This window comes from Delphinapterus leucas, chromosome 1 (genome assembly GCF_059928025.1).
Source record: "Delphinapterus leucas isolate spDelLeu-1000000601 "Yukka" chromosome 1, BTC_Dleu_Yukka2, whole genome shotgun sequence".
NCBI classification, from domain to species: Eukaryota; Metazoa; Chordata; class Mammalia; order Artiodactyla; family Monodontidae; genus Delphinapterus; species Delphinapterus leucas.
Genome location: NC_143129.1, coordinates 84,209,021 through 84,281,109, shown reverse-complemented (window position 1 = coordinate 84,281,109; position 72,089 = coordinate 84,209,021). Strand labels below are relative to the sequence as shown.

The following is a 72,089-nucleotide window of genomic DNA, read 5'->3' as shown; positions in this document are numbered from 1 at the left end:
TTGTCTGGATCTTTGGTTGTTTTAGATGTGAGGATAAATCTAGTCCCTGTTATTCTATTTTGACCAGAAATAGAAGTCTCCTGGTAATTTTTGATTGGATGTCAAATATTGTGACTCTTTACATTGTTGAGTGCTGGATATTTTTGTACTCCTATAGGTATTCTTGAGTTTTGTCTTGGCATGCAATTATTTGGGAACCATTTGACCTTTCAAGAATTTTTAGTATAGTTCTTTTGTGTCCCATCCCGCATTAGTCCGATACTTGACAATGTCTTGGGACCATGTGCTTCAATCAAACCCCTTTTCTCTAGTTAGTCTTTACTACCTCAGAACCAGGAGACTTTGGGACATTTCACTCTGCTTTTTATAAGCTCTCATGCTAGCTCTTAAGCCTTCCATGCAGTCCAGACTTCAGTAAGTGTCCTTTAGGGAAAACTAGCTGTGCATCTGATGCCCTTCAAGTTTTCAACTCATCCCTCTATCACCACATACCCACTAAGAGCTTTGTTGGTTTCACTTTACCCCCATCAGATACCCTCTGCCTGGGCAAAGCTCAGTCCTCAGCCCATGCCCAGAATCAGCAAATAGCTACAGGGAATAAGATGGCTAGTGATCTCAGTTCACCTTGGGCAGTTCTGCCTTCCCTCCTGAACATTAGATCATTTAGTCCTGGCTGCAGCCACAGTTCTTTGTTACATCTAAAAATAAGATGCCACTCTCAGAATCCATTCTGTGCTCAGACTGGCTCTTGATCAGGTAGATCCCTGGATTGTCAAATTCCTTTACTCTCCTCAGATATCCTAACTCTAGGTCATTCTCCCAGACAACCTACAGGAACCAGCTCTGCTAATTGGGGGAGAAAAAGAAACACCATCTTCAGGTTGCCACAAATGTTTCCATTTGTGGATACAACAAAAGACCCCGAACATTCAAAATATCTCCAGTCTGTCCCCTGACCCTCAGAAATATTTTCTGAGATCCTGTTGAATGTAACACCCATTCCACTACCCAATCCCAAAATGTAACTTGTAACTGTGACCCAGACTATTGTAATCGATGACAAAGATCCCTGAAAACAAGAACTAAGTCAGGTCTGTCGTCATACTTTTGAGGATCAGTTGGCCTGGAGTTAAGACTTTTACCCCTAAGATCCAGGTATACAGGTCTGCAGTAATCTCTGTGGCTCTTTCAGGTGTTTAGACTTCTCACCTGATGTTCTGATCCTAAACTATCACTAGCGGGAGGGCTTTGGAAGTTGTAGTGAAGGGAAATTAGTTTTGGAGTAGTTGAGAATTTGGTGAAAAACTACTTCGGGTTTTAAAATATCATATAGCATATGGCCTTCTGACAAAGAACCTTGCCCTCCTCCCTAGAAAGTCAATGAAGAGAATACTCTCAAGACAGGAGTCTCCTTCAGCATATGACTGAGTGCCTGAAGAATTCTTACTGGTAAAAGAGCACAGAGAAGTTCATCTGTAAGTACCCTGGAGCCAGGGAACGGGTTAGGGAAAGGGAGGTGGTACTCCAGATCTGCATATGTGCTGCTGGATGAATAGGGACCAAATAGGGCAGCGGAGAGACTCACAACGTCTCCCAACCACCTGTGTCATGGGTAATTGTCGATGCAGGGGAGGAGTTTGTAAGGGATACAACAAAAGACCCCAGATCAACCGGGCCAGAAGGAAGCACTTTGGGAAGCATATGTCAGTGCAAGTGTGGGTCTTGACAGAATTCTGGTGCCATTTTATTGTTTCAGTGACCAGGGTACATGATGTTCAGGAGACCATTCTGTTAGTGCCTGAGTCCACGTTACACCTACCACTGTCTACCTCTGGTCTGCAGGCAGTCTTTTGACCTGCTGTTGAGCTTTGAGGCTAACTGTTTTGGTCCATTTCTACTATCACATGTCTTCATTACCTGTCCTTCTACTTTACATCTCCACTTCTCTCTTCAACTCCCTCTATTCTTCTCACCCTCTAGTCACTCCCACAGTACCATTCCCTTCTCTCCCTTGAGGAAATTTAACTCAGTTGAATCTTTACAGCAGCAAATACAGGGTAGCCCTGTTGTGTTATCTGACGAAAAGTCCAGAGACCAGCTATGTAAAAACCCCATGAAATAAAGGGATGGAAAATAAAAAGGATACTATAATCATGGCCCTGAACAAAGACATCTGAGGGAAGTGATTGCTGTCAGAATGAAGTATATAACCTGCTTTCAAGTACATATCTGACAGAGAAAGGAGTAGGGAAGTTCCAGGATAATGGATATATATATCTCTGGATATATGTTAGAATCACCTGGGGAGCTTAAAAAAATATAGATACCTGGATCCCATAGCAGAGATTTTCATTTAATTGGGGTGGAGGTAGTAGAGTGGGCATCAGTATTTTTATAGAATCTGTATAGGTAGTATTAATGTCAGCCAGGGTTGAAAATCATTAGACTAGGATCTCAGCTAATCCAGCACAGGATTATGGCTAAGTGTGCAGTTTACAGAAAGTGCTAAAAATCAAATCAGAGTTTGCATTCCTCTAGTTAATGTTGGCATAGCCTGGAACAAAAAGAAGAGGAAAGGTGGCAGATGGAGGGATGACACCATGTGTCCCTTATACCTATTACTTTTCTCTTTATTCAAAAGTATCTGTGTGGCAATTTACATTCTTTAGATCCTGAGGCTAACTGAGTGGATAGGTCTTGATAATATAATCAGTAATCAATGACGAACTCAAATATTATTGCTGTATAATACTTTTATTCAACAGTTTTACGGGAAAAAAAACCCCTCACATTTCTGTATGTGTTATATCACATAATTTTCAGACATGTCAGAGTCCAGTGAAAAATTACATTTGGAGAAAAGCTTTAAAATTCATTCTTGTATGCCACTCCTTTGTGAAATACCGAAAAGCAGCTCTGTATCGCAGCACTAAAGGTTACAAAAAGCACCATTTAAAGGAGGACTCACATGTTTAATTCCCTTTATAGTCTTATTCCCCCTTTGTAACAGAGCTGTACTCACTCATAATGCTTCAGTGTAGTAACAACCAACATTCTCCAATTTACCGAAATTTAAACAAGTTTCACATATGGGGCCCAGTGTGGAGATTAGGACTAATCAACATTAGTGGGCTTTGGCTGTTCTAAAACCACAACCTGGGTAGGTGTTCTGTAGATGGGAATAGAAAAGAAATAGGATGATGAACACATAATGTAATACTTATAGTAGGTACCTCCTCGACCATTTTAACCTGACTATAAAATCCACATAGCATTTAGTTTTTCATACCAATCTTACTGCAAAAGCACTGTGCTACACAAAATTCGACTCCAGCTAATGTTGGAACTAAAACAAAATTTAATTTTTAACAAAACGTATTCATTCAAAGCACAACTGAGGGGCTTCCCTGGTGGCGCAGTGGTTGAGAGTCTGCCTGCTGATGCAGGGGACACGGGTTTGTGCCCCGGTCCGGGAAGATCCCACGTGCCATGGAGCGGCTGGGCCCGTGAGCCATGGCCGCTGAGCCTGCGCATCTGGAGCCTGTGCTCCGCATTGGGAGAGGCCACAGCAGTAAGAGGCCCATGTACCGCAAAAAAAAAAAAAGAAAGAAAAAGCACAACTGAGTAAAGCAAATCAAGACAAAGCCCAAATTTGAATCCTAGAGGGATTCCACTGCGAAGAATTGGATTTCGTAAGTAACAGACTCTTGGAATTCTTTCCTTTTCTGTTTTCTTATAATTTTTAAAGATTTGGCCTTTTTACTCCAAAAGTTTCAGTTCATTTCAGAAATCACAGCCCTTCAACCTCCAGTTGTGACTGGTGCTTAAGGAGAGACAAATGCCTAGATCCAGAGTTTTAAAAGACCCTAACTCCTATCCCTCCCAGGTCCTCCATCCCATGGGTAACTAGAGTCAGCAGTTCCTAGAAGACAGCAACAACTTGGCTTTAAGGAGGAGTCACAATAATGCAGGAACCAACTGTGTATCTGCTCTTAAGCCTAGGCCCCAAATCACTAGAACGTGAGGATTTAGAAATCTCTGAGAATAGAATGTATTTCAAACATACGCAAACATAGACTACTGCATATCATTTTTAGTTGAGGTCAAAAATTTAAAAGCTCTACTTCCCCAATTAAAAGCAGGGGATTCTATATCATTAATGTGTCTCCTTCATTTATACCCAGATAAATGTAAGACCGGTCTAGAGGTAACACTTCTTTCTGAATTTACCTTCATTTTAGCAGCATATGTGGAGTACCAACACTTTTCAAAGATTTTATCTCAGATCCATTAGGTCTACGAGACTAGAAATAATTGGGGTGAAGTGAGTGGGCCTGGGTTTGTAGGATCCTGTCAGAAACCTCTCTTGGATTCTTCTTTTACAGAGCTTCTTTACCATATATAAGCACTGTTTTAAAAAAAAGCCAACACTGTTGAGGCCAGGTATGACCTTCAGGGGTTTTGCCTACAGTGATTAAATCTCATTCAACTTTAAGCTTAAAACAAGCTAATAACCATACCACAGAAGTTCTCCTTACCAGCAAGATGACTAATATTTGTTTTAGGTAATGTTTGACTTTAGACCCTGGTAAAGTCTGCCTGACACATGAAGTTAAAGCACAACATAGGAGAAAGTGTAGAAAATAGAAACAAGAAAAAGATTTTTTATACTGTAAATTCTGTACAATGAGATCCAAAGACACCAGTATATGTTTGATTTAATTTAAAAAAGGATACTTTTAGTTCCGAGTTACTTAAGCCTTAACTTTCCTAGTACCACTCCTCAGCTCAGTTACTCTTTCTTTTTCCCATAACTCCTAAACCATGATATAGTTCAAGAGTCAGCCCTCCCTAAGAATTACATTCTTACTCTTTGACTGTGAAACTCTTATAGGCAAAACACATTTTAAAAACCCTAAAAAAATCTTTTTCCTTTATTCGTTTTCAAAATCTGTCAAATTCTTCTGCAGAAAATAAACTATCCCTTTAACCAATATAAAAGAATGAGTGAACTGTACTCTTGGGTACCTTCCTCCCTCCCTCGCAACCTTCTAGAACAGTTTCTAGGGGACAGACTGAGAGTATGATAGGAATTCTCAAGGCCGTGGTATGTTAGTCAGCAGTACAGAGAAGGGACAGGGCTGAATGAGTCATCATCCAATTCCTCTTACTGATCCCTTTCCATACCAGCTGGTAGGCTCCAGTTTCACATCTGGCTGAAAGATTACCTCAGAATTTTGAAAACTGACACTTTCTACACATTTCCAGATTAGAAGGATCTGAAGGTCACCAGCACCAAAACCTACTGTCACTGGAGACAGACCCATTTCACAGAAGCCTCTGGCCTGAGAGAAACTGAAGGAATCTCTTTTCCTGCCACACTCTAATTATCCGTGCAGAATAGAGATTTTAATACAGGAACACAGAGACAATTACACGTCAATACTGCTGACAAGACATACGAGTACAACAAAATCCTCTAGGTGACAACCAAGATTTTAAATCCTCCTAAGTGGCCCACTTGTTTAATGGGTAATGGAAAAAACAAAATTCTAGTATAACTGAAGACAATGTAGATCCTGAGAGTTGGCAGTAACAGAATTTGGCCTGGATTTTTAAAATGGCACACCATTCTAAAAGTGATTGGAACCATAAAACGTTCTCCACAAAAGCCTTTTGAGGCGGATGGTGGCCCTGAGTGGCTAAAGCAGTATTTACTCTCAGCAATTAACCACCAAAGCACTTAGCAATTTACATTCCCAGCAAGACAACAATCCCATACCCTACTGCCTCACACACAGGATCTAAGAGTTCTACATACTGGAAGACAACTGTATCATCAGCTTTACGTGGGAAAGACAGGAGGTAGCTAATTTACCTGTGGGTGCCCTTTCAGTGGGGCTGGGCTCATCTTAGCAGTCAAGGAGCCTCTCCAGCAACAAGTTTAGCCTCCTTCAGTATTGAACGTTTGGCTTGCATTTATCTGTAATGGAAGAGCCACAGAAACTTGGGGAAAAATATCTTATCTCTGAATCTCAAAAGTGGAGTGAATAGATACTTTTTACTCCACAAATGGAAATCACTGACCCCACTTCATCAACAAACACTTTCTGGAAGATAAAGAACAAGATAACTCTGTTAGCATTTAGTGCATGAAAGGGATACTTTTCATGGCTGGGAACACCAAGGGTAATTTCTTGCCTCTTGAATCCTTAAGTTGAGGGACACTTTTAGGTGCATAAAATGAGCCTGAATGGGTCTGTATCTAGAGCAATGTTTACTGTAATGATGTACACAGAGTCAGCCTTATTAATCTAAGACTGTAGGGGACCAGACTAGAGAAGAAAATATTGGGAGCAATTTATCATAAGCCTGAAGTTCTCCAAATGCAGTCTCTTAAGACCAATGAAAAGGCATTTTTTTTTTTGCGGTACGCGGGCCTCTCACTGCTGTGGCCTCTCCCGTTGCGGAGCACAGGCTCCGGACACGCAGGCTCAGCGGCCATGGCTCACGGGCCCAGCCGCTCCGCGGCATGTGGGATCTTCCCAGACCAGGGCACGAACCCGTGTCCCCTGAATCGGCAGGCAGACTCTCAACCGCTGCGCCACCAGGGAAGCCCGAAAAGCCATTTTCTGATAAAAGAAAAATGTAGGCACATAAAAATCTTCCAAGGATGAAAGACATGAAAGTTTTCCCTGGCTTCACTCCCACCTTCAAAGCTATCTGCTCTGTGAAAGAAAACATGGAAGCAGGGCCAAACCAGGTGGGAAAAAGTATGGGAATGTGCCAATACAGCCTAAACTGTGGCACCAAACCAAAACAAAAAAGTAGACTTGCATTCTGCCTTTCATATAAGGCTGAGACATATTTTCTTCAGTAGAAGTTAAAATAAGTGGTGACAAAGTGTCATGGGCCTGTGCTGAGCTTAAAAAGGAGACTTTCTGGCCACCCTAGTCTGTAAGGTGGGTCAGGTCTCACACAGCCTTTTGTTTGTTTGTTTGTTTGTGGTTATGCGGGCCTCTCACTATTGTGGCCTCTCCCGTTGTGGAGCACAGGCTCCGGACGCGCAGGCTAAGCAGCCATGGCTCATGGGCCCAGCCGCTCCGTGGCATGTGGGATCTTCCCAGACCAGGGCACGAACCCATGTCCCCTGCATCGGCTGGCGGACTCTCAGCCACTGCGCCACCAGGGAAGCCCTCACACAGCCTTTGAAAGGGGTCACTTACCCACTGAGTTTTGTGTTAGGCAAGAGTCAGATATAGGATCTGAAGGAGGTTAACAAAGCAAGAATGTGAAATGAGAGGAAAAAGGGTTCTTGTGGGGTACCTGGTATCATAAAAAAAACACAGATTGTGCACATACTCTGGGAATACAGAGAACCCATGCAAGAAAAGCTGCTCCTGCAAGGAGGCAGCTGTAAGTAGGGCAGCACTCTGGCACAAGTCCATCCCTTGGAGAGCCAAGGTAGCAGTGATAGAATCTCCACCCAACAAGGATCCTGAGAGTTTGCTCTTCATTCACTTTAGGAAAAAAGCTTCCTGTAATGGTTCTTCCTGCAGCTCTCCCCAACAGATCTTGGTGAGTTCCCACAGGCAGAGAGAATACATCTAGCTAGGAGGCTTCCATTAACTTTCCTCTCGTGTGTGTGTGTGTGTGTGTGTGTGTATATGATTTTTTCTTAAAATAAATTCCATGAACTCCTAAAGCTCTCATTTGCAATCAAATGCAAAAGCAGAGCATCCTACTCAGAGGCTCTGAAACACACATATTAGCCTCAAAGCAAATCAGCCTTCCAGGCCCAGGTAAGACTGGTCTAGTCCAGAAAGGCAAGGGAGATGCTTCTCCTGAATCCTGGGAGGCAGGAAGGAATCCCTTCAGATGGGCTTGTACAGCAGAGTAGTGACATACTTCTTCTTGTAGCGATGCGTTGCGCTAAGGACCATCACACTGTCCTGCAAGGGAAATAAACATATGTAATTAATTCACTAGTTCAGGACGTAGGCAGCTGTTCCCAGCTATTAATCCTTCACAACCGCTCACTTTTAACAGAGTTAGTTTGATATTATAAAAAAAAGGTTGGTTTTGGATTCAAATCAATTTAAGTTTTGATCCTGACTCCTACTGTTACTCTATTTGTGACCTTGAGTAATCTACTTAATGTCTCTAAGTTTTTTCTATCATTACAAAGGACAACACCTACCATTAATACGGCTCTGATGATTACATGAAAATAGCTGACAGAGAAAGTACGTGCTGAAAAAATATTAGTATCCTACCTCACTTCCTTCCCCACCTCACATTCAAATATTGGGCTTAAAACTATGATGGAAAAAAAGGGCTTCCCTGGTGGCGCAGTGGTTGAGAGTCCGCCTGCCGATGCAGGGGACACGGGTTCGTGCCCTGGTCCGGGAAGATCCCACATGCCGTGGAGCCGCTGGGCCCGTGAGCCATGGCCGCTGAGCCTGCGCATCCGGAGCCTGGGCTCCACAATGGGAGAGGCCACAACAGTGAGGGGCCCGTGCACCGCAAAAAAAACAAAAAAAAAAAACAAAAAAAACAACTATGATGGAAAAAAAGAAATATCCTGATATCTATCTCTAGAAGGAAGTCCTAAAAGCAATGAGAAAAAAGGGCAGTGATCCTTTTGAAAAACCATTTCCAAGCCCCATTTAATACCAGGGATGAACTTTAAAAAAAGTCATCTCTGATCAAGAGGGGACTCAGGAATCATCTTCTATCCTTGAACAAAGTGGACCCTAAAATCCTCCTTGGAAAGACACTCAATCCAATGGATCAATTCCAAACAGCTTAAACAATCTGAGAGAACCAGGGATAGGTCATGGCCAAGCTGAACCACAACAATCAAGACCTTGACCTGGGTCAGAACCAGTGTGAAGAGTAAGAGGTACCATTTCCCAAGCAGTGTTACAGACCCTGGGTGTACCATAGAAAGAGATGGCAGACCTGTGGACATCACCTGATAGCCAAAGAGCAGATACAGGAGGCAAAATTCAGTTAGATCACAAAGAACCCAAGCAAATCCAATTAAGAAACCAGTGCCTCTTCCTATTTTCCTCTATATTGTATCATCTACAATGAATACTTCTCAGATTGACATTCTGTGACCATAGTATGCAGATCACAGCCTAAAAATGATAGAAGCAAGGCAGGTAAAAAATTCAACTCCAGAAAGAGTTTGGTGGAAATGAGAAGTGGGTGAGAGAAAGATCTACTTGGAAGAACCAGCACAATGGTCTCTAGGAAAGGACATGGAATAAGGATGGGAGGACTGGACCTCAGTCCTCTCTCTTGTACTTATTGGCAATATGACCTTCTATGAGCCTTAGTTTCCTTATCTATAAAACAGGGTTAAAAAATAATACTTAGCCCACAAGGTTATTATAAAAATTAAATTCAATAATACACATTTAGTAAATACCAGGTAATCTGTTAAAGACAGCTGTATCAGTGACTTCCCTAATCTGGCTGCACATCTAAGAAATATAAGCAGCTTAAAAATATTACTGAGGCCCATCCTAGATGCACTTATTCAGAATCCCTGGGGATGGAGCCTCTGAATCTATATTTTCCCAAACTTCCCCCAAGTGATTCTGATGATGTTCAGCTTAGTTTGGTAACTACAGAACTATATAAAATATTATTCCAATAGCCAGACCACAAAGACATGACAAGACTGAACAGATATTTTCAATCCAGAATCTAAAGCAGCAGAGAAACCAAGAAGCATTCTAAGAGCTGGAACTGGGATGTGGGGGGACAGGGCAAGTCTGGTCACATTTCTCCTCTAAGTAGTAGATAGGAAAGATGCAAGCACTTGAGTATATATGACTCAGGCAGGTGAAAGCAGCTCATGTCCACCTCTAAAAAAGTGGAAGCCTTAATATCACATTCAAGCATTCTTTGAACTGGAAGGTAAACTTGCTTTTTCTGTAAATGAAATCCTAGTACTATGAACTCAAACTTAATTAAGTAGGTGGTGCAAAGGTTATAGCTACCCAGAAAGAAACCAGGAAGCAAAAAAGTCCATTCAATCACAGCGCAATTCAGCTAGCCAGAACTCAGATATCGAGACTAAAATTTAAAACAAACAAACCCACTAGTTAAAGAAAGAAACTTCTTCTCCTATAAATTGACCATTACTGCCAGCTTCAGCTTCAGTGAAGTAGCAGAGCAAGTAGCCACTAGGGAACACGTGTTCAACTCTTCCCCTCCCATTTTGGGGAACTATGTGAAGAACCAGGCCCACCACTTACCTTAATGGACAATGCATAGAGATGGTTCAGCATAACATGATTGGGCTCGGGGAGCAAGGCTGGATCACACTAAGAGGGGTAAAGAAAAACAAACCCAAAAAACACCACTAAATGCGGTTAAACGCACAATCCTAAACCAGTTTATTCTTCCTCAGAGATCTTTGGGACTGTTGAGAGACTCAAAACTAGAATGTATTATTTCCTTTAAATAATGCACTCATCCTAGTATATATAAATAATACATTCTCATTACAGAAAATTAGGAAAATTCTGAGTCCAGGGCAGAAACCCTTAGCCTCACTACCTATTCATCCTCTTTAACAGACCTTGCCCACAACACATATAGAAGATTTGTGTAAGAGGCAAAAATAATCTTAGTGGGAATCAAGTGAATTGACTAGAAATGTAAATTATATGCAAAATATACTTCTTTTGGATATCCCCAAATGATAAATACTCCTTATCTTATGTTGGAATAGAAGTCTTAGAAACTGGTTCTAGCAATCCATAGCTCTGAGCCTGATATATTAGGACCAGAAGACAACTATGAATTTAGGTAACAGTATTTGGAAAAGTCGCAACTCAGCCCTGGAAAAAGGAACTTGTAAAACTACTGATACGTATATGATTTATACTCAACACACCTTTGTAATAATCCCAACCTCTAGGATTACTACACTGTAGCTCAAATGGTCTAGTAACCCCCAGATGCCCCAGCAATACTCTTAGGATACTCACAGATATATTAGTGTCCTTGTTAAGAATAACTTGGAGAAGGTGAGGAGGCAGGATGGGTGGGGATTTGAATCTCTCCTCTGATCGAAACACATACATTTCTTGACCATAAGGCCCTGGGGGTGAGCTGGAAAGGTCTGGAAGATATTTATTCAAATATAAGGGTAAGTTGGAGAGCTATTAAAGATGCATGAAAAAACTGTCAGTAAATGGCAGCTAATATTAAATATGGTAGAAGTCAAGAATCAAACTTGTGACTTGTTGGGTCTACAACTGTAACGCAAACAAAGAAAAAGTCTGCGTCATCCTGAACATAAACCATGAAGTTCCTCAACATGGTAACATGACGTGAAGGATAGGGGAGGAGATGAGGGGTAAAAGATGTAGGTTCAGGGAAGAGCTACTCCATTTATCAATTGTATGACTTGGGACAAATCCCTCTTCTATAGTCAGTTTCCTCATTCATAAAATGAAAATAACAATCTCTGCCCTATTTCACAGCGCTTTTATAGGAATCAAATGAGACAACAGATGTGACAATGCCTTATAAACTATCAAACAATATGAAAATATTAGATTTGTTCTTTTTTCCAGTCAAGCAGCAAGGTTATAAACTCTAAGACTACTGATACTACGATGACTGCAACAAAAAGGAAAAATTAATAACAATGTAGTAGTCATTAGGGGAATGCAAATCAAAACCACAATGAGATACCACTTCACACTCATTAAGATGGCTAGAATAAAAAAAGACAGACAATAATAATTATTGGCAATGATGTGGAGAAGTTGGAACCTTTGTATTATTCCCATTGCTGGTTGGAATGTAAAATGGTGCACCACTTTGGAGAACGGTTTGGCAGTTCCTCCGAAAGTTAAGCACAAAGTTACCATATGACCCAGCAATTATACTCCTGGGTACATGCCCAGGAGAAATGAAAACATATGCCCACACAAAAACTTGAACACAAATGTTCATAACACCATTATTTGTAACAGACAAAAAGTGGAAACAATCCAAATGTCCGTCAGCTAATGAATGGATAAATAAAATGGTATATCCATGGAATGAATTATATATATTACAACATGGATGAACCCTGAAAACATTATGCTAGGTGAAAGAAGCCAGACACAAAAGACCACGTAGTGTATGATCCCATTTATATGAAATGTCCAAAATAGGCAAATCCATAGAGACACAAAGTAGATTTGTGGTTGCCAGAGGCAGAGGGAAGGAGGCAATGGGAAGTGACTGCTAATGGGGATGGGGCTTCTTTTGGGCGTGATTAAAATACTCTGGAATTTGGACTTCCTTGGTGGTCTAGTGGTTAAGAATCCGCCTGCCAATGCAGGGGACACGGGTTTGATCCCTGGTCCGGGAAGATGCCACATGCTGCAGAGCAACTAAGCCCATGTGCCACAACTACTGAGCCTGCGCTCTAGAGCCCACAAGCCACAACTACTGAGCCCATGTGCCTAGAACCCGTGCTCTGCAACTAGAGAAGCCACTTCAATGAGAAGCCCACACACTGCAATGAAGAGTAGCCCCCGCTCGCTGCAACTAGAGAAAGCCTGCATGCAGCAGTGAAGACCCAGCGCAGCCAAAAAAAACAAAACAAAACTCTGGAATTATATAGTGATGATGGTTGCACAACTCTGTGAATATACTAAAACGTACTGGATTGTACACCTTAACAGAGTGAATTTTGTGGCATGTGAAATTATATCTTTAAAAAATGGAAAAAGTGTATGCAGACAGAATAGAAATACACAAAAATGCAGAGAACTATAATTTTTTGCTTAAAAATTTTTAATGTTTTTTACAGTTTCTAGTAAAAAGGATTTTAATAACCAGTTCAGCATAAGAACTCAGATTTCAATTAAATATACCGTGGGACAAAAGAAAAGAGTAGCAAAAATACTGTTATATTAAACAATATCTTAAAAATGTATAGAACTTGAAACTTTTCAAAGTACTCTCAGGTATTTTATCATAGATCCACAAAAACACTCTTTGCAAGTACATAGAACAGTTTTGTGTTTTTTTTTTCCCTTTCCATCAGAAAAAAAAATGGTTAAGTCATTTACCCAAAGTCACATACACGGCAAAGATGGTCACTGAGTGCAGATTAAAACCCATTATCTGAAGATTCCTAATAAAATGTATTCTAAACCCTACCTCAGTGGATCAGGAAATTGGGTGAAAGTGGGAAGAGAGAAATATCAAAAGTATGCTAGTCCTCTTTCTCTATAATTATGATTATATGTCTACTATTCATTGGTTGCTTTGCTGGAATCATATAATGCAAAAATTTAGAGTAACCAGTGGCCTCATCATTCAATTCAGTATTTTTAAACTCTTCTAAATCTCTGCACCACCAGTTAAGAACAATGTCCAGCCTTACTTTCTGAGCTTATATAATGAAAACAATATCTTTGTAATTTTCCTAAACAATTATTATACTGTTGCTTATTCTTCTAGAAACTGTATAAGCCACTCTTGTGTCCTGAGATTCTAATATGTCTCACTTCAGGTACTGTGTCTCCTCAGCTGTGAATCGCTGAGAGTCTAAGCCTCTGATTTTACTGATAAGGAACCAAGAACCAAAAAGGTTGATGGAGTTGTCCATGATGCAAAGCTAGTTAGTAGCAGAGGCAGGCTTTGAACTCACAAGGGAGAAGTGTGCTTACTGGAAATACAGTTCTTTATACAGTCATAGCCTTTATTGTAAAACAACAAAATTGGTAACTGTGAGTATGGATAGCAAATCACTTTTCTGGTTTTATAGCTAAAGTAAGGAGAGATGAAGGCCTTGGAAAAAGCACTGGGAGAAACAAAAGGATACAAGTCTTTTCCTCTACGAAGGGATTTTTTTTTTTTAACCCAAAACTTACAAAACTTCAGTTAACATATACACAAAAGAAATGTGAGGTTTGGGAACTTCCCTGGTGGTCCAATCGGTAAGACTCCATGCTCCCACTGCAGGGGGCCTGGGTTTGATCCCTGGTTGGGAACTAGATCCTGCATGCATGCCGCAACTAAGTCCACCTGCTGTAACTAAAAGATCCTGCATGCCGCAACAAAGAGGCTGTGTGCCGCAACTAGGACACAGCACAGCCAAAATTAATTAATTATTTAAAGAAATTTTTTAAAAAAAGGAAATGTGAGGTTTTTATAACCCTCTTCCCCCAAAAAACTGCCATATATGTAGGGCCCTATAAAATTATAGAACAGCCAACTGAGCTATCAAACTGGCAGGATTAAGCTGAGGCAGCTAAACAAGGCATATGAGACACAGCTAGCCCCTGCTAGTTGATACTCTCAAAGGTCAAAGAAAAACTTGAAATATTACTAGAAATAGCTTTTTAAACTATAGACCATAGCCTATTAGTGGTTTATAAAAAGAAGGATAAAATAGAAAATAGAGTACTTTACATGAAATTAAGGCAAATATTATACTGTAAGACTTGTGTTACTGTTTTGTGTGTGTGTGTGTGTGTGTGAGTGTGTACTGGGTTACAGTGTAAACCTACTGGTTAAAAAGTTTGAAATCAAATACACTAGACAGATTTTTTTCTTGAAGACGGGTACCTAATGTTTATAGGAGAAACATATACATACAATTCATAAGATTCCTAAGGAGAAAATGAAAAAACAAACAAAAACCACTCTTGGGAAGAAACACGCATTATAAGAAAAACAGATCAAGAAAGAGCAAATACTACAAAATTACCTCGACAAGATGTCTCTGAGCTTTCCATTGAATCTAGCTTTAAAGCATCAAACACCTCAAAATCAGATTTCTTGACATGGATCAAATTGTTAATTGTGCCAAGCTGACTGGTAACCACAGGCTGAAACAATGAATGGAAAAAAAATTCATGAAACCCCATTTCAAGTACATCTCTTCTATTCAACTCTCCTCTTTTTAAAAGGGATCATATTTGGCACCACCATCTTTTATCAAGAAAGAAATCCAACAGTATAGGAGCCTATCAGTCCTGACTGCAATGATGTTTGACACCAAGGGGAATGATAGTTTAAAGGAGACTGTTAAGTCAGTGGTTACCCTCGGAGATCAAGGCCTTACCTCTGATGGATCATGAACCCATTGTCCATCCACAAAGAACTTGTACTGGTGCTCTCCCTCAGGGAGGTCCAGGATGGCAACAAAGTCATTATGGCTATAGAAGAAAACAGAAAGTTAAATAGGCCAAATTTCTATTAGAAGACAGAATATAAATGTAAAAACCACGAGGCAATCACAATATCATACCAATGATCTCCCGCATTCTTAAGTGATTGCAACCCCTGTAGTAAAAAATAATTTATAAACCCATTCTCCTTTTTTATATCACCTTGAGCATGTATTTGCTAGCCCCTCCCAATAACTTTAGTTCTTAACTAATATCTGGAAAAGAACAATAAAGATGTTAATCCTCCCGAATGTTCCACCTTAGTACAACTATTTTGCTTCAGCAAAACGGATCCCTCATGAATGTAAATAAGATAGCAAGTAGGTTCAGGATAAGAAGTGCCTCAAGGTACCCTTCCCATATTTTGGTGAGCAGATTCTAGAAAATCACCTATATACAAAGGGCCATAACCAGTTACATAATTCACTGTTGCTCTGAAAGCAACAAACAACATTACTACCTAGAACTTTACAGTGTGTTTTGTTTTAGTGCAGAAGTCAGAGCAACTGGACTCAGGCAGTTATGGAAGACTTCCCACAAGCATAGAAAGGACTTGTGTTAACACAGTCTTAAAGAAAATGACATTCTAAGTGGTAAAACATCTCTGACTCACTATGAGGTTAGAAAAAAATGTCACAGATATACTTATTGGTCACAGAAAATATTCTAGAGAGAGTCCCTAGCAGGTGGAGAGGAGTAGTCCAGCCAGGTCTCTCTCCTAAGAAAGGAAATCAAGTCTCTACTCCTGGACCCTGTAGACTCAACCAAGACACTTGTCTTCACCTCTTAATCAGTGGAATCTTGGTGCTCCAATTGTTGAAGGACCCAGAGATGAAGACCTCCTTGCCTCCTTCAGACCAGCGGATAACAGTGGGCCGGGCCTGCTGTGTGGGCTTTACGGAGTCCTCCAAATCCTGCTGCCATGATACAAACTCTTTGTCCCCAGGGAGCTGTAAGAAGGATTAGGTCATCCCTAAATTGTGACCCAGGAATTCTGAAAAGGTCACTCTCCTCCCTAGGGCAGAGAGGGGTGCTACGTTTCTGCTAAGGGTTAATAAGCCTTGAAATTAGCAACTAAATCAGATTTTAAACAAACTATAGAAAAAGAACTCATCTAGGACCAAAATGGTCAAATGGCTTATGCTCAAAGGCTACCCAAATCACAGCCTAACTTCTGAGTCTGCATGTATCACTCATTCTTTCAGAGCCTTAGGATTTCCCTTAAGAAACAAACAAACAAAAAACCTTACTTCCTCTTACCAGATTAACTCATAGGCAGACAATTATGATATGCTTCTGAGTGTCTCTTAAGAGAAAAAATATGAAAATAAAGTATGGTTCTACAAAAAATAATTAAGTTAACCACATGCAAATATGAGCAGCTCCCAATTTATCAGTTGTAATAGAAATTAGAGATGCTAAAATCCATAAGTAATTCACAATCTCTACTTTAGTTAATAGGTTACAAAAGGACATTAAAAGTATAAAAATCAGGGCTTCCCTGGTGGCGCAGTAGTTGAGAGTCCGCCTGCCGATGCAGGGGACGCGGGTTTGTGCCCCGGTCCGGGAGGATTCCACATGCCGCAGAGCGGCTGAGCCTGCGCGACCGGAGCCTGTGCTCCGCAGTGGGAGAGGCCACAGCAGTGAGAGGCCCACGTACCACAAAAAAAAAAAAAATATATATATATATATATATATAAATCAGATCATTGGTTTCATAAATTTTGAGAAATGGTTATGAAATCTTACTTGCTCACCTATGCCAGGTTTGTACTAGCTATTTCAGGAGTAGGGATGAAAATTCTGGAGCCCCAAGAAGCATCAGATCAAAAACACAGTTTCCTTTAAAAAAGTGGTTCCAATATCAAATGAAGTATGTAGGATTCCGGAAAAACAACTGACTCCTTACTTAGTTTCTTTTCATTACCATCCTTCAGAACAGGAATTGGCAAACTATGGCCAGTGAGCCAGATGCTTTTACAAATAAGGTTTTATCAGAAAATAGCCACACTCATTCACTTACTCATTTTCTACAGCTGCTTTCATGCTACAATGGCAGAAGTGAGTAGTTGTGACAGAGACTGTATGGTCCGCAAAGTCTAAAATATTACCTACCTGGCCCTTTATAGAAAAAGTTTGCTCACCCCCACTTCAGATTGGCTTAAATAACTTTGGTAAGTAAGACTATATGGTACCAAGCCAAAATATTCCCAAATAAAATAATGTGGGTTAAAAAAAAAAAAAGGACTAGTTTATTCATTTGGGCTTTACTTTCAAAATGGCTGAGGCAGACTACCTTCCATACTCTCTCAATATTCCTCAAAACTACACTATACCAGTAGCAGCATAATCCAAAGCAAGCAGAGAAAGAGAATTGAAGGAACTTTCACATTATATAAGTGGCTTAAGAGAAAAGTTTGATCTCCATTTTCTCAAAGCAGTGAACTCTTATTTGACAGGCTGCATTAGAATTACAGAAATGTTTACATATGCCTAACAATTACATATGCCTCAGATTCTGATTCAGATATAAGGTCCGGGAATCTACTTTTAAAAAGCTTCCCAGACAATAATACTGAAATTATATTAAAACTAAAGAAAGAAACCTCATCTTTAGAGATACATCCTAAAATATTTACAAATAAAGTAATATTTGATATGATGGTCTGGGATTTGCTTCAAAATAATTGGTGGAGGAAGAGTGGATTGGGGTATAGGTGACATAAATTCATTCATGATTTGATCATTGTTTAAACTGGATGACAGTTAACACAGGAGTTCATTACACTGTTCTCCTGACTTTGAAACATGGAAAATGTTTCAAATTTTCTATGCAGTGTTCAAACAAATCTCAGGTGAGTCTAATGTGCAAATAGGACTGAAAACCATTGAACTAGTAAACCAAAGAAGGCTGGCATTTGAAGCAATGTAGGCCCGCCTGCCACTGTTTCTATTACTTACTTGTATGATTTAATAGTTTCAGTTTAGAATTTGAAAGCTACAAACTATTAATATGCCTAGCTTTGGAAGAAAGCCCTTCCATGTATGATATGACATTTCTGTGGTAGGCATGAGTGCAGCTGACTAGCAAAAAGATTGTTTACTCCAAGTTAAATAGTCAGCAAAATCATCAGGAAAAGAGGCAAAACAATTAGAATTATAATTGAAAAATGTTTAAGTGAAACATTGAGGGAAGAAATAGAGTAGATTGAGAACTATAAAATTTTAGATTTGGAAGTGACCTTGGGAATTATTTGAACCAATTTTCTTATTTCACAAATGTCAAGACTGAGGTAAGGGAAAGAATGATCCAAAATAGGCTCCATTTCAGACAGAGCAACCTGGCTTTTATTCAGGACGCCAATTACTGCAGTCACAGTTTGACAAATAGACTGTACTTAAATCCTGAGTCACCAATGTAGGAAACTGGTAAAAATACAATCACCTTGAGAAAGCTCTGAAGACGTAAACGGCTGAGGAGCATAATCTCTTTGTGATTATGTTCTCAATTGTGATCCAAGAAAATAAACAGTAGAATCCACATTTCATATGTTATCAACCCGGCAAATTATTCTCTATTTACAAGAGTAGATAAAATAAAACCCCAGATGGGTGGGACAGGATGAGTGATAACATCAAACCTACCCCAATCTCCCCAACCCCTCCATTTTTCTACTTCATTCTAGTCAGACTACCAGGAGGAATTAATGTATTTAATGCCTACAGCTCTGAAAGTGATTAGAAACATTCGAATAGTAATTACATTGCTGTCAGCTCCATCTATCCTTTCTGTAGGGTGAATACAAGTTGCCACGTTCCTGAAAGTCCTTGATTGAGAGCAAGGTCTTCAGGGCAACTGTGGGTTGTCCATTTTCAGCCGCGGTAACATTATGAAGTACTACCGGAAATTAGAGAAATCCTGGAATTATTTGCTCTCCCACTTGAGAAGCAGCTGGACGTGAAAGAAGCAGCTCAGCCAAAACTACTGTAAAGTATGAGATGAAAACTAAGCAGTCAACCAAATAATGTCCTTTATTGATCCCCAAGACTAGAAGAAAGTATTCATATTAGCAAGTGGTTGCTGCTCACAGCCATGCCAAAGGGGAAGAGGATCTGAAGTGATGAGCTCTCAGAAGGGCAAAAATGATACTGATACACAACAGTTATCAGGAAAAAGAAATTCATTTACCTACCTCAAGGCAAATGTGAGGAAATGCCGCCTATGGTCAGCAACTCGGGAAACCCACCCTCTGAAGTTTTTCACCAGGGCTCACAACCTACAAATTCATCAGTACTCTAGAAGAGGGTGCCTGTTAGGAGAACCAAGGGCGACCGGGCGGAGGTTTGTTGGCCTCATTCTAAAAATGTGGCCAAAAGAGTAGTCGAGTAACAAGAACTCCGCCTCTATCCTACTTTGAGACAGCACCGCGAAAGGAATTACCACTCAATATCTCCGTCCCCGAAAAAAGCCTTTAATTCTAAAAACCGTAACCCAGGTCAGTGTGATAAGAAAAAATCAAAATAGGGAGGAGGTGCCCTGACACCCAGACTACTGCAGCATCGCCACCAACTGGGGGCGTGGGGACACTCACCTTGGAATCCGGCAGGCTGAAGACGCTGGGGTCATCGGTGCTCCCCACCATGATCTTATGTTCCTTGCCCGGGGCATGGCTGCCGGCGCCCTCGGCGCGCGCAGCCTTGGCGCCGTGGCGTTCCCCGGCCACCCGGTCGCTGGTGGTGTTTCCCATGGCGGTGCAGCTCGAGTCGGGGGCCACCTGCCGTGCGGAACAACACGGGGCTAGGGACACCCCGGCGGTCGCGTCTGGGGAGCCCCTGGCCCCGCCCCTGCGTCTGGGGACCCGGGCAAGGGAATCCCCGCCCCAGGAAAGCCGCGCGCAGGGGAGCCCGCCCTCCCTCCCTGGCCGCCAGGAACCCCCGGAACCCCCAATCCCCTTAGTTGTCCGCTGCTCAAGAAACCCGCTTTCGGAAACTCCCCCGCACCCTCCGCGCTCACTGCCCAGGGGCGCTCCCACCCCAATCACCTCCCGCGATGCTCTGCCTCCTCCCGGGACCAATGGTGCGATGGCTGTTCTGCGGATAAGGCCACCAATAAAGTTATTGAAATTGAAGCCACGCCCCGGGCTAGCGACCCGGGTTTCCTCCTAAAATGGCTACAAGGCCAGAGACGCGGGGTCGCCCCGCGCGCGTTCCCTGCGGCCGCGCCGCGGCAGCGCCCGGGGCCCGCCGGCCTCTCTAGCCACCGTCGCCTCGATGGTGGGCAGCCGCGCGCAGCCTTCAGCGCCAGGCGGGGGCGCCGGTTCCGCAATCCACCGCGTGCGGGGCCAGGGCTGCTTCGCTGGCGAGGCTGCACCGAGATCTTTGGTTGCTTGAGCCTCAGGGATTGCCATCGGGTGGGGACGGTAACCGAAGGACACGGGGTCCCCTCACGGGCTCTGGTGCGCACCCGGTGGAGCGGCATTGCTTTTTTCCCCTCTCCCTCACCTGGCCTCAGGTTCGCCAAACGTTTTCATTTTGTAGCGTCTTTTCGACAGGCATCCCGGAGAGGTGAGTTCCTATAGGGAATAAGAAAACGGACTTGCAACTGAAAGCTAAGGAAGTAGTAGTGAGTAGTGGTAATTGCTCGAGGTTAAAACTAAGTGCTATGGGGAGCAGACAGCCTGACTGGGTCCCCAGGGAAGAGGGAATAATTAGGAGATAAATCTTTTTTTAAAAAATTATTTTTATTTATTTATTTTTGACTGCATTGGGTCTTCGTTGCTGCTCACGGGCTTTCTCTAGTTGCGGCGAGCGGGGGCTACTCTGTTGTGGTGCTCGGGCTTCTCATTGTGGTGGCTTCTCTTGTTGCGGAGCACGGGCTGTAGGCGCACGGGCTTCAGTAGCTGTGGCTCTTCGGCTCTAGAAAGCAGGCTTAGTAGTTGTTGGTGCACGGGCTTAGTTGCTCCGCGGCATGTGGGATCTTCCCAGACCAGGGATCGAACCCATGTCCCCTGAATTGGCAGGCAGATTTTTAACCACTGCGCCACCAGAGAAGTCCCAGGAGATAAATCTTGACAAATTGTTATAATTAGTGTAAGGAGAAGGAGAAAGCTATTCTAGGCTAAGAAACAGCACTTGCAGTGAGCACCCCCAGAAGAAATGAAATTCAAGAAAGAGAGCAACAGAACCATCAGAAGGAATACTTAGGTAGAAAAGGGCAACGACAGTCTTGTTGGAGCAGATTCAGGTTTCTACTGATAATTAATGGGACTTATGTGGTATTTACTAATTCTTACTTTGTATTATGATTATATGCATGTCTCATTACCTACTAGAAACCCTTGTCACTCAGCATGTGTTATAGTGACCAGCAGCATTGGCATCACCTGGGGGCTTGTTAGAAATGCTGAGTCTGAGGCCCCATCCTACAGAATCAGATTCTGCATTTTAACAAGATCCCCAAGGGAATGTGTATACACATTAAAGTGTAAGAACCACTGCATTGACAACTGGCAGAGAGCAAATCTAGGTTTGATTCTTCATGTTCTTGCATGCACCTTGAACAGAGTAAACATTTGCAGAATGAAGGGTACATGAATACTGTTTACTACATTTATAACAGGATAATTGCACTTAGTCTTAAACACAGCCAGTAATGGGGAACCCCAAGTCACACAAGGCCACCTTTTCTGAATGAGCAGCTCTATTTGTTGAAAAGTTCGTTTTATATTAAGTTGAAAACCCATCCACTTAAGTCCAACAAATCCTCTGCTCCCCCTTTTGTTTTTGCTCTGCCCCTAATAAACTCAGTTATTCTGTAGCTCTTAACCAAAGACAGTTTGCAGAAAAAAAGGTACATTTTTTTTTACTGCAACCTTTTGCTCACCCCTCCAAAATCATTACTGTCTAGTTACCTCCTTCTTGGATAATCCTACCCCCGCTTATTCCCCGAGTTCCTTTCAATCTTTCCACAGGACTCTGAAGCAAGGCCCTTGAAGGACTAATACAATAAACATTAACTTGTGTGCTGTTCAGCTTTCTAGCCCCAGGGTGGTTTCTCCATATGCCAAGTAATATGTCCCTAGTATGTATTTCCTTACAAGCGTCACATCAGCATAGGAGAAGCAAATCTGTTTGGGGATTATTCATGACACTGTTCTGCTCTAATAACATTTATAAATCGGTCAGTAGTTAATAATAAAAGTCAACTTTGCATATTTGTGTATTTTAGACATAAGACAAAAGTAATGTGACACTGTAGGAAGGATTAATTGCTTCTCCCTAGTCTCATGTTTGTTTGTGTTTTCCTTATACTCAGGAAAGACTAGGTAAAGAAACATGATCTCTTAACCAACACCAGTATAATTTCTCTCTTCAGACTTAATGCTGTTGCCCCAGTGTCCTATCCTTCCTTCTAGAGGGAAGGAAAAGAAGGTAATAGGCAAAATAATTGGTGGGGGTTCTCTTGATGTTACTGTATCTCAGATGCCATTGCCACTCATAAGCCATTCTGCCTGATAAACTGAGGAGAATAATGGAGAGCATGGGAGGCTTCACAACACAGTATACTTTTATGCATGCTGCTAAAGGTGTCCTACTTCCTCTGAGAGGTGAGGATGGGGGAATGGGGGAAGAATATATCGATTTTACAGAACTGGATGACAGGTTAGATTCGGCATCTGGAGCTTTACTTTCCTGTCTCTGCTCCCCAGTTTGCATCCCCACTTGTGATCAGGAATGAGTGTGACGTCTCATCTTGGTGATTTCCATTTCAAAAACAATCTGATCTTTTTTATAAAGTTAAACATACATCTAACATGCAGTTTAGTAATCCCACTCTTAGGTATTTATTCAAGTGATATAAAGACAGGTTCACACAAAAACCTGTACATAAATATTTATTTGTACAAAACATATGTGGCTTCACTCATTTTCACCCCAAAAGGCAAACAACACAAGTGTCTTTTGCCTGGTAAATCTATAAACAAAATGTGGTACAGCCATAAATGGCTCAGAGTTCATAGCTCAGCAATGAAAAGGATTAAACTCTTGATACACACAGCATGGATGAATATCAAATGCATTATGGGAAGTGAAAGAAGCCAGAGTCTATTTACATGACGTTCTGGAAGAAGCAAGACTTAGGGTCAGAAAACAGATCAGTGCTTTCCAGGAGTTGAAGGTGGGAAGAGGCGTTGACTACAAAGGGGCCTTAGGAAATTTGAGGGAGTTATAGAATACTTCTGTATCTTGATTGTAATGGTGTTATGCATCTGTCAAAATTTACAGAACTGTACACTAAAAAGGGTTATTTTATTGTATGAACATTATACCTCAATAAAAAATAAAAACAATTTAATACTATTTAAAATATCAGCTTTAGGAACAGGAATGATACAAGTTTATACACAAAAGAGACTACTCAACCATTGTGGAAAGTAATTATTTTTAAAAACAAATACCATTGATATTAATTTTTTCCACCTTTATTGAGGTATAATGATAAAATTATATATATTTAAAGTATGCAGCATGATGACTTGTATGTGAACACTGTGAAATGATTCCCACAATCAAGGTAATTCACATCTATCACTTCACACCTCTGTGTGTTTGTGTGGGAAAATGCTTAAGATTTACTCTCTTAGCAAATTTCAGGTATATAGCACAGTATTATTAACTATAGTCACCATGCTGTGCTTATTCATCTTATAACTTAAAGTTTATACCCTTTGACCAACATCTTCCCATTTCCCCTAACTCCTGACCCCTGGCAACTATCATTCTACCCTCTGTTTCTCTGAGTTCGACTTCTTTTTTAGATTCTAGGTATAAGTGATACAATATAGTATTTGGCTTTCTCTGACTTATTTCACTTAGCATAATGCCCTCAAGACCCATCCATGATGTTGCACATGGCAGGATTTTCTTCTTATGGCTAAATAGTATTCCATTGTGTATGTATATGCTACATCTTCTTTATCCATTCATCTTTAAACAGATACTTACGTTGTCTCCATATCTTGGCTACTGTGAATAATACTGCAGTGAACATGGGAGTGCAGATATATCTTCAAGATCCTGATTTCATTTCCTTTGGATATATACCCATAAGTGGGATTACTGGATCATATGGTAGTTCTATTTTTTAATTTTTGAGGAATCTCCATACTGTTTTCCACAGTGGCTATACCAGTTTACATTCCCACAAAAGCATGCAAGGTTTCCCTTTCCTTCAAGTCCTTGCCGACTCTTATCTCTTGTCTTTTTGGTAATAACCATTCGAACAGATGAGGTGATGATATCTCATTGTAGTTCTGATTTACATTTCCCTGATGATTAGCAATGTTGAGTGCCTTTTCCTGTACCTGTTGGCCATTTGTATACCTTCTTTGGAGAAATACCTATTCAGGTCTGTGATATCGTGGTTTATAATAGGAAACATATATTTGGTCTGTCCCTCTTTATGAAATCCCAAAACCCTTGGCATTTCCTAAGTGATGAGAGCATTAAAGGTGTTTCTTGTTAGGTTAACGAAATGCCTTTTGGACTGAACCTAAGGATGGGAGCTGTTGTCAGGAAAACCAAACACGTGATTAGAGGGTTGGAACTTTCAGCCCCACACCCTGACCTCTGGGGAAGGGAGAGGAGCTGGAGGTTGAAACAATTGCCAATGGACAATGAGTTAATCAATCATGCCTGTGTACTGAAGCCTCCACAAACCCCCAAAAAGGACAGGAATTTGGAGAGCTTCCAGGTGGGTGAACATGTGGAGATTCACGGAGAGTGGCTCGCTTGGAGAGGGCATGGAAACTCTGAGCCCTTTCCCCATACTCTGCCCTCAAGGAGATGGATCAAAACTGTCTACCCCTTAAGTATGGGTGGAGCATATTAACTTCCTTCCAAAGAATACAATATAGAAAAGGGGAAAAAAGGATAACTTTACAGTGGAGAAACTTAATAAACACAACCTCAGCCAGCTTAACATCATTAGTGGGAAGTCAGTAGCAGTACCTTTGATATAAGGTGATGAGAATAGCACTTTACCTCTGTAGTTTTCCTCCTGACAGCCCAAACCCCTAGACTAATCATGAGGAAAAAATATCAGACAATCACAAATTAAGGGATAGTCTACAAAATACTTAACTAGTACTCCTCAAAACTGTCAAGATCATCAAAAACAAGGAAAGTGTAAGAAACTGTCACAGTCTAAAGCAGCCTAATGATAAGGAGTAATGTGATACCCTAAGTGGGAGCCTGTGATAGAAAAAATATTAGGTATAAAGTAAATAAATCAGAATAAAGTATGGAACTTAGTTCTTTTCAAATTGTCAAGTTCCTGAAAGAAACAAAACACTGAAGAACTGATGAAGATTAGAGGAGATTAATGATACATAACAACTAAATGCAATATAAGATCCTGGAACCAAAAAGGGAAATTAGAGGGAAAAGCGGTGAAAATTGAATAAGTGATTTAGTTAACAGTTTTATATCAATGTTAATTTTCTTGTTTTGATAATTGTTGTAATGTTATGTGAAGTCTTATCTTTAGGGAACCTGGGTAAAGCTTATACAAGAAGTCTTTGTATTTTTTTTGCAACTTTTCTGAAAGAATGAAATCAATTCAAAATAAAAAGTTTAAAAAATTACTAAAGTAATCCAAATAGTAAAACACATGAGGAAGCCCAGTAACATGATCTTGAGTCAGAAGACTTTTTTTTTTCTTTTAATTTTTGGCTGTGCTGCGCAGCATGTGGGATCTTAGTTCCCCAAGCAGGGATCAAACCCGCAGCCCCTGCATTGGAAGTGCAGAGTCTTAATCTCTGGACTGCCAGGGAAGTCCCAGCAGACTCTTCAAATGACATTTTCACCCAAAGAAATAGAGAAAAAGAATACTCTGAAGAGAGCTTTAAAATAAGTTTATTTAAAATCCTCAAGGAAGGGAAGATACTAGTTTGAATACACCCCAGCTCCACACCACTCTCATCCCAACCCAATTTTCATAACTCAGCATCTGTTGGTTCTGGTAGATAGTAGAGACCTCAGAATCTGTTCAAGTCCTGACAGAAAGAGCAATTACAGGTCTTCCTCGCCTTTTGGCTAAATCGGTGGTTCTCAAACTTTACCATGCATCAGGAGGGCTTACTAAAACACAGATGACTGGTGACTGGAACTTCTGATTCAGTAAGTCTGGGATGGGGTCTGAGAATTTCTATCAAGTTCCAGATGATGCTGGTGTTTCTGGATCAAGAACTAAATTCTGAGAAACACTGGGGCAGGCAACAGTCTAGAGACCAGTACTGGAGATCCCTAATAAAAGGCAGTGTGGGGAAAGAGGTAGCTGACTCTTGGAACCATAATAGTGCTTCCCATATCTCCAAAAATAAAGAATTAAAACCAACCAGAATATGGGGAACAAATCTCCTATACAGAAAAATTCCACATTTATGTATATATTGCCTTCTCAAGGAGGTGGAGCATAACTCCAGGCCTGAGATTGCTTATCCCTCGGAAGGCCACCTTGCATCTTTGGCCGATGGCTGGTGTCTGGGAATTTGGATTTTGGGAGGGTTCTTACCACCCCAACTGATAAGAGTGGCTCTCTGTGCCTATACTGTGTAACCGTATGGTTTATACTGAACACCTGCTCTCCTTCTGGGAGTCTGGAATTTTGATATGGGCAGGCAGAGGGTGCCTGTGGACTAGCCCTATTACCGACCTTGGGCACAGAGTGGAAAGATGTGAAAGTCTTCTGATTGCTTCTATTTTCTTAGAGAAAAAAGAAACAAGGTTTAGTGGTCATGAATTTAAGATGCCAAATGAGCACAGTGATATTTTTCTCTTGCCATATTTAAGTGTTTTAGTGCAGGCACATAACTAAAGGTAATGTTTAGCCAAGCAGATATGGAGGAAAGGGCTAAGGAATTGAGAATGCATGGTAGGATATGATTATAATGTTGGACCATGGCTTATAGACCAGGTAGGCTAGGAAGTGAAGATAGAGCAGGTTGATGGAGGGCATGAAATGGAGTCAAAAAACTGTGGAGTTAGAGTACTGGAGTGAATGTGCTGAAGAAATAAGAGACGGTTTTGGAGAGTGGGTTGCTTGAAATCGAGATTTTGGTGGTAATGACATAGATTATAAAATCATTGGAATAAGAAGGTCATTGAAGTGAGAGGCCAGGTGGTAAAGGTCTACCTCAACACTCATACTCATTCTTCCCTCCTCCTTAATAACAGAACCTTGATTTTACCTGGACACATTGCCTCTCTGTATAAAGACACATTTCCTAGCCTCCCTGGATATATGCTAGATATATGTGACAAAATACTTCCAATGAGATCTAAGTGGAAATGTTATATGGAACTTCTAGTAATTTTCCTTAAACGGGTTGTGGCCTTCTTCTATATTTCTTTTTCCTCCTGTGTAGAATGTCCATATATTGGCTGGAGCTCCAGCAGCCATCTTGGACCATAAGGTAGAAGCCGTATGCTGATAGTGAAGCAGAAAGAGATGCTGTGGAGCTGTTACACCATTTCAGGACTATCTTCCTCTAGAGTTTTTCATATGAGAGGGAAATAAACTTAAACCTTGTTTAATCCATTGTTACTTTGGGTTTTTCTATTATATGCAGTTGAATCTAATCCTAACTAATACATTGGGTTGGTGAAAGTATTACCTACACAGATGTGAACTACAGAATAATGCTGCACATCCATGTTCATGGCAGCATTATTCACAATAGCCAAAACATGGAAACAACCTAAGTGTTTGTCAGTAGAGAAATAAATAAAGAATATGTGGTGTATATACAAAATGGTATATTATTCAGCAAAGAAATGAAGGAAATCCTGCCTTTGCAGCAACATGGATGGACCTTGAAGGCATTATGCTAGGTGAAGTAAATAAGACAGAGAAAGAGAAGTATTGTATGATCTCACTTCTATGTGGAATCTAAAAAACAGAACAAAGTACCTGAACTCATAGATGCACAGAACAGATTGGTGGTCGGCAGAGGCGGGGGGTGGGCAAAATGGGTGAAGGGGGTCAAAAGGTAAATACTTCCAGTTATAAGATAAACAAGTCCTGGGGATATAATGTACAGCATGGTGACTACAGTTAACAATACTGTACTGTATATTTGAAAGTTGCTAAGAGAGTAGATCTTTCAAGTTCTCATCATAAGAAAAAAATTTGTTAACTATTTGTGGCCATAGATGTAAACTAGACTTTGGTGATCACTTCATTTTGTATATATAAAAATTTATTATATGGTACACCTGAAACTAATATAATGTTATATGTCAATTATATATCAATAAAAAAATTGAGGTTAAAAAAACTGCTGAAAAAATTAACTACAGGAGCAGTTATATATAGAGAGAGGGGGAAAGCTTGGTGCTAAAATCTTCACTGAATGAAGAGGAGTAAATGGGAGGTCCATAAGTAATTTCAAACAGGAGAGGTAGTGGGTGATTTAAAGAAGCTGGGGAATTTGAGAAAGCAGGGAGAAACAGCAGTGAGGACCAAGGCAGCAAGGAGGATCGAGGAAGACACGCACCCCACCTTTGTTCCCACGCTAAGATATTGCCTTTTAAAATCCTGTGTTTGATTGAGGAAATAAGATATGGATAGGACATGTCACTTGTGTTTCAAACCAAACAATATTAGAGATGACATACTGACTCAGAACAATGATCTATCCCAGAATATTTTCTGGAAGAACATGCTTGCCCCACAGACATTTCAAAATGTTAAGCACCCCATAATCTCCTCAATAACTTTTTAATAAAATAGTGAAGTATTATTCACTATTTTATTTACTCCTTTAAAAACTCATCCATATTTTTATCTCCCACACTGAGCTTAATTAATTAATCATTTAATTAATCATTGATTTACTGAGGTCTTACTGTGTTTCAGGTACTATATTAGGCACTAGGAACATACAGATTAATTACAAAGTATCTTTCTCAAAGGAATTTACTAGTTCAAGGAGGAACTAGGTGACAGAAACAATTGACATTATATAGTGTGACAAATGATAGTCACCACATATAATTGAGCAATATACCAGGTGTGGTGTGAAGCATAAAGATAGGTCACCTATTTAATCCTGGAGGTTTCTAGAACAGATAACAGATTACGTGAATCTTGAAGGTGAAATAGGTTGGGCAAGGGGAAACATAAGAATGTATATAGAAACATGGAAAAACACAGCACTTTGGGAAATTCCAAGTAGGCAGCTTGGAGGATGTTGGTATAGTATTATACGTTATATTACTACTGACAAAAGTAACCATGCACAGATCCAGTACTGAGTAAAATTATCTCATTCATGAATATACTTGTTATTAATATACCGTACATTTTGCTAGTGGAGACTATTGGCTTAATGTGCTCAGCTATAAGAACTTACCAAGTATTTTAAGAAAATGTGTCTTTTGACCTCATATTACCATTTTCTCCTCTCTACAACTGTAGTCTATACTTATTCAACAAAGGAAAAAAATTGCCATAGTAAGTAATAGTATGCTTTATTAGAAGAACTTAATTTGTAGAGTAATCAAGGGAAAAGATAGCAATTTAAATGAATGGTACTATCCAATATTCTTCCTCCTCTGAGAAAATTCCACTAGACTATGCCTCTGGGTCAAATCCTGAACCAAAAGAATACATTTCTTTTTTTAAAAAATAATTTTAAAATTTTAGAATAGTTTTAGATTTAAGAAAAACTTGGGAAGTTAGTACAGAGTTCCTGTGTATCCCACACACAATTTATTTTATTGGTAACATCTTACGTTACAGTGCTACATTTGTCACAACCAATAAACCAATCAGTACCTTGTTATTAACCATAATCCATACTTTATTAATATTTCTTCAATTTTTACTTAATGTCTTTTTATGTTCCAAGATCCCATCCAAGGTACATTACATTTAGACATCAGGTCTTAGGCTCCTCTATACTATGACAATTTCTCAGACCTTCCTTTTTTTTGATGAGCTTCAGTTTTGAGATGGTCAGGTATTTTGTAAGATATACCTGAACCTGGGTTTGTCTGATGTTTTCTTCATGGTTAGACTGGGTTATGGTTTTAGGGAGGAAGACCACAGAGGCAAAGTACCCTTCTCATCACATCATATCAAGAGTACATACTATCCACATGACTTTACTGTTGATGTTAATCTTGATCACCCATCTGAGGTAGTGTTTGTCAGATTTCTCCACTGTAAAGTTATTTTTCTCCCTTTACTGCTCTTTGGAAGGAAGTCGCTCTATGCAGCCTACACTTAAGGAATGGGGAGTTATGCTCCAACTCCTGGAGGGCAGAATATTTAGGTAAATTGTTTGAAATTCTTCCATATGGGAGTTTTCTCTATTCTACCCCACTTATTATTCAATCACTTATTTATACCATTATGGACTGATGTGTATTTTTTATACTTTATATTATAAACCAATACTAGGTTATTTATATTGTTCAAATTGTTCCAGCTTTGGCCATTGGGACCACTTTCAGTTGGTTCCTGTGTCCCTGTGACATTCCCCCATCGATTTGCTTTTTGAGCACTTCCTTACTTTCTGGCACTACAAGAAAGCATTTTTCTGTATAATATAATTGGGAAAATGATACAACCTTTTAATGTAATTACAAAAGCAAGATATGGTAAATTGATAATTAATACACATTCATTAGTAACTAGGGCTTTGTATCTTGAGTTGTTTTGAGTTCACTTTCCTATTCACATCTTACTTTTAGCTTGGTTTAGAATTTAACCAATGATTTTTTTGGGGGGGTAAACTTTCATATTATAAGGAAACTGAGAGAGTCAGTGAGCTTAGAATTAAATGCTTTTTATTTAAAGAGGAAACTGGGGTACTTATTGCTGATAACTAGGAATTACATTATCAAAGGACTTTAATTCAACAGACTTACACACTGAAAGAGGCAAATTTATATGTTGAAAGAACGAAATGGAAAAGAAGCGGCTTTCGATTTAATTTTGAACAAGAATAGTGTGCAGATTAAAAGATACTAGGTCCATTTTAATAGAGGATAAATCCCCAGTACCACAAAGATTCTGGAAGAAAAAAGACCATCCAATTCTCAAAAAGCATTTTCCACAGGGAAAATTAGACGAAATAGCAGGGAATTGTACAAATAGTTATATGATTAGGAGGAAGTTGTAGTCTCACGTTTCTGGTTCTTTTATTTATTGTACATTGGGAAAGATAATGATTTCTAATGTTGTTCTTCCAGTTGTTCAAATTTATTTTTTGGTTAAGCAATAGGTAGCAATCCCAAATGTATTACACCACAGCTTATTTATGAACACACTTGGCTGGTACATCAGTTCCTTTCTTCATGAAATTAGGTGTGTCAGACATCTAACACTTAGTTAACTACTCTGACAGACAAGAACAGAGCAAAACTTCTACGGATGAGAAAACAGAATCAACAGCAGCACTTGGACATAAACTGGAGGCCCTGGTTTCATTTCATTTGCTTTGTTTTTCATAACTACAATGTGTGACATAAGAACTGTTATAAGCAGAATACCTCTATATTTAGTTATTAATCCTAATTTATTACATAACTGACCTCTTCGAATACTTACTACTTAGACTCTCTGTGTGAGAGGGTGTGGAGGGGAGATAGTAGGAGTTGGGGGGAGATAAATCCAATCACATTTGTAGGCCACACCACAGCAGTTGATGGCTACTTATCATAGTTCCTAAGTTAAAGTCTTGTATCCTAATATGGGAACTAAGAGATCAAAAAAGACTGGACAGCTCATTTAAAATCCCAATTTTTCCAGCCAAGTTGAACCTGCTGGTAGCTGCTAGATTGTTAAAATGATCCATGAGCCTAGAAAGTTGGAGGTAGTTTCTTCATTGAGAAAATAGAGATGTGTTGCTTAGAGGAAAAGAGTGAAAAATGACCAGGTATCAGACAGACTAGTGAACAGCTAGTGAAACAAAGTGTTTAAGTATCTATATATCTTATCTTAGGTATATACAACTGTTATAAGACCATTATTTCTCTTATCTCTGAGGAAAAATACATTTAGTTACAATATTAAAAACAAATAAAAGATTAAAAGTCTAGTAGAAAACCAAATCCTGTCAGAAGCACAATTACATGGAATCTCCCATTTCTTATGTAGATATTGGCTCATTCTTCCCACCATATTATTTGATAAATGACAGCAAACATTTATTAAGCACCTACCACAAGGGCGGAGTCAAGATGATGGACTAGGAGGACGCGGAATTTGCGTCTCCGCATAACTAGGGCACCCACCATACACTGGTGGGGGACCACAGACAACTAAGGGGAATGGGAGGAACCCCCAGTGACAGGGTAGGATGTGGGGCTTGTTGGGGGGAGTGAGGGAGGAGGAGAAGTGGAGGTGGGACAGGACTGGTGCCCCTGAGGGGCGGCTGTGGGAAGGGAAGGGATCCCATGCACGAAGGGGGAAATTGGGGGACCATTGGGAGGGCAGAGGATCAAAAGGGAGCATGCCCAGGTTTTCCCTGCCCTCTTGGGCCCCTGGGAGCCTGCTGAGATCCCAGGCCTGATCCTCTGCCCACCGAGGCCCCCTCCAGCCACGTGGGTCCTGAGGGAGTGGGAGGGAGGTAAGGTGGAGCAAAAGTAAATGCTGACATACAGGACCGGCATCCCTGAGGGGTGGCTGGGGGATGCGAGGAGTTCCTACACCCAGTGGGACCGACCCACAGTTAGGGGGGACGGCAGTTGCGGGGACACCCTAGAGGGTGGCGCAGAGGAATGGAAGGGAACGTGGCCAGCGCTTTCCCTTTCCGCTTAGGCACCAGGGAGCCTGTTGGGCTCCTAGGCCTAATCCTCTTACTTTGGAGCCTCCTTCCTGCCATGCAGAGCCCAAGCCCAGCCCCTACACCCCACCCAGGGCTCTACCTCTACACTCGGAGACCCCCTCTGAGAGCCCCTACAGCCACACTGGGCCTAAACTCCACCCACACACCCTCACCCTTACCTCCAAACTCCGGAACTCCACACTCCAGAGGCCCCCCTTTGGATGTGCTGCCTCTCCCCTTCTGTGCAGACCCTAAGCAGAGCCCCTGCCCCACGTTTGAACGGAGCCTGCCTAGGCCCCGCCCCCAAGGCCTTTTCCGGCTGCATGGGTCCTGAGCCTAGGCCATGCCCCACTCCCAAAAGTCACCCATCTCCTGCCTAGGTTCCCGCACCCACGCTAAAGCCCACCACTGCCTAATTTCCACCCACGCTGAAACTCTGTGCCCCATAGCCAAGGCTTTTTTCTTTTCTTTTCTCTTTTTCCTCTTTTAGATTGAGGTTCTGTTTTACCTTGATTCATTCTTGTTGATTCATGTATATTTTTATTTTTTCTAATAAATCTTTTAGTTTAATTTTATTCTTTATACTTTGTCATTGTTCTGCTCCTTTTGGCTTGTTCTCCCCCTTTTTTTCCCTTTCTTTTTTCTGTTGTGGTTTTGTTTTATCTTGTTGCAGTTGTTTCAATTATATTTTTTTTCCTAATATATTTTTTATCTTTCTAATTTTATTTTGTTTTTTATTCTTTGTTCTTTTTACTGCTCCTTTTTTTTTTCTTTTTTTTTTTTTGCTGCGCCACCTGGCTTGCGGGATCTTGGTTCCCAGGCTGGAAGTCAGGCCTGACCTCCTGTGGTGGGAGTTCTGAGTCCAAACCACTGGACTAAGAGAGAACCTCAGACCCTAGAGAATATTAATTGGAGTGAGGCCTCCCGGGAGTCCTCATCTCGGCACCAAGACCTGGCTCTATCCACCTGCCTGCAAGCTCTAGTGCTGGATGCCTCAGGCCAAACAACCAGTAACACAGGAATACAGCCCTACCCATCAAATTAAAAAAAAAAATGACAAAAAAAATGTGTTACAGATGAAGGAGCAAGGTGAAAACTGACAAGACCAAATAAGTGACAAAATAGGCAACCTACCTGAAAAAGAATTCAGAGTAATGATAGTAAAGATGATCCAGAATCTTGGAAACAGAACGGAGAAAATACAAGAAACATTTAACAAGTATCTAGAAGAACTAAACAGCAAACAAACAGTGATGAACAACACAGTAACTGAAACTAAAAATCCTCTAGAAGGAATCAGTAGCTGAATAACTGAGGCAGAAGAACGGATAAGTGAGCTGGAAGATAAAATAGTGGAAATAACTGCCAGGGAGCAGAATACAGAAAAAAGAATGAAAAGAATTGAGGACAGTCTCAGAGACCTCTGGGACAGCATTAAACGCACCAACATTCAAATTATATTCAAACATTCAAATTATAGAAGAAGAGAAAAAGAAAGGGTCTGAGAAAATATTTGAAGAGATCATAGTCGAAAACGTCCTTAACATGGGAAAGGAAATAGTCAATCAAGTCCAGGAAGCAGAGAGTCCCATACAGGATAAACCCAAAGAGAAACATGCTGAAACACACATTAATCAAACTATCAAAACTTAAATAAAAATAAAAAATTTAAAAGCAGCAAGGGAAAAGCAACAAATAACATACAAGGGAATCCCCATAAGGTTAACAGTTGATCTTTCAGCAGAAACTCTGCAAGCCACAGGGGAGTGGCAGGACATATTTAGAGTGATGAAAGGGGAACACCAACAACCAAGATTACCTGGAAAGGATCTCATTCAGATTTGACGGAGAAATCAAAAACTTTACAGACAAAAGCTAAGGGAATTCAGCACCACCAAACCAGCTTTACAACAAAATGCTAAAGGAACTTCTCTAAGCGGGAAACACTAGAGAAGAAAAAGACCCACAAAAACATATCCAAATCAATTAAGAAAATGGTAATAGGAACATCCATATTGATAATAACCTTGAATGTAACTGGATTAAATGCTCCAACCAAAAGACACAGACTGGCTGAATGGATACAAAAACAAGACCCTTATATATGCTGTCTACAAGAAACCCACTTCAGACCTAGGGACACATAGAGTGCAAGTGAGGGGATGGAAGAAGATATTCCACACCAATGGAAATCACAAGAAAGCTGGATTAGCAATACTCATATCAGATGAAATAGTCTTTAAAATAAAGACTGTTACAAGAGATAAGAAGGGACACTACATAATGATCAAGGGATCAATCCAAGAAGAAAACGTAACAACTATAAATATTTATGCACCCAACATAGGAACACCTCAATACATAAGGCAGATGCTAACAGCCATAAAAGGAGAAATCAACAGTAACACAATGGTAGTGGGGGACTTTAACACCCCACTTACACCAATAGACAGATCATCCAGAGAGTAAATAAATAAGGAAACACAAGCTTTAAAAGACACAATAGACCAGATAGACCTAATTGATATTTAGGACATTCCACCTGAAAGTGGGAAAACACACTTTCTTCTGAAGTGCATATGGAACACTCTCCGGAATAGATCACATCCTGGGTCACAAATCAAGCCTTGGAAAATTTAAGAAAACTGAAATCGTATCAAGCATCTTTTCCAACCACAACACTATGAGATTAGAAATCAATTACAGGAAAAAAAACAGTAAAAGACACAAACACATGGAGGCTAGACAGTGCACTGCTAAATAACCAAGAGATCACTGAAGAAATCAAAGAAGAAATCAAAAAATACCTAGGAACAAATGACAACAAAAACACAATGATCCAAAACCTATGGGATGCAGCTAAAGCAGCTGTAAGAGGGAAGTTCATGGCAATTCAAGCTCACCTCAAGAAACAAGAAAAATCTCAAATAAATAATATAACCTTACACCAAAAGCAACTAGAAAAAGGACAAAGAAAGCCCAAAGGTAGTAGAAGGAAAGAAATCATAATCAGAGCAGAAATAAATGAAATAGAAACAAATGGCAAAGATCAATAAAACTAAAAGCTGGTTCCTTGAGAAGATAAACAGAATTGATAAACCTTTAGCCAGACTCACCAAGAAGGGAGAGGACTGAAATCAATAAAATTAGAAATGAAAAGAAGAGATTACAAGTGACACTGCAGAAATTCAAAAGATTATAATAGACTACTACAAGCAACTCTATACCAATAAAATGGGCAACCTGGAAGAAATGGACAAATTCCTGGAAAAGTACAACTTTACAAGATTGAACCAGGAAGAATTAGGAAATATAAACAGACCAATCACAGGTAATGAAATTGAAACTGTAATTTAAAATCTTCCAACATACAAAAGTCTAGGACCAGATGGCTTCACAGGCAAATTCTATCAAACATTTAGAGAAGAGTTAACACCTATCCTTCTCAAACTCTTCCAAAAAGTTGTGGAGGGAGGAACACTCCCAAACTTGTTCTACGAGGGCCACCATCACCCTGTTACCAAAACCAAACAAAGATATTACAAAAAAAGAAAATTATAGACCAGTATCACTGAAGAACATAGACACAAAAATCCTCAAGAAAATACTAGCAAACAGAATCCAACAACACACTAGAAGAATAATACACCATGATCAAGTGGGATTTATCCCAGGGATGCAAGGATTCTTCAATATACATAAAACAATCAATGTGATACACCATATTAACAAATTAAAGAATAAAAATCATATGATCATCTCAATAGATGCAGAAAAAGCTTTTGGCAGAATTCAACACCCATTTATGATAAAAATTACAGAAAGTGGGCATAGAGGGAACCTACCTCAACATAATAAAAGCCATATATGACAAACCCACTGCCAACATCATTCTCAATGGTGAAAAACTGAAAACATTTCCTCTAAGATCAGGAACAAGAGAAGGCTGTCCACTCTTGCCACTATTAATCAACACAGTATTGGAAGTCTTAGGTGCAGCAATCAGAGAAGAAAAAGAAATAAAAGTGATACAAATTGGAAAAGACCTAAAACTGACTTTCCCAATGATATGGTACTATACATAGAAAATCCTAAAGATGCCACCAGAAAACTACCAGAACTAGTCAGTGAATTTGGTAAGGTTGCAGGATACAAAATTAATGCGCAGAAATCTCTTGCATTCCTATACAGTAACGACGAAAGATCAGAAAGAGAAATTAAGGAAACAATCCCATTTACCATCACAACAATAACAATAAAAAATACCTAGGAGTAAACCTACCTAAAGAGGCAAAAGACCTGTACTCAGAAAACTATAAAACACTGATGAAAGAAATCAAAGATAACATAAACAGTTGGGCAGGTATACCTTGGTCCTGGATTGGAAGAATCAATACTGTGAAAATGACTATATTACCCAAAGCAATCTACAGATTCAATGCAATCCCTATCAAATTACCAGTGGCATTTTTCACAGAACTGGAACAAGAAATCTTACAATTTGTATGGAAACACAAAAGACCCCAAATAGCCAAAGCAATCTTGAGAACGAAAAATGGTGCTGGAGGAATCTGTTTCCCTGACTGCAGACTATACTCCAAGGCTACAGTAATCAAGACAGTATGATACTGGCACAAAAACAGAAATATAGATCAATGGAACAGGATAGAAAGCCCAGAGATAAACCCATGCACATAGGGTCACCTTATCTTTGACAAAGGAGGCAAGAATATACAGTGGAGAAAAGACAGCCTCTTCAATAAGTGATGCTGGGAAAACCGGACAGCTACATGTGAAAGAATGAAATTAGAACACACACTAACTACAGACACAAAAATAACCTCAATGGATTAAAGACCTAAATGTAAGGCCAGACACTATAAAACTCTTAGAGGAAAACATAGGCAGAGCACTCTATGACATAAATCACAGCAAGATCCTTTTTGACCCACCTCCTGGAATAAGGGAATTAAAAACAGGAATAAACAACTGAGACGTAATGGAATGTAAAAGCTTTTGCACAGCGAAGGAAACCATAAACAAGACGAAAAGACAACCTCAGAATGGGAGAAAATATTTGCAAACAACAACTGACAAAGGATTAATCTCCAAAATATACAATCAGCTTATGCAGCTCAGTAACACAAAAACAAACAACCCAATCCCAAAATGGGGAGAAGACCTAAATATTTCTCCAAAGAAGACATACAGATGGCCAAGAGGCACATGAAGAGATGCTCAACATCACTAATTATTAGAGACATGCAAATCAAAACTACAATGAGGTATTACCTCACACCTATTGGAATGGGCATCATCAGAAAATCTACAAACAATAAATGCTGGAGAGGGTGTGGATAAAAGGGAACCCTCTTGCACTGTTGGTGGGAATGTGAATTGGTACAGCCACTATGGAGAACAGTATGGAGGTTCCTTTAAAAACTAAAAATAGAACTACCATATGACCCAGCAATCCCACTACTGGGCATATACCCTGAGAAAACTGTAATTCAAATAGAGTCACGTAGCACAATGTTCATTTTAGCACTGTTTACAATAGCCAGGACATGGAACCAACCTAAGTGTCCATCAACAGATGAATGGATAAAGAAGATGTGGCACATATATACAATGGAATATTACTCAGCCATAACAAGGAACGAAATTGAGTTATTTGTGCTGAGGTGCATGGACCTAGAATCTGTCATACAGCGTGAAGTAAGTTAGAAAGAGAAAAACAAATACCATATGCTAACGCATATATATGGGATTTAAAGAAGCAGTACTGATGAACCTAGTGGCAGAGCAGGAATAAAGATGCAGACATAGAGAACTGACTTGAGGACACAGTGGGGAAGGGGAAGCTGGCATGAAGTGAGAGAGTAGCATTGATGTATATACACTACCAAATGTAAAATGGATGGCTAGTGGGAAGCTGCTGTATAGCATAGGGAGGTCAGCTCAGAGCTTTGTGATGACCTAGAGGGATGGGATAGGGAGGGTAGGAGGGAGGCTCAAGAGGGAGGGGATATGGGGATATATGTATACATATAGCTGACTCACTTTGTTGTACAGGAGAAACGAACACAATATTGGAAAGCCTTTATACTCCAATAAAGATGTAAAAAAAAAGAAAAGAAAGCACCTACCACATTTCAGGAACTCTGCTAAGGACAAAACAAAGATGACTAACAGAGTACCTGAGCTCACAGTCCAGGCATGACTGCAAGGAAAAAGTGATGGGTCATAAGAGTAAGGGAGGTAAGTCAGTACAAATGAAAAGGTGGGATTTCACTATAGGGAAAAGAGGAAAAAGGATTAATGCTTTGGAAAGAGAAATAAAAGTAGCTCTCTGGGCAATGTGAAACTGAGAGTTGTTCAATCTTGTCAGGTTCTGAAAGCATCTCCAGATCCAGCTTTCAAAGAAAACTGGGACAGTGACAATGGAACAGCTAAAAATAGGTAATCATTATAGCAAAGAAAGCCACAGCCAGCATAAACCTGGCCATTGTTATTGTTGAAGTTGTGGAATTGTTGCTTTCAATTACTCTTGTCATTAGTGGCTTCCTGATACGATCTTCTGTGGTGAGGATAGCTTTTCGAGCTCCATTCCACTTTCCAGGGCCCTGTAGCCGATACTGGATTGGAGTACAGGGTCCCCAAAATAACTGTAATGCCAGTTTGGGGTCAGTGAAGGCCAGGGACAGCAGATTGGGCCTGACGCCCACCAGATCAGCAAGCTCATCCATGGTATCTATATAGTCTGCCTGAATGGTATGGCGTTGGCTGTCCACATACCTGAATCAGAGAAGACAAAAGCCATGCCTATTAACAATTCAGTCACTCCATCAATTAATCAATGCTTTCTATCTGCTCTTGGCTCAATATTGAGCTAGGAGCTGTAGAAAATAGAGAAGAAAGAAAAGACATGTCTCTATTTTTAAGGGCCTTATAATCTACTGAACTAGATAAGATAGATACACATGAAACACAGAAGAATGTAAGACTTCACATGAAACAGACAAGAATATAAGACTTCTGGTAAATCATGTGGTTTTAGACTGCTAAATACAAATGTAGAATAGGGTAGTTAAAATCGAACTATGATAAGTCGTTGAAGGATGTGGAAGAAATAGATAAGCTGAGAACAAAGAGGGAAGTATTACAAGTCAATATATATAATGTAGAATATATATTGTAGAAGTTTGGCAGTGAAAGGAAGGAGGAAGATAGGAGAGCACCTAGAAAGGGCATCAGGGTTAATTAAAAACTGTCTTTCTCCTCCATGCAGAAGGGAGGGTTATGCTGGTATAATCAGTTGAAGAAAACCACGTCTCTGGGCATGGGATGATTGTGCCTCTGACTTCTCCACAAAAATCTAGGAGCTTTATTAACATCAACTTTGTTCAAATAAAAGTCAGCAGTGAATAAGCTCAAGTTCTGAAATTCAGACTGCTAAATGTGTCCACCCAAGCACTAAAATACGGGCTGGTGGTACCACCTTCCCAGATCTTATAGATTACTCATACTAAGAGCCACTGTGACCTAAGTATGCTGTCACATGACAGCCAGCAAAGTGGCCTCTGCAGATTTGTAAATCTACCTACAGATTTGTAATTTAACCATATCTACCTCTCATTAATTCATCGCTGCCCTTCCTTCCTCTGGCAGCTCTAATATCTCTTCATGTAATCCTTGCTAAAATAATGTACCAGGTTTTCTCTCCATGTGCTTTTTCCTACTTGACTTTTCTTTTAGGCCCTAAACATAGAATTTTCTTAAGCTTTTCTCTTCCATCCATATTCAAACCGCTTGGTGGTAATTCTCTATTCTATTGTCACAAACTATGATTTCCTTTTCCTTCAAAATATAATCTAAATCCTTAAACAAACACGAGGACAATAAATACAGTACAACATTGCTCTTATTAAGAAGTAAGTGGGGGGACTTTCCTGGTCGTGCAGTGGTTAAGAATCCGCCTGCCAATGCAGGGGTCATGGGTTCGATCCCTGGTCCAGAAAGATCCCACATGCTGTGGAGCAACTAAGCCTGTGTGCCACAACTACTGAGCCCGTGTACCACAACTACTAAACCTCGCGCACCCTAGAGCCCATGCACCACAACTACTGAAGCCCACATGCTCTAGGACCCACATGCTGCAACTACTGAAGCCCGCGTGCCTAGAGCCCATGCTCCGCAACAAGAGAAGCCACCACAATGAGAAGTCCATGCACCGCAAAGAAGAGTAGCCCCCTGCTCTCCAGAACTAGAGAAAGCCCATGCACAGGAACGAAGACCCAATGCAGCCAAAAGAGAAGAAAAAGAACTAAGTGGGAAAAATTAACCACCTATCTTCCTGGGAGAACTCTTACCTTTTGGCCATATCCTCTTGAACCTTAGCTATTTCTTTTATCATTTCATTTTGTAAGGGTAATGTCTTTATCCCTAAAGAGAAAAATCAAAATTTTAAGTGTAAAATTACCTCAGTATGAACACTAACCCTATTAACAATTACCATGCTATGAAAAATTCAAAGGAATACAGGCTAGTTGTCTGTACCAAGGAGGTTACACCTTCACTTGATCACCTTACCCTACCACCACCAGAATATAATAATATTAACCTCAGTAGTTTACTCTTTTCTGCTCTGTCTTTGGAAGATATTTCTCCTAATCTGCTTTCCAACCAAAAGCTGCCTCCTCCCTAACATAGTCTTTCAATTGGGAAATGAAATCTGGACATGAGGAAATGATAAATAGCCTTAAATGTGTACGGAAAATGAGGTACAAAGTAAAAGGAGGGGGGAGGATTGGAAACACACCTGTACTTGTTCTCTTAATAACAAAGAGGCTTTATACCACAGGGTGAAAGAAGTAAAAGTAAACTCTCAGTCCTATTTTATGCCTAAAGTTCCATGGAAGATAAGCCTTACTTTCTAAATTTTTTATTTGGCAAGAGTGAGGGGGAAGGTCAAAGGCAACTCATAATACTCAATCTTAACAAGTAAATTTAAGCACTAATGCACAAACAGTTCCAGTAGCAGGAATTTAACACCAAGGACATGGCTAGACAAAGGTAGAATAGTATTTAAGTTGACATAGACAACTCTCAATTTAAATGGTTAGCTTTATGCCCGGATTTACAATCACTATGCCATGTAGAAAACTTTAGCCACACCCAACTCTAAAGTGTTACTCCACAAAATTCTGGAACGTGTAATTTTAGAATGGGAATACATCTTACCTAATACAATCCTCTCTACAAGTACTCTCAAGTGGTTATCTCATTCCTCCTTAAATATCTCTGGTGTTGGGGATCTCATCACCTGAGGAGATGATTTAATTGTTTGGCTGCTCTACTTGCTGGAACATTATTCTTTTCATTGACCCCAGAACCTGGCTCCATGCAACTGGCACCAGTGGACTTAGCTCTGCCTTCTGGGGCCAAGGAGTCTAATATTAACAAATGACAGCGTTTGAACCATTTGAGAACAACTGTCATAACTTCTTTAAGTCTTCCCATTATCAGCCTTAAAGCCTTAACAGTTCCCCATATAACAGCTTTCACGTTCTCTGCCCCACTGGTTGCCTTTCTCTGGGCACACTCTAGTAACTATCCTGGTGTGTCTCTCTTAAAACATGAGACCCAAATTCAACACTCAAGAAATAGCCTTCTGTGTTTTGCCATGTGTTCTTTTCATTTTAGCGTTGGGAATTATTATGTATATTCATAAGTCAATGAGGAATCACTGAAATGCTTCATTTGAAGTTAATCACAGGTCTTAAGATGCTCATGAAGCACAGTTTGAGAGTTGATTTCCAAATTACTTCTCATAGAACCACCGTAATTTTTACTTCTCTTAAGTAGAAACATGGAGGAGGAGGTCATTTCTTGCCTGTGATTCAGCCAATTCATCCAAAAAAAAAAAAAAACAAAACAAAAACCAAAAACACAACCAAACAAAAAATCACTATAAGTTAGATAAGTAGATAGATAGCAGTATATAAAGATGTGTACTGTATCCGGTGGTGCAGTTCTTAATTCATTGATAGTGTTGTTGCACTGTTTCCTCGTTCAGGCACATGTCATTTTTACCATATGTATTTCCCTCCTTCCTATCTTGCACCTCCTCTTATATTACCAGTTTACATCAATGGCCATAGCCCCTGAGCAGATTCTTTTCTCTCTTTCATCTCCAACCTACATTCCACCCAAATCCTTTCAAATTCACCAATGAAATTTCATTCAAATATTTCTCGTATTCCTTTACCTTAGTTTAAAGCCTTCATTATGTCTTTCTTGGACATTTGTCACAGGCTCGCAACTGGCCTATTTCCCATTTCATTTCCCTCTAATACATCTTCTGAATTACAAATCTGATTTGACTCCCCCTCTCCCAGTTAATCCTTCAATTGTTCTCTATTGCCTACACTGAATGTAAACTTCTTGCATGGCACCTAAGGAATTTTCTTGGTTTTGCCTCTATAAATATCTCCAGCTTCATTTTCTTTAATTCCTGTAATACTTTATTCTCCAGAATTCTGAACTCCTTGTAGTTCTCAGGACTTGGTTTATTTTGTCATTTTCTCTAACTTTGCATAAATATTACTAATTGTTCTCTGTTATGTTCAAGATGGCATTGTCCTTTTAGTAAACTCTTACTTTTTTACAGTGTATTTGCAGTTGTAGGGAGAATTGGGTACTTATTCCTTCCTGCTCCCATAGCCAGCTCGTCTACATTGTTATTGGACCTTTGTTTAGGATATAGTAAATACCTGCTGAATGAATGAACACATTAAATGTCTGTTTACTTGTCTCCCTTGCTTGACTCTGAGTTCCGTAAAGATAGGAATTTTCTGTTTGGTCATATTTGCATCTCCAGCACCTAGCAGAGGGTCTGGCATACACTAAGAGGCCAGTAAATGTTAGCTGACGAATGTTGTTGAAGAACCGTGTGGAACTGAAGTTCAGAGATTTCCTAAGTGTTCCAAGACAAGGTTCAAACGGGGTGAGCCTGAATTGTAACTCTGTGGAACTAAGTCTTTCAGTCGGCTCTCAGGCCTAAGTCAGATTGTATTTATGTAGTCCTGACTAGTCCCTGCTTGTTTAATGTAAAGGTAATGTTACAAGAGGAAGGAGGTGTGGCTGCCATTCTGCTCTTTCAGTCCAGTCCAGCCTTTTACCATGACTGGAAATTGAGAAGATAGTTCATAAGCTGAGATCCTCTGATAAGAACTTTCTACTCTAGAGTTTAGAAAACCTCCAAAACTAAACTTGCAGTCATTGAATAGAGATGTATTAGCTACCTCCCATGTGCTAGGCACTGGTCTAGACTTGGAAGACAAAGGCAAATAAACATGATTCTTTTATTTAAAGAGCTTTCAATATACTACAGAGAGGGAGGAAATAAACAGGCTTTTTCCACACAAATAACGAGTTAAAGGGAGGCATACCAGGCAGAGAGAACAACAGAAGCAAAGGCACAGGGTATAAGAGTACCTGCTGTGTTTGCTGCATAGTGGGTAAGTCATTCAGTGCATCTAGAAGATTGTAGGATGGATGGTAAAGACCTGCAAAAGATGGGCCTGAAAAGCAGCCTGTATCCAATTTGTGGAGGAACTTGAATGCCATGCTATGACATAATGCTTCCTTGTGATCCAGAGAATTGGTATCATTTCATACGGTTTTCAAGGGAAGAAAGTTACTAAATGAAAGTGGAACACTTGCAAGGGCTCTTGAGAGGGCTACAAATGAGACAAAAGAATACTAGATTTCTGTCAAGGCAAGCAAGTGGGTTCAGTGTTCTAGGAAAGGGTGGAATATTTTCTTGACAAGAGAATAGTAATTCTAGAGAACAAAGGAAGTAGGGAAATGGGGCTTGTTGAGGAAAGGACAGGCCAGGGAAGAGGACAGGCAGAGTTGGGCAGGTGTGAAAGAATGGTCTTAAAATTGGCACAGTGAAGGTAGAATTCTGGGCTGAGAAAGGCAAGGATTTGGTAGGCAGACAGTAGAACAAAAAACTCAGGGTTACTTTTGGAAATTTGATAAAGTTATAGGGATTCTCTGATGATTCCTTCCTTCCAAGTGTTAAGAAGAAAGCTAGAGGGATTAGCACTAACTAAGATTTGCTAGCAGAGGAAACTGAGCTTTTTGTGCATTTCCCCTAAGATCCCCTAATCCCACAGTCACAATGCAGAATCTTCCAAATACTCATTTGCCCTAATCCTCTCAATGGTTCACTTGGTCCTGGAAAAGAGTCTCGTTTTTGTTCAGTTTACTAAGATGCTGTGGCCTATTTTAAAGCAACCTTTTCCTCTTACTTTATTGATCCAATTTAAATATCCACTTTAGCGGGCTTCCCTGGTGGCGCAGTGGTTGGGAGTCCGCCTGCCGATGCGGGGGATGTGGGTTCATGCCGCGGAGCGGCTGGGCCCGTGAGCCACGGCCGCTGGGCCTGCGCATCTGGAGCCTGTGCTCCGCAACGGGAGAGGCCACAGCGCGTACCGCAAAAAAAAAAAAAAAAAAAAAGATCCACTTTATATGACTGGAATTAAGCCAACTTAACTGGTTACTTGCATTGGATTGCTGGTCCAGTGCTCAAGGAGTACATGATCTACTGGATAGAATTAAAAGGAATTAAGAAGTGAACTTTGGGAGTTCCCTGGCAGTCCAGTGCTTAAGATTCCATGCTTCCACTGCTGGGGGCATGGGTTCGATCCCTGGTTGGGGAGCTATGATTCCCACATGCCACACGGCACAGCCAAAAAATTAAAAAAGAAAAAAAAAGAAAGAAATGAAAGAACTTTGGGGAAATTTGGAAAAGTTTTTTATCTATCAACTCTAACATCATTGCTTTTTTCTCTGCTACCATGAGGACCTTCACTAGGGAAGAAGAATCTGTAATTTCAATAAGAACGTTTTTTAAGAATATTTATTTATTTATTTGGCTGCGCCGGGTCTTAGTTGTGGCACGCAAGATCCTCTTTGTGGCATGCATGATCTTTAGTTGAGGCATGTGGGATCTAGTTCCCTGACCAGGGATCAAACCCAGGCCCCCTGCATTGGGGATGCAGAGTCTTAGCCACTAGACCACCAGGGAAGTCCCTCAACAAGAACTTTGAACAGTTTTAATTAAACATTAGTAATGGTAGCAAATTTTATTATAGTAACCATAGAATCAAAGAACTTCTTTGTTAGAAGGAACCTTAAAAGTCATCTGATCTCTCCCTATTCTGAGGCTTGAATCTACTTCCTATTGGCCTGGCCAAAGTTTATTTTTAATGTTAAGCTGATATTGTACAAACCTTCAAAGTTTCACTCCTTGTTTCTAGTTCAACCCTTTGAAGTGATACTAAGCAAATATATAAAACCTTCTGCCATGGGGCATCTATTCAGGTATCTGAAGGGAACTTTCATATCTCCCCTAAATCTTATCCTCTCCAGGCCAAACCTCTCCAGCTCCTTTAGTTGTACTTCAAATGGCACATTTTCAAATCCCTCAAGCATTCTTGTCTCTCTCCTTTCAATGTACTCCAGTTTCACTTTTAAAATGTCTGTGGGTGTGGTCTCACCAGTTCAGGGAAGAACAGTTGTAAATTCCAGGACATTATAGTTTTTTAACGATGCCAGATATAGTTCAGTCTTTTGGAAGCCACATCATTCTCCTGATTCATATTGAGCCTGCTATCCCAAACCCCAAAGTTTTTTCTCATGTTTTCCTAGCCAAAACTTTCTGAAAGAGGGAACATAAAGGGGGGAAAGTAAGACTTTGAGTGGCTGAATCTTCTTCATTCTGGACTAGTCTTTAACCAGCTCTTAATTTTTGTCTAAAATGAAATCACAGCACTTCTATATGTGACTTTCTCTAACTATAATGAAAGAAGATTAAATTCTTTTGCTTCACAAATATGTATCAGTTGTCTGAAATCTAGATGAGTGGATTTTAATCTGGAGTGCATGTGTGAATCACCTGGGGAACATTTTCTCAACAATTTTATGTAAGCACCACTTGAGACTTATTAAATAAACACCACCAGGCAAAGCATGCCTATTTTTGGAAAACTTCCTAGTAGATTCTGCTATATGTCCATGGTTATAAGTTACTACTTTATATTCCCTCAAAAATTAATTTTTGAGCACTAATTTTGTGCCAGGCACTGTTACAATCATACATGCTGTCTCAGCTATTTATAAGCAAGAACATAAACATAATTAAACAAACCACTAAGTAATTCGGTAGTCATCTTGTATGGTCACTTACCTTTAAATACTTGAGTGACCCAGCGTCCTTGGAGCTCTGAAATGGGCATAATGGCACCCAAGGGCTGGATCAAGCCTATGATTGCAAGAGTTGGCTTTTCTAGGTTAGGAGGGAAGACCTTTTTATACAGAGATATCTTGTTTTTGACTACTTTGACAGAATCTTCAAGAAAAGGAAAGGCAAAGCTATAGCCTGTAGCAAAGATAACAGCATCAATGTCATCTTCCCTGGAGCCATCCTCAAATATGGCCGCTGTCTCTGTGAATTCCTTCACGTTTGATTTCACCTTCACCAAGCCAGAAATTATACAATTTGGCAGAAAGTCATTTAGCGTTGGATGCTGACTCAGAGCTCTGTGAATGATGATAAAGAAGGAGAAATCGAGAGAGATCATGAGAGGGAAAGATCATTACCATGTAAGTAAAATTCTGTTTTGATTGAGGTGGTTAATCAATATGCCAATAGTCTCCCTTTATTCATGAAATTTGGGAAAGGTCTAATGTATACCAGCTTGATAAAGGTAAGGATCTCAGAGTACAAGTTGGACCCTGGATGGCATTGAAAGAGAAGCTGTTGGAGAAGTGAGGGAAGGATTGTTTTATTTGAAGAGTACATGCATGGTTTCTCAAGGCCTAATAAAGCTCTCAGTGATATGATAAGTCCACAGTCTAGTAGCTTCTACCCATATGTCAAGAAATCTGCAGAACTGGACTATCAGCATTCTGTTGAGTCTCTTTTCCTCTTCAAAGGCCCAAGAGCCAGGCTTGGACCATCATTTTCCAAAAGGTATAATAAATTGCATGTGTATAGTGACTTACAGTTATAAACTGTTTTTACATACATTAACGTATTTGAGTCTCACGCAAACTCACCGAAGGAGGCAGGACAGTTGTCATTATCCAGGTCTTATAGACGAGGAAACTGAGGCCTGAAGAAGTTAAGTGGCTTGCCCAAGGTCACACAGCCTAGGATTTTAGGATTTATATCAAATGTTTTTTTATGAACTCCCTTGAGATACTCTAGGCATGGTAAGTAGTGTTTCCTCGAAATAACATAGGATAAGGTGCAGAATCTTGGACCTTTCTAAAAGCAGTGCGAATCCTTGGATCCTGTGTTAACAGCTCTGAGAATCCTCAGCCCATGATGTTCAGACAGAGCTGGCCTCTTGTTGGAACAAGATATGTTTAAACAGTATTACTGGTTTGCTGCATTTAGTAATTCTTTGACTCAAACCTTTAGGTACAGATTCTGTTCTCATTCCAAACTCATCATTTCATCTTCCTCTCCAAACTTACTCCTGTTCACTAACAGTACCACCATCCACATTGTTGCCCAAGCCACAAAACTGTGAGTCTTACATCTGGTCACCAAGGCCACACTTTCTCCTCTTAACACCCCCAGAATAGTTTTACTTATGCTGTTTCACCTGGGCCATTACAGCTGTCTCCAGGGCTTCCTGCTCCATCCCCTTTCAATCTATCTTCTACATCATTTTTGGAGTGATTGTTCCAAAATGTATTTATTATTGTGTCACTCACCTGCTTAAAATCTTTCAGTGGCTGTGGGCTGTCTTCATTCTAAACTTTTTATTTAGCAGAGCTTACAGATATTTTCATATATCTGCCCAGTGAACCAGGAGATGTACTCAGTCACTCTTCCATCTTTGCCTGTAGTCCAGCCAAACCAAACTATGTTCAGGTCTCAGAGCATAATGTTTTTTTTGCTATTCCAAGACCTTGTATTTATAATTAGAATGCTACTTCCTTACCCTGTTTGTTTGACTATATCTTATTATTCTATAAAGCCTCAATTTATTTTGTGATCACCAAAGTTATGGATGCTACAGTTTCTATAATTGGGTGAAATAAATGGCTGAAAGTTTGGGGAACACAGTCTCAAAGTATCATCCCACTGGTTAGTTTCAAAGGAAAAAAATCTTTACAAAAGAGAAACCTGGTAGACCACCTAATCCAAGTTGTCAAATTTTACATCATTAATATGCAATAAACTGCTATCATATGGCTCCTGATGTGATCCTCCAAGAAGGCACAACATAACCTATGGATATTCACACCAAAATTGTTTAACCTAAATATAATAAAGGAAGAACAGCTATGAAAGTCCAAATTTAGAGACTTTCTGCAAAACAAATGGCTTGAATTCTTAAAAAAAAAAAAAGCCCATGTCAAGAAAATGGAGATTTATTTCAGATTAAGAGAGATTAAAGAGGTATGACAACTAAATACAATGGTGTAATACCTGACAGGACCCTGGATTTAAAACCATAAAAGCTACAGGAAATTCCCTGGCGTTCCAGTGTTAGGACTGCAAACTTTAAGAAATGCAGTGTGGCCAAACAAATAAATAAATAAGCTACAAATATTATTGAAACAATTTGGAAAATTTGAATATGCATTATATTAGATAATGGTATTTTATCAATGTTAAATTTACTAAATGTGATAATTATGTTTATGTAGAAGAATGCCCTTTTTCTTAGGCACTATATGCTAAAGAATGTAGGGTAAAGTGTTGTATTGACTGCAGCTTACTCTCAAATGTTTCAGAAAAAATTTATGAATATATGTATGTATATATGGAAGCTATATATGTATGTATCTATCTATCTCCAGAGAGAGGGAGAGGGAAAAAGCAAATATAGTAAACCGTTAATAATAGGTGAATCTAAGTGAAGGGTATATGGGTGCTCATTGTACTTACTATTTTATAGCAAGTAAATCTAAACATTAAAAAAATTAAAAGCTGGAGGGGAAAACAGCATTTAAAATCAGCTTCTAGAAATGCTGTCACAGTCTACCTTCTAGGCTGTGTGAGAACTCCTATCTTTCATACGCTCATAGTACTCCATGCATTTCTTTATCATATTCTATTGTCTATCTTCTTGTTAGAGTATTAAAGGAAATATCCATTTCTCAAGTCTGTCATTTATTACTTGTGTGATCTTGGGCAAATTAGGTTCTCTAAGTGTCAGTTTTTATATCTGCAAAATGGAGATCAAAATAGTACCAACCTATAGGGCTGTTGTGAGGATTAAATGAGATAATGCGTGTAACTCGTTTAAAACCGTGCTTGTCTTATATTAAGTCCTCAAAAAGGTACAGTGTTATTATTAGTATTACTATTATTATTAGGTCTTTAGTCTCAGTATTCTCACACCAGTATAATGCTTGGCTCATAACAGATGCTCAGTTGTTTGTTGGATGAATGAATGAATGATGCATTGCCCGCTACTACCATTTTGTTGTTGCTATTGGGCATCATGTAAAAAGAACTGGTACCTCGGGGAATGATAAAATGGTTAATGCCAAGGAGAATTATAGCCTGAAAATTACAGACCAGTAGATCTTGGACTTCTGTGGGGGAAAGGTAGAAATCTAATCTCAGATTCTGTGGACTTGCTTAATGTAAACATAGAGGTAACCCTACTATTAGACTATGTGAACAGTCCTTATTCTTTGCCTTGGCTGTTACTGCCCACCTCCCAGCCTGAGAACATACCTGTGTTTAGGCTTCAGGCCAAACATTTCATGATCAAACCTTTGGTTCATCTTTTTTTCCAAAAATGTATTTGCTAATGTTTGACCACAAATCTTCTTCATAAAATATTTAAATCGAGAAGAGAATAACACATCAACAGGATATCCATAGTCTCCGACACGATTGAAGATCCAAGCCCCTCTTCTGGTGCTGAGGAAAACCTGAGGCATGGGGAAAAAATGTTTGTTTTTGCCATTCTCTGACTTATTTCTCTGAAGGAATGGGAACCCAGTTTCTTCAAGATGAACTTCAAACTCATTAGTCTGGCTTTTTATTCCCTGGCAATATATATATTTTTAAATTTCCTGCCATTTTCTTCTCAAACACTAAGCTTACAATTAAATTGGTGTAGTCACTGACCAAGACTATGTCTTGCTCTGAACTACCAGTGCATTTCTGTTTAATGTCATTATGCCTCCCTGAAAAGCCCCCTATCCCCTTCATTCTCCAAAGCCTATTCATTTTTAAGATCCAGATCAAGTCTCCCTCCTCCATGAAGATACCACTGACCGTTCTGGCTGATAATTTTCTCTCCATCTTCTGAACTTCTCTAGCACTTGCCACCTGTCCAACTCATTTAAAATCATGGAACAGTAAAGCTGAAAGCAACTGGACATCATTTGATCTGAAATCTTCTGTCTTTTTTTTGCCTTTGACATTGTTTGCAGTATTAGAAAAAATGTATCATTTATATTGATATTTAATATTATATATTCTTATTTTTTATCTTTCCAAATGTGTTTTCTCCAAGGTGGGAGGTAGAGCATATACATCCTTTAGTCCCCAGCCTATCATCAGCATCACTTCCTTTTATTGAGAATTGTAACCTGTCAGTCACTGTACTAGGTCCTTTATCTATATTTTTATTTGATCAATACAACAACCTCTTGTAGTAAGTATTGTTATGTCCATTTTATGGATGAGAAGCATGGAGAGGATGAATAACTTGCCTGAGATCATATAGCTACTAAATGATAGAGCTGAATTTCCAACCTAAGTCTAACTGACGCTGAAGCCTGTGCTTAAGTAACGTTTCATCATTTATTTAAGGGAAAAACTGAAGATTGCAAGTAGCACAACAGGGAACTGGTCTGTCTTTCTGTGTTATCTGCTGGCTAAAGTCCACGTAGTAAAAGTTTGGTATTCAACTACCTGGCAAAAGCATCACTTTCTCTATATTATAAAACTCGCTGGAGATATTTTCCAGGGTTGTAAGCTATATAAGTACATTGTTTTATGGTCTCTTGTCTGAGCCCTCATGTTAAAAGGTGACCTGTCTACAGAGGGATAATCATGTACTTCATACATATATTCTCACCCATGGTGACCTTAACTGCTATCATAAATAAGCACTTTTACGTGTCACCGTTGAAAGAGCCTGTGTGTAGTCTTAGAAATCAAATGGTTTTGTGTGCAGTGTGTATAACTTTTTAAATATAGGTTATGAGTAATGTAAATGCTCAGAGCTTCATTTAAAAAGTTCTCTATGTATAAAATAGTGGCAATAATACATAGGTCACAAAGCTTTCTCAGACACAACCACCTTACCTCCACCCACTCTTCCTGCCTTGTTCTTTGGCAATTTACAATTCCTCAGTCCTTGTAAGGCCCAGCTCTTCTATAACTGACCATTTAACAAGCCAATGGTATTAAAGAAAGCTCATGCCTTCGTTCCCCACCACATACCTTGTACATTCTTTTATCATAGCACCCACACACATTTTTACCCTTTATTGTTTATATACTTATTTCCTAATAAATGCTTGTTGAATTAATTCATGGAGTAATATATAAAATTAGTTTTGTGGTGATAGATGGGGATAGACCTGAGAAGAAGTGTTATTGAATGGAGTTTGTGGGTAAAGTTCATTTCACAAAGTTGTAGCATTAAACTTCTATTTGGGGTGGGATAGGGAGGGTGGGAGGGAGGGAGACACAAGAGGGAGGAGTTATGGGGATATATGTATATGTATAGCTGATTCACTTTGTTATACAGCAGAAACTAACACACCACTGTAAAGCAATTATACTCCAATAAAGATGTTAAAAAATAAATAAAAATAAATGCCAACCCTAAAAAAAAATAAAAATAATTTTAAAACAATTTGTGGAGAAGCACAGCTTAATTAAAGTTACTGAAGAACAACCAGGCATTTACTTATTGCCAACAAAGTTACGATGCAATAAAGACGTGAATAACAAAATATATCAATGATGTCTTTTTCTAGGAATTTATAATTAAGATACGTTTTTCACAGTTCAAAAGCTATGATACAAAAAACAGAACAAACAAACCAAAAAACCTCAAGGACATAGAAATTGCTTTAGTGTGAATGTTATTCTGTGTTACCTAATGGTATGCAAAGGCTGGAGAGAGCTGCTTGCATGTGCTACAATGTGGATGCTTTTCATACTGATACCCATGTTGTCTCTAGAAGGATTAGACTTCTTTTTTCCATTCGGGGAGTGATGAAGAGTGAAGAGGAAAATTCCTCCAACATCCTATTAGTGAAAAGCTTTCAATGACTGAGTACACCTTCCTTCAGATAAGAGCGTTATCACTTCTACTGGCCAACAGGTGATCCACACTCTGAATGCTGCATTCTAACAAGCTCTCCCAGCAATCACCTGGTCTTCTTCAGAGCCAGAGGCACACTCTGAAGAGACAGCTGAGTGAGATTATGAGCACAGTTTGTGGTCATGACCAAATTCCTTAGTGTGAGGCCAAGTGAATGATGGGAATCTAACTTGTAACCTTGTCTCCATCACATCATCAGTCAAAATGTTGCCAACTGAGGCAGTGAAACCAAGCCCTGCATTTGCCATTGGCACTGATGGGCTGTGTGCAGGTATCCATACATTCTGCTGGGTCCACCTGCAGCTTCCTTGGTGAAGCAAAGTAAATAATTTAGTAATTCAAACCTGCTTGGCTGTGTGGCTAATTTCCACAGCCAGATCACCTCCAGAATTTCCAATGCCAATTATAATGACTCTCTTTCCAGTGAAACTCTCTGAATTCTTATAATCTCGACTATGAAAGTATTGTCCTTTGAACTTCTCAATTCCTACAAGAGAAGGGAAAATAATTATTGGGTGATGGTTTATCTGATACCATTTGTTAAATCATTCACTTTTTTGCAGTGTGTAGAGTTTATGCATATATTCTCTATATGTTCTGCTTTTACTCAGGTGCACTGTTGCCTTTCTGAATATTTTGCCTGTTTCCTTTTCCCATAGCCTAAAAGTGGAACCTTGTGATTTCCTTATCATAAGTAGTCTGCTGAACTCAGGATCTTAACTCAGGATGTTAGTATTTTGGACCTGTGGACTCACAAATCCAAACTGCTTCAGAAAACCTCCATTCTCTTTTGTCTTTTCATCCTGTTTATTTTTTTTATTGAAGTATAGTTGACATAATATTATATCAGTTTCTGATGTACAACATAGTAACTTGATATTTATATAGATTATGCAACATACAAAGTTATTATAATATTACAGTATTTTGTCTATATTCCTTGTGCTGTATATTACAACCCGGTGACTGATTTATTTTATAACTGGTAGCTTGTATCTCTTAATCCTCTTCACCTATTTTGCCCATCCCCCACCCCTCTTTTTATCATCTGTAAATACCTACTTCCATTCCAATTGGAGTATATATGTTCTTATATACGCTAAAGTATACATAGAGTGCTTTTTTCCCCAAAGAATGAAAATCCAGGTCAAAGACTGTAATTAAGCTCTTTCTTTAAGCTTTATTTTCTTCCTTAGAAACTCAATATTTCTGTTTCCTCGATTGCTAAAAAAGCCCTCATTCAGGTTGAAGAAGATGTGGTAAATATATACAATGGAATATTACTCAGCGATAAAAAAGAACAAGATAATGTCATTTGCAGCAACATGGATGGACCTAGAGATTGTCATACTGAGTGAAGTAAGTCAGAGGAAGACAAATATATGATATCACTTATATGTGGAATCTAAAAAAATGGTACAAATGAACTTATTTACAAAACAGAAATAGACTCACAGAGGTAGAAAACAAACTTATGGTTACCAGGGGGGAAAGGTGGGGGGGGACACCTAAACTGGTAGACTGGGATTAACATATACACACACTACTATATATAAAATAGGTAACTGATAAGTACCTACTGTATAGCACAGGGAACTCTTCTTAGTACTCTGTAATGACCTATATGAGAAAAGAATCTAAAAAAGAGTGGATATATGTATATGTATAACTAATTCACTTTGCTGTACAGCAGAAACTAACACAACATTTTAAATCAACTATTCTCCAATAAAAATTTAAAAAGAAAAAAGGCCTCATTCAATCTAATGCAGATCAACTTTTTATCCTTAAAAAAACTAAAATTATTGTAAAACTAAATATAGAGCCTTCTAATTTTCCTCTAGTCCCCGAAATTACTGTTATCTCTACGTCCTAAATAGCATTAATACAAGTTACCCCAACATCTTTCAGGAGAATATGCAGAATCAGGATAAGCCTTATTTCATCCCAAGGTAGGAATCACTCAGACAACAATCCTCCCATTCTTTAGGGATCAGGTCACAAGCATAGTTCCAGTGTCTTCCTTCCTTGTAGGCTACTTACCAGGGAAGCTTTCCAAGGGTAAGTGAGCATTGGTGTGATGGCCAGTGCAAACCATAACTCCATCGAAGACATTCACCTCCTTTTTCCCTTCAGATTCCGTGACCACCTCCCATTGGCCTGAAGTGGAGAAATCAGGCTGCTTCTTCACACTGCACACGGTGGTCTGTAAAGAAAAGGGGCAGCCACAGGGCACTATAACCACAGCCTAAATAGTGGACACCTTCCTTGACAGGACTCTCCTTGCAGAGGGTAAACAAAGGGCTGCTACCACATAACAGGCCTCATGCAGGGGTATTTGACTTTCGTACTCCACAAATCAGAACTTTTTTGTTTGGGGCTATGGTCAGAGTGAGAAAACTTCCATGAGGCAAGCTAAAAAAAACAGAGTTGGCAGACTAATGTTGCACTTTGCTTCTAGAAAAGTGCAAATTACTAGTTCTCGTGGACCATACCTAGGGCAATGTGATACTCGAATAAAGTTTGGGCTTCTCTTGTGCTTCTGAGACACTCCATGCACGAAATGCCTATTCCTCCCCATACCCCGAGACATCCTGAGACCCTCTGATGCCTTCTTACCTCAAGTCCCGTTCTCACTGTCTGGCCTTAAACTTGTGACTGAGCTAGAGGGCTCCCTTTCCTAATAGAGTAGAGAAACATCTCAGTGACTCATATTTTATGTAAATGAATCTCTCTGACTCCCATAAATGCCCATTTTACAAGTAACTATAAAGAAAGAAGGTGTGAGGTGGGATAGTCAGTGGCACAATTTTTAGCTTTAAAAAATAATAATAAATATAGGTTACTCTACCCAGGTTAAGGAAACATTAAAAATGTGTTCCTGTGCTTCTAGGGTTTATGACCATAATGTCTTGGTTGACTAATAGAGATACCCTTCTTGTATATGTGAGACATCCTATACTACTTATAGTTCCTCTCTATCATGTTCTTACTTTTACACAGGCTGGTGCTTCTGCCTGAATAATCCTTTTACTCTTTCTTCATTTGGAGAAACTCACCCTTCAACATTTAGCTTGGTATTATCTCCTCTAAGAAAACTTCTCTGGTGTCTGATGCCTCATGCCCTGATGGGCTGTGTCCCTCCTCTGAGCTGCAATGTATAGATTTCAGTGGCATTTATCACTCTCTTTATTTTTATAATTATGTTTACAATGAAATTTCTCTTCATTCTTCTATCTCCTTAACTAGACCATGAAATCACTGTTTTTTTTTTTTTGTTTTTCTGTCTTCACTGCTTAGTATGGTAACAAACCTGTTCAATAAGTGTTTAAAGAAGTGAAGAGAAGCACCACTAGGCTGTAAATGATTGACTTTGGAAGTCGTCACTGGATATTGCCATTTTAATTTTGTCATTAAACAGAAAAAGGCATGATTTAGTAGAATGATCAGAAGGTAGAAGATTTGGGCTTTTTGCCAGCTGTCAGAAGTATTGATTCTTTTATGGTCATGGTTTAGAATGATAGGAATATCACAGAAGACTTTACAGCAGGAAAGAACCCGTGAAGTGATCTAGTACAATAATCTTGTTTTACAAATAAACTTAAGATACATCAACGTTGAAGAACTTACTTGTCTGAAGTCACAAGTTGATTAGTGGTAGAGCAAAGACTAGAACTCAAGTTTTTGCTTCCCAATTCAGTGTTCCTCGCTCTACGCCAGACTTAACTTATTTGTTCCCTCATAAGTTTTCAAAACCTACTTCACTGGGTTGTTGTGGTCACATAAATAATGCACTGGAAAGTACTTCAGAAAGTATAAAAGGGCTAAGCAGCAAGTTGTGGAAATAGAAGGTTTTAAAGTTCCCATACCTGTCAGTTCCCCTCATTGTTTTATTGTAATCAAATGATATAGAATGAAGGCAATGAAATGAAGGGGGCTTCCTGGATCTGCAGTCAAAATACATAGAAGAGGGACCTTTCCATGAATATTTTCAGACATAGAGAAGACATAGAGTAGAATCTGTCTGGATAGGATAGATACATGAGCATATCAAACCAATCTATACATAAGCACTGGTAAATAAGACCAGTTATTCACTTACTTGAAACTCAGAACACAGAGATACCCACGAAATTCCCTACCTTAAATCGAATGTACTTTAGAAGGTCAAATTCTTTGGCATACATCCTGAAATACTCCAGGACCTGGGAGTTGTGCATGAAGTTAGGATAGTGATCTGGGACGGGATAGTCACTGAAGCACATCATCTCCTTAGAAGTGTTGATGACCACTGACTTGTAAATACTGGCCCTTCCTTCTTCAGGTTCTTCCTGCAGTAAATAAAAAGCATTCATAGCAACTTGAGAATTAAGGTCATGGTTTATAAACAGCCAACAAACATTTGAAAAAGTTTTCTGAAAGAAATGTCAGTTAAAAAAGTCCCCTCCCCACAGCCCTTCACATCTCCCAGTATTTGTGCCCTCGTGCAGTCTCTTCCCCTTGAATCTAAGTTGTCTTCATGGCTTGCTTTTGACCAACAGCATGCAATTGGAATGATACTGAATGGCTTCCAAGACTAAGTGATAGGTAGTCTTGCAGCTTCTGTCTGGGTCTCTTAGAAAGCTTGCTCTGGTGGAAGTCAGCAGCCACATAAGAAGTCCAGCTACCCTGAGACCACCATCCTGTGAGGAAGCCTGAGCTGGCCACGTGAAGAGCGTGTTTGGGATAGAGGGATGTGCAGCCAGCCCCCAGAAGGTCTAGTTATCCCAGCTGACGTTCTAAATATGTGAGCAGAGGGGTCATAGCACATGTCCAGTCCCAGCTGTCACCTGATTGCCATGACATAAGACTCCAAGTGAGAACTGCCCATCTGAGTAATAGTCTTTTAAATAGTATATGTATTTCAAAGCCTTGGGAAGTTTCAAGGGTTTCATACACTTGCCACACTGTTCTCCAGGAAACACTGTACTAGCTTACATCCTGTCCACTATGTGTTCCCATTTTACCTCGTTTTTACTAATTTAAAAGACAGTTACTCAGTGTTAGCAAAAATGAGGTGAAATGAGATCTTAGTACAGTGTTTTCTGGACAGCAATGTGGCAAGAATATGAAACCCTTGCAACTTAGCCTTTTAAAGAAAGATTCAGCATTGTAGACAAAGATTTATGTTAAAGGATGTTAATGATAGCATTATTTATAACATAAAAATGAAATAAGCTAAATGCCTGCAATATTGTGATTTATAGGAAATACATATTTGGTCATCCAGATGGTCAAAATATATTTCTCATATATATTTGGTCTTTCTCCACAGTTCCTAGCTCAGAGCTCCCAAAACTCTCCTAATTTCCTAAGTGTTGAGTTATAAAAAGTACCCTTTGTTATGTTAATATGCTGACTTTTAGAAAGCAACTAAGGATGGGGGCTGGTTACCAATGGAGGAAACCCTGTATTTAGAGGTTTGTAACTTTCAGTTGCCTATCCCCTGATCTCTGGGGAGGGGACAGGGGCTGCAAGTTGAATCAATAGCCAATGCCCAGTGATTTCATCAATCATGCCTATGTCATGAAGCCTCTATAATAACCTAAAAGAATAGGGTTCAGGGAGCTTCCAGGTTGGTGAACCAAAGAGATTAGGGGAGAGCGGTGTGCCTGGAGAGGGTATGGAAGCTCAGTGTCCTTTTCCCTATGTATCTCTTTCATTTGCCTGTTCCTAAATTATATTCTTTTATAACAAACCGGTAACCTAGTGAGTAAATGGGTTCCCTGTGTTCTGTGAGCAAATTAATCAAACCCAAGGGGTGGGGGTGGGGGAGGTCGTGGGAATTTCTGATTTATAGTCAGTTGGTCAGAAGTATAGGTAACAAACAACCTGGATTTGAGACTGGCATCTGAAGTCCAAATCCAAGGAGGGGGTCGTTGGAACCTCCAATCTGTAGCTGGTTGGTCAGAAGCCCAGGTAATAACCAGGGCTTATTACTGGTGTCTGAAGTGGGGTTGAGGGACTCAGCCCTCAATGTGTGGAATCTGACGCTGTCTCTGGTTATATAGGCATCAGAACTGAGCTGAATTCTTGGACATCCTGCTAGTGTTTGAGAATTGTTTGCTGGTGTCTGGGGACCACCCGCCACCCACGCACACACACACACACACATTGGAATTGGTCTCAGAACCATTTAATGCCCAACAAAATTCACTGTAATTTTGAGAACCACTGCTCCAGATCCTTGCTACCTAAAGTAGGATCTGTGGACTAGCAGCAGGGGCATTACTTGGAAGATTGTTAGAAATGCAGAATCTTAGGCCCCATCCCAGACCTACTGAATCGGAATCTGCCTTTTAACAAGATCCTCAAGTGTTTCAGATGCATCTGAAAGCAGAGAAGCATTGCTCTAGCTGATACCAAACCCCAGTTCACTGTTCTTTCCCCATCAAGGTTAACTTCTTTGCTTCCTCAAAAACTTCTACTAACTACCTCATGGGGTTGTTGTAGTGATCACATAAAATAAAGCAGTATCTACCCAGATTGTTACATTAGTCTGTCACTGAGATATCACAAACCATGACTTTTCAACTCTATTATATTTTTTAAAGATTGTTTTGATTATGGAAAATTACCTTAACCAATTTGGGCCCCCTCTTCTCTTTTTATTCCAGGAATAGATATTTGGATGCTGGCTATTACTGAACATTAAATGGCCACAAAGGAGAGTGTTCACTGGCTTTGCCCACATTAGAGATGATTTTCCTCCCATTTTTAGAGAAGAATTTTTCAGCTTCAGAATCCTGAATTGATCATTCCCATTTCTCTGCCCCATACTTCAAGATCTCATTCCCTTTGGCTGCTAATGGTGTTTTTACAAGTCTCTTCCAATCTATCCTACCTATTTCAACCAAAGTGTTCTTTCTAGTGTATGGTTGTATCTCTGCCCTAATTAAAATTTTAGATGCTGCCCCATTTTCTCTAGTGTATATTTTTCAGCTTAGGGTTCGAAGACCTCCATTATGTCTTATAGTCTATTCCTTATGTCCCCAACTAGATTGTAGGCCCCTTTACTTGTATTCATGATCTTTCCTACAGCATATAAAATTATAAATAGCACTTAGTAGATATTTAATAGATGTATGTTGAATTATATTGAGAAAGGTACATATAGAAAAAGGAAGTAAATTTACATAATGCATAACAAACTAATGAAATACATCAAAGTTCATTTAAAAACAGTTGAATAAGATATTTTAATCTTATTCACAAAAATTTGTTGTAAGGAAAATTGCAAAATAATATAAAACCAAATGCATAGAGATATTCATTTTATAGTATTTAAAATATCTATTAATTAGAAACCACTTAAAATGCTCCCCTCCCCCAATAGGAAAAGGGTTTAGTAAATTATGCTATCTCAATATGATGCAGAATTTACCTTCCACACCACTCCTTAAGTATCCTGCTAAATTCAAAGCAGATCCTGTCACCCCACTGCTTAATGGCTTCAACTGATTCCATTTGGAAAAGCAAATTTCTTATTTTGAAACTCAGCATATTTCACAATCCATCCCAATCTACCTTTTTATCTTCACTTAGTGCTCTCCTCAGTTAACTTCAAGCTTCTGAGTCATTAAATTGTTGTTGAAACATTCCAGACTCTTTCACAACTTTAAACTTTTGTAACACTACAGTACAGCTTCTTCATTTGGAAAATTCCTATCATTCAAGAGTTACATCAAATGTCACTTCTTTGGAGAAATATTCCTTGTCCTCTCCACTGAGTTAAATGCCCCATTCAACCTCCAAGCTGCCAAAGCTCTCCGCTCTTATTGCCATCAAGGCAACTTAGAACACACGATATTCTGCATTTGTTTCTATGACTATGAAGTACCCAAAAGTAGGATTTGTGTCTTATTTTTTGTAGCTCTATCATCAAAACAGTACCTCATATATAGTGGATGCTTAATAAATGCTTTGAAATGAATTAATGAGTGAATTATAGAGATTGAATTTGGAGATACTTAAAACAATGATTTTGAAATCTGTGTAGAAACATTGAAAATGGCCTATGATATAACTTTAAGTGGAAAAAGTAATATGACAAAATGCAAGTCACATTCTAATCACCGAGTATATAATATTATGTATGCCTAGGGCAACTGTATACCTATGTCTACCCATATTTATATAATTACACATTGTATAATGTCTCCCCTGTTATACGAGTATATTTTATTTATTTTAAATCAATAAAACTTGAAAGTAGGAAAAACAAATTGATTTATTAAGGAGGTATGATTTTTTCTTTTATTTTTGTAGAAATGTTGTTTATACTACACCTTCATGTTAAAAACCTTCAGCAAACTAGGAATAGAGGGAAATATCTTCAATTTGATAAAGAACATCTACAAAATACCTGCAGCTAACAGCGTACTTTATAGAGAGAAAATGGACAATTTCCCCATAAAATTGAGAACAAGTTAAGGACAGCCTCTCTTACCACTTCTATTCAACACTGTACTAGAATTGCTAACTAATGTAATAAGGTAAGAAATGGAAATAAAAGTATACAGCCTTGGAAGGAATAAATAAAATGATTTTTATTCACAGATGATATGACTGTAGAAAATCCCAAAGAATTAAAAAGAATTAAAAAAAATATTCCTGAAAGTAATAAGCAATTATAGTAGTGTTGCAGGATACAAGGTTAATATACAAGAGTCACTTACTTTCCCATATACCAGAAATGAAAAATTGGACTTTGAAATACAGTACCATTTATAATAACACCCCCCAAATTAAGTGCTTAGGAAAAATCTAACAAAATATGTATGAGACTTATATGCAGATACCATAAAACACAGAAGAAGGAAATCAAAGATATAAATAAATGGAAAGATATGCTGTGCTCATAGACTGGAAGACTCAGTATTGTTAAGATGTCAGTTTTCCCAACTTGATTTGTAGATTCAACGCAATCCCAATCAACATCCCAGCTAGCTATTTTGTAGATATTGACAAACTGATTCTAAAATTTATGTGGAAAGAAAAGAGGCTTAGAATAGCCAACTTTGACCTTAAGTGTGGACTGTGCATAGTGACTTTCTTGCAAAGAGTATAGTATGACAAGGGAGAAAAAAAGGAGCAACTTTACAGTGGCAAACCCTGATAAACAGCATCTCAAGCCAGGTCGGCAAGGTTAACATCAATCAATTGTGATAAGTTTGATAGTATGTACCATTGATAGGATGTGATAAGAATAGCACTTTACCTCTAAGGCCTTCCTCCCCAAAATTCATAACTCCAGTCTAACCATGATGAAAACATCAGGCAAATCCCAGTTGAGGGACCTTCTATAAAATACCTAACCAGTAATCCTCAAACCTGTCAGGGTCATCAAAAACAAGTCTGAGAAATTGTCACAGCCAAGAGGAGCCTAAGGAGACATGACAACTACATGCATTGTGGTGTTCTGGATGGAAACACCTGGAACAGGAAAAGGCCATTAGGAAAAAAACCTAAGTAAATCTGAATAAAACATGGAGTTCAATTTATAATAATGTATCAGTACTGGTTCATTAATTAGGACAAATGTATCATACTAATGTAAGATGTTAATAATATCTGGGCATGGGGTATATGGGAACTCTGTACTATCTTCCTAATGATTCTGTAAATCTAACACAGTTCTAAAATTCAAAGTTTATTTAAACATGTTGTTTGTATATAGCACGGTTTTTAAAAAAAAAATTAAATTAATGAGTGGTAGGGTCCTTTTGGAACCAAAATGTTTGAGGGGACAAGGGTAGACACATTCCTAACTTTTAAATTCGACTTCATTCATTCATTCAGTAGATATTTCTGAAGTCTCTCTGTAATAAAAACACTCTATTAATGCTAAAAAATACAAGTCTGTCCCTGTTTTCCAAGGGTTCAAAGTTTAGTACAAGGAGTAGAGCCATGCTTTCCACAGCAGGTGTGTTGGGATGACTGAGCTAAATGAATCACAGATCTTACCCCTGTGACAATAATCATATATTTGTATTCTTTTTCAAGCAACTAAGACAACAAAGTGTTATTGTGTGTCAACAAAAACCTTCAAGCCCTTCTAAACACCTGATTGGACCCTACGTAGGGTTCATTACTGTCAAATCACCGCTTTACAAAAGAGAGTGAGGGCAGAGTAGTACTGGGTCAGTGAGTGTTAAAAGAAGCTTCTGCTCCTGCATTTTCGTATTTCCTACCATCAGTGAATAATCTGCCCTCTAGAGATGTATCTTGATTCTATTTCCTGCCTAAGCACATGACTCGCATTGAGTAGGAAGTTCATATGAGAAAAGAGAGAACCAGGGACGTAGGGTAGTGTAATTGGAACTGAAGGGACTGGAGGCAATAGTAAGGGCAGAAGAAAGGAGAAAAATGACTCCCCTTCAGTGGGAGGAGTGAGAACAGTTTCTTTGACAGGCTCTCAGAATCCCGTGGGACAGAAGCTGTCTTAGGACTGTTGTTCTCAGCGTTGTCTTCACACTGGACTTGCCTGGGGAACTCTACAATACTAATGCCTGGTCCTTACTCCTAGAGACCCTGTTTTAATTGCTTCTTGTCTAATGTGTAGACAAGGTTGAGATCTGCTGGTAAGAGGTCGTGTGGTGGGCCCGGAAAGCTCAGGCCACCAGAGTTTATCCCATCCACCTCAGAAGTCCTTTCTCCATACATCCTTAGCTAAACTGCAGAATGCCTGAGGGCAGTGGCAGGAGGTTATATAACTCTGTATCTCCACACCGTCTAACGCAGTCTGAGCTTCAGAAATGTTTGTTCAATGAACTGTTATCGATTTTGTTTTAAAGATGCAATGTCATCCTCATTAATCACCTGGGAAACCTGGGGTAAAAGCTGAAGGGCAAAGGTTTCTATGTTGGCTGCGCTTTAGAAATAACTTGTGGAGACCTTTATTGGCACCCAGGCCAATAAAACCAGAATCTGGATGGACTGATATCATTATTTGTTAAAGTTTGTTAAAGTTCCCCAAGTGATTGTTCAGTGTTGCAGCCAAAGCTGACAGCCACTGCTCTACAGTTACCCTCTTTTAAGTATTTTTGTATCCATTCAGTTGTCTTTTGGGGGGCGGTTTGATATATTTAAGAATTAAAAACACCCGTTCATCTAAGGGTGTTTATTACTTAATTTTATATTTTAAATTAAAATGTACTAAATATGCCTCATTTTACATTATATTGTATCCATGTGCTATCTTTGTATCACATATACACTTTAGAACCTCACTACGTGAACTGTAGTTATCAGATCAGCAGCATCAACATCACCTGGGGTTTTACCTGAAATATAGAATCTTGGCACCACCCCAGATTAATGAATCGGAATGTACACTTCAGCAAAAGCTCCAGTGATTCATGTGCACATTAAAGTTGGAGAAGCACTGCTTTGGTATGCTTTAAGGATTTTAAAAATTCAGATTGACTAAAGAATATTAAAAATTATTTTCCAGCATTACATACTTCTTAAAACCTCAGCATTTCATAAGGGATTTATCATTTTAAGCTATTTCGTTCATAAAGTAATATTGTAGTATGAAAATTAAAGTGATATGTCTCACATTTCTACCGACTTTTCACCATCAGTCTGGTCTAACTTTAATGAGGAGATCAAGAAGAAAGAAATTTATATTGAGTCCCTGAGACCTGTTACAAGAAAGAGAAAATGGAAGCCCTGAGTTGCCAGTGGCTTACTGGACACCCGGTAGCAATGGTGGAATTCCAAAGTGCTTGGGACGATCCTATATATGAAACCCCCAATGCATTACAGAAAATTTAGGGGGCGTAAGATGGGGGAGAGGAAGGCTCCAAATAACAAGCAAGGGGGTCACAGAAAAGCAGATCTGAGGCAATTCTTGAGGAAACCAGCATCAGCATGTAAAACATGTTTAATCTGCAATTAATGGATGTTTATAATACCTCATGCTCCACAACTGTGTAACTGTGGAATATGTGAGAATGAAGGTCTCTATTTCCACAAGCATTCTAAGCAGTCACCCAAGATATTTTGCTTCTCTAGGATTCATTTATAAAATGTAAATATAATTGGTGCCTAATATATGCCAGGCATCCCCCGTGGCTCTAGAAATATAGTGGTGTTTGTGTGTGCATTTATAATATATGTAAAATATATGTATGTTGTATATAATGTAATAGACACAGATGTGGTGTCTTAACAGCAGTCAGAGCATTATGATGAAATATAGCTTATTTATTTTCAAGAAAGCAGTTTATAAGGTGCTGAAATTTTGCCAAGCGTATAATCAGAAAAAACTCCAAATTGGGTCTTTAACAGAGAGGAGGTTTAAACCACTTTGGAAATAAAACCTGATGATCAGGTGGGATGGTGGACCCTTCACTAATTTCATGCGTGGTCAGTAGTTGCCAGACCTGGCTAGGATGCTTACCACACACCAAATGTGTGGGCCACACTCTAGGCCTACTGAATAGTAACTGATGTTTAGCAATTATTGTGCCACTGTTATTAGTGATGACGTCAGTATTCATTCACTTAATCCCCACAGTAACTCTATGAAGTGGGTGCCAGTATTATCTCCTTCTTAAAGATGACAACACAGAGGTACAGAGAGGGTTAATGGTTTTCCCCAAGGTCACAGTAGGATTTGAACCCAGACGTGCTCTTAACGTCTACACCATGCTGTGGCTGGATTTCAAAAGTAAAATTTCCTATTGATTACAAAATATTTATTAACAGTCTTTTCAGCCATGCCCAAGACTGACTATGACCGAGGCATGCATGGTGTGCTAAGGAGTATCCACCCTAGATCCGAATAGGGACGATTGTCAAATAGAGTTAGTCCCCAAGACGGAGCCCGGATGCAAAACAACTGTACTGCTGTTCTACTAAGGAATGCTATGAACGAATGGAACCACTTTTAAGTAGCTGGGCAGCACCGTGTTCGTTTTGCGAAATATGAAACAAACCTGGACACCTTAATACCATTCACTGGCTTAAAAAGTGAGTTGAGAAGCAAACCCAATGGATGTTGCGTTGGAGATCAGTTAAGGAGGGTGATATTCTTTGACATATAATAAGCTTAACTATCATTTAAGTAAGAAGATACCTTAACTGTTAGTAACAAGTTGCAGGGCTCGGTGTGCATATTAAAGCAGCTCAACTTTAAAACTGAGTCTGTGCAAGGACAAGAAAACCCAGTTGCAGGTGCCCTCTGCCCTTCTCTGAAGACAGGACTACTGCTTTGATTTCTCAAGTGAAGGAAAAGTGCAAAGCAAGGAAGGCAGCCAGGTTTTATATCCTATTCAAGCACTAGAATCATTAGAGAATTGTTTAAAGTAAAGAAGGAAGGAAGCAACGAAGGAAGGAAGGTAAGAAAGAAAAGAAAAAAAAAACAGTAAGGTTAGAAGAGATTGAAAAGGGGGATTCCTGGAAGGAGTTGTTAGCAGTATTCTAGATCACTTACCGATGAACGCAGACCAAGAGCAACCACTTTACATGTCTGCCATTCTGCTACACCCCCCTACCAAGATTGTTACCCTTTTATGGATAGCAGCAAAACTCATTACAGACAGTGCCCAACTTGTGATTTTTTGACTTTACAATGGTTCAAAAGCGATACACATTCCATAGAAACCACACTTCGAATTTTGAATTTTGATCTTTTCCTGGGTTAGCGATATTTTGTAACATACTCTGGTGATGCTGGGCAGTGGCAGCTTCCAGTCAGCTGGGAGGATCAGGAGGGTAAACAACTGATAGACTTACAACCATTCTGCGCCCAAACAACCATTCTGTTTTTCACGTTCAATACAGCATTCAATAAATTACATGAGCTATTCGACACTTTATTATAAAATAGGCTTTGTGTGAGATGATTTTGCCTGACTGTAGGCTAATGTAAGTGTTTTGATCACGTTTAAGGTAGCCTAGGCTCAGCTATGGTGTTAGGTAGATTAGGTGTATTAAACACATTTGTAACAGGATATTTTCAATTTACGATGGGCTTATCAAGATGTAACCTCATTGTAAATCAAGGAAGATCTGTAAATGAAAATGATCTCTGTGCCATTTTCACAGACATCAGTGAAGGAAAAAACGAGTGATACCTGCGTCCCATTTTGCTGCCAGCGTAGGGAAAGAGAACCTGCATAGAACCTGAGGTGATGGCTGCTGAGAGGAGGTCAGCAGGTTGAAGTCTGGCAGGTCTAATCACTGTGAAGCCCATCATACTTCCTGACACGAGGTAAAATATCTTATGCACCTAGTTACGGCGAGAGTTCCAGGTATTAAGGAACCAGATTTACCTGAAACCTCCACAGCCCTCCGATGTCATCAGTCCCTTCAAAGCAGACGGGCTCCAAGCCTTCTTCCAGGCAGCACTTGATAGACGTGAGCCCACTCACTCCTCCCCCAATCACAGCGATTCTTTTCTTGGTCATGGTCTCCAGAGATCGTCACCGGGCTGGGTCAGTGTAACCTGTCCTAAAGAAAGGATGACAAAAGACAGAAAGCACACATCAGTTAACACCTTTCAAAGAAGAGCTTGAACGTGGCATTTAGATAAATTCTGCAGCAGCAGGTGCCTTTGGGGAACCCAGATTCCAGTGTCCTCGTGGACCACCGGGAACTACTACACCTTGGATGGGTGAGCCCTGTGCCTGGAAGACCCAAAGCTGAGAACCCTGCTGCAGTGCCCGACCTCGCTGCCTTTGCCCCAACACTGGCAGATCCTTCAGCTGCGATCTGGAGGGCTCTGCACTTTCAGCTCTTTGCAAAGAAATGTAAAGCAACAAAGTACAAACAGCAGCAATAGCCAATGTGGAGGGGCTGTTCAACTCCACCTCCTTTCAGCCAACACACCGCCCATTCCAAAGCACCCATTACCCCACAGAGGGGAGAAAACGTGGGCCAAACCTGCTCTGGGCAGAAAAAATTAACCCTATGCCCTCTCTGTTTTTCACCTGCAGTTGCCCGCACTCTCAGCTACTCTCAGGGGAGACCCTAGGGGCCGGAATCTCCATCACCTGCCCTTCCCATTCACTTTTAACTTCCTGGTGTTGTCTTATAGTGACAGACTCCTACTGGTGAAGGGAAACTGTCACCAACAACCCCGAAGCAAGTCTTGCTCAAAAGCTTAAGCGGAGAACATGTCTTTCAGGAGATCTGTCAGAACACATCCCGGCCCCTCGTCCACCTCTCCAAGCGAACGCCCAACCCCACGAATCGGATCTTTGGTTCCCTGCTACGGGAAGAAATTTACTTTAAAATACCCATGCACTGAGGTGGGCGCTGGGGCACAGTGGGGAGTAAGGGGATTAAGTTTCCTACTTAGAGGAGCTTATAGTTTAGTAGAGAAGGCTGATACACAAACAGATAATTTCAAAAAAATAAAAATACTGTAAAAAAGAACTTTCCTCACACAGCTATCTGTGTGATTACAAACACACAGCTACCCGTGTGATCACACTTTTAAAATGTAACAAAATTTTCAAATTATTCGGAAAAGACCAGTGTAATGGATATAGGATTTCATACACTGGGTCAGAATCAGGGCTTATTCAACCCAGGAGTCTATTTTGACAGGTGTAAGGGGTTCTGGGAGAGCTGGGTTGTGACAGATGCCATGCATCTTTGTGCACCTTATACTACTCCCTGAGTCAACCTTGCTGAAGGTGATTTGATGCCAATAATTCCAGCACTGGGTTTTGACTTACTAACATCACCCCAAAAGTATCCTTCCCAGACCAATCACTATTTCTCAAGGGTTTACCTTACATGGTCCAAAAGATACAATGGAAATGAACACATGTAATCCTCTCAGCAATCCCAAGAAGAACGTACTATCAACTACTTCTTTTGCAAGTAAGTGGAAAGGCAGGAAGGTACACCTGGCAGTCTGGCTTCAATCACTATATATCCTGCTCCTTTATGAGGAGATTTTTACGTCTTTTTTAGCCACAAGTCCTTTGTTCATTTCTCAGCTCTCTATTGCATCCCCTCTCTTTGCCTAACTCCTGCCTTTACAGTTTACACTTTAGTTGAACTGCTTTTAGCTGTTGCCTTATTTCAACTACTTTAAAATGTGTTTAAAAATAGATCTTTTGTTTGGGAAATCATTTGGCTCCATCAGGAAGTCTCCTGTTCAAAATATGGTCTGAATTATATGAACACACACACACACACGTAAACACACACACACAGTGGGGACCACATGACATCAACATAGCCTAATGAGAGAATAAAGGGAAAGAAGCTTAAGGATGGAGTTATATATATTTCTCAGTAATTAAAGTGTTTTTGTGTTTTGATGTGGTTCTGTCTTTTTGATATGGTTCTTATTATCAAAATGTCATTAATCTCTCAATAGTCATCTTAAGACAAGCTAATGAAAAATTTCATATTTTTCTTTAAAAAAAGCTACTATTTACTTTTGTTCTGGATTCTCTTGTCACTTTGCTCCAGAAATCCCTTATTTAACTAGTGTCCTCACCGTCAAATACCATGAAATAGAATGTCTTTTGTCACCAAATATCTTTTCTGCTGTCTAAGGCTACTTTCTCCTAGAAAGAAAAAGCAGGGGTTTGTTTTGTTTTGTTTTTTCCAGTTACCTAAATGCATCTCCCTTGAGATTTCAAAAATATTAACCTCTCTTCTTATCCCTCCCCAAGATTTATGGCAGTGGAAGGGCCACCGAATACTAAAGAACAAGAAGTTCTCATATAATCATCCTGTTTCCATTAGACCATGGTTTATTGGGTGTTGGAGAAGTTAGTGACTTCCTTTGAGTTAATGAGTTGCTGGACCACAAAAAGCCAAATCTGAGTCTGAGGGAGATGATTGCAAGTCACCCAGAGATCCCAGAATTTGAGCTGGATGCAGCACCTGGATGGAATTTGGAGTTGTCTCCCTTGGGGTGGGGATGAGCATATCAGGAGAAGGATGAACACAGAATTCTAGTGGCTAGAGGGGTGTCAGACAATGCTAGCTCTTCATTAAAATCTGTTTTCCTCCTATTACAGCATTATAGGACTGTAGCTGGGATGGGGCTGCCCAAATAGCAACAGTATTTCCCAGTTTCCGTTGCAGCTGCACGTGGCCATATGACTAAGTTCTCACTAAGTTCTGTCTAACCCATTTAAAAGGCAATGGTTTTCCCTGGACTTCTGGTCACTCTTCTTTCCTGTAGTCTAGAATAATGATAACCAGAGAGACCTTTGGGAACTATGTATTGAAGTAGGTCCACCATCAGATTGCGGCCCTAAATGACTGGACCTTCTAATCTGGTTCTATTAATCTTGGACTCTTACATGAGAGATAAGTAAATTGCTATTTTGTTTGTGCTATTGAGTTTTTAATTTTGCTTTTTACAGCTGTTTAGACAACCTTAATTAATATTAGTATCAACATTCTTTGGACTTGTAACTTTTTAAAGACTGATATCTTTCATAAAAGTTTTCAGTTATAGGGCTTCCCTGGTGGTGCAGTGGTTAAGAATCCACCTGCCAGTGCAAGGGACACAGGTTCGAGCCCTGGTCCGGGAAGATCCCACATGCTGCGGAGCAACTAAGCCCGTGCGCCACAAGTACCGAGCCTGTGTTCTAGAGCCCGCAATCCACAACTACTGAGACCACGTGCCACAACTACTGAAGCCCACACACCTAGAGCCCGTGCTCCACAACAAGAGAAGCCACCGTAATGAGAAGCCAGCGCACCACAACGAAGAGTAGCCCCCACTCATTGCACCTAGTGAAAGCCCACGTGCAGCAACAAAGACCCAATGCAGCCAAAAATAAATAAATTAAGAAAAAAGATTTTCAGTTATAAATGTGAACTTATACTATAATAATACCTTTAAAAATAAAATTCTGAAAAGACTGTTTTAATGCAACCATTTTACATATGGGAATTTTAACTTATAAATGATTTACTTGGATAATTCTGAATGTACTAGAGATGCCTAGTTATGGGAAAACTGATGAATACTTTTATAAACTGAATATTAATCTCTCCCTACTGAATCGGTTTTACAATTTCAGAACAATACAAGAATTACTTTTAAAACTTAATATTGTAAAATGTAATTCTAATGCTCTACTACTTTGTGTTTTGTAATTACTTTTACACTTGGCAAATGTGTTTTATGTTGTTTTTAAATTACTTGTAAAATGTTTTAAACCTTGACTCAAATTTTCTCTGTTTAGGCTAACTGCAAATTTGCAAGTGAGTATATACAGGCTCAACTTTGACTAAAGTTTTTCTACAGACAAAAGGCAGACAGAGGACATGGGGGGTGGGGGGAGGACTATGGTCATAGGGTCCTTCTCCATTTCAGCTGTGCTTCCTGTGCATCCAGTGCTGCATGCCATGCTCTAACACACAAACACAAGTAATGGAAGAGCCTGCCCCTCGTGATTTTCAAAGATGATTGGAAATACAGAATATAAACCCATTAAAAAGATTTAGAGATACTTAAAAATACCATAAAAACAAGAGGAAAATCTCCAATGAAGAAATGACTGGGTTCTAAAAAGTTAATCAATTTTAACAATTGTTGAAAATCAGAATACATTTTCCCATAGAACCAATGTCATTTTTTATGGTTAAGGCACTGGAAATATTGTAAA

General features: G+C 39.6%; 2 protein-coding genes across 2 annotated transcripts in view; both read right to left on the bottom strand.

The window, feature by feature from the left end:
- PRKAB2 (protein kinase AMP-activated non-catalytic subunit beta 2) overlaps window positions 1-20,329 on the bottom strand; it is a 22,556-nt gene extending 2,227 nt beyond the window's left edge. Inside the window, exons 1-8 of the mRNA XM_022583908.3 lie at window positions 20,252-20,329; window positions 19,802-19,984; window positions 15,993-16,159; window positions 15,104-15,197; window positions 14,747-14,867; window positions 11,013-11,146; window positions 10,275-10,343; window positions 1-7,952 (exon numbers count right to left, since the gene is read on the bottom strand). The exon at window positions 1-7,952 is cut by the window's left edge and continues 2,227 nt beyond it. Coding sequence (XP_022439616.1) covers window positions 7,875-7,952; window positions 10,275-10,343; window positions 11,013-11,146; window positions 14,747-14,867; window positions 15,104-15,197; window positions 15,993-16,159; window positions 19,802-19,957 — 819 coding nt within the window. The 5' untranslated portion in view covers window positions 19,958-19,984; window positions 20,252-20,329 and the 3' untranslated portion in view covers window positions 1-7,874. The remainder of the gene's footprint in view (window positions 7,953-10,274; window positions 10,344-11,012; window positions 11,147-14,746; window positions 14,868-15,103; window positions 15,198-15,992; window positions 16,160-19,801; window positions 19,985-20,251) is intronic.
- An 18,771-nt stretch (window positions 20,330-39,100) lies between these two features.
- On the bottom strand, window positions 39,101-68,047 carry FMO5 (flavin containing dimethylaniline monoxygenase 5). Its single transcript, XM_089916897.1, has 8 exons — window positions 67,770-68,047; window positions 57,588-57,776; window positions 55,489-55,651; window positions 53,790-53,932; window positions 50,829-51,028; window positions 47,310-47,662; window positions 41,422-41,494; window positions 39,101-39,847 (listed from the first exon to the last, which is right to left on the bottom strand). Exons 1-8 carry the CDS (start codon window positions 67,902-67,904, stop codon window positions 39,502-39,504), a joined length of 1,602 nt encoding a protein of 533 aa, XP_089773023.1. The 5' UTR covers window positions 67,905-68,047; the 3' UTR covers window positions 39,101-39,501.
- Window positions 68,048-72,089: the final 4,042 nt, after the last annotated feature.

What these genes read in the sequence shown, in the direction of transcription:
- FMO5 (XM_089916897.1), bottom strand. Translation starts at nt 67,904, where the DNA reads ATGACCAAGAAAAGAATCGCTGTGATTGGGGGAGGAGTGAGTGGGCTC. An exon ending in TAAAGTACATTCGATTTAAG is followed by an intron (nt 55,652 to 57,587) that starts GTAGGGAATTTC and finishes TTTTCTTTACAG; the next exon opens with ACCACCGTGTGCAGTGTGAA. An exon ending in ACCCTTGGAAAGCTTCCCTG is followed by an intron (nt 53,933 to 55,488) that starts GTAAGTAGCCTA and finishes CTTCTCTTGTAG; the next exon opens with GAATTGAGAAGTTCAAAGGA.